At 37.3% G+C, this 69,982-nt stretch overlaps 8 protein-coding genes across 12 annotated transcripts in view; 3 read left to right on the top strand and 5 right to left on the bottom strand.

Annotated features, from left to right (window-relative positions):
* The first annotated feature begins 1,806 nt into the window (after positions 1 to 1,806).
* Positions 1,807 to 3,434, top strand: LOC131358350 (uncharacterized). The gene is made up of 6 exons (XM_058398059.1): positions 1,807 to 1,898; positions 2,072 to 2,446; positions 2,575 to 2,667; positions 2,774 to 2,896; positions 2,998 to 3,035; positions 3,224 to 3,434. The coding sequence occupies exons 1-6, from the start codon at positions 1,856 to 1,858 to the stop codon at positions 3,332 to 3,334; spliced, it is 783 nt and encodes a 260-aa protein (XP_058254042.1). The 5' UTR covers positions 1,807 to 1,855; the 3' UTR covers positions 3,335 to 3,434.
* A 7,259-nt stretch (positions 3,435 to 10,693) lies between these two features.
* Positions 10,694 to 13,097, top strand: LOC131358349 (uncharacterized). 2 transcript variants are annotated; one of them, XM_058398056.1, is made up of 6 exons: positions 10,694 to 11,545; positions 11,667 to 12,041; positions 12,170 to 12,262; positions 12,369 to 12,491; positions 12,596 to 12,633; positions 12,824 to 13,097. In XM_058398056.1, the coding sequence occupies exons 1-6, from the start codon at positions 11,503 to 11,505 to the stop codon at positions 12,932 to 12,934; spliced, it is 783 nt and encodes a 260-aa protein (XP_058254039.1). In that variant the 5' UTR covers positions 10,694 to 11,502; the 3' UTR covers positions 12,935 to 13,097. The 2 variants fall into 2 exon arrangements, with proteins under 2 accessions (XP_058254039.1, XP_058254041.1); XM_058398058.1 differs by having other exon boundaries at positions 10,696 to 11,545; positions 12,596 to 12,629.
* An 826-nt stretch (positions 13,098 to 13,923) lies between these two features.
* LOC131358347 (uncharacterized) lies at positions 13,924 to 16,111 on the top strand. The gene is made up of 6 exons (XM_058398054.1): positions 13,924 to 14,099; positions 14,222 to 14,596; positions 14,725 to 14,817; positions 14,924 to 15,046; positions 15,151 to 15,188; positions 15,786 to 16,111. Exons 1-6 carry the CDS (start codon positions 14,057 to 14,059, stop codon positions 15,909 to 15,911), a joined length of 798 nt encoding a protein of 265 aa, XP_058254037.1. The 5' UTR covers positions 13,924 to 14,056; the 3' UTR covers positions 15,912 to 16,111.
* A 741-nt stretch (positions 16,112 to 16,852) lies between these two features.
* Positions 16,853 to 18,017, bottom strand: LOC131358352 (uncharacterized). The gene is made up of 4 exons (XM_058398061.1): positions 17,690 to 18,017; positions 17,489 to 17,590; positions 17,259 to 17,302; positions 16,853 to 17,177 (listed from the first exon to the last, which is right to left on the bottom strand). The coding sequence occupies exons 1-4, from the start codon at positions 18,015 to 18,017 to the stop codon at positions 17,046 to 17,048; spliced, it is 606 nt and encodes a 201-aa protein (XP_058254044.1). The 3' UTR covers positions 16,853 to 17,045.
* Positions 18,018 to 22,088: 4,071 nt separating this feature from the next.
* On the bottom strand, positions 22,089 to 25,475 carry LOC131358343 (uncharacterized). Its single transcript, XM_058398050.1, has 6 exons — positions 25,410 to 25,475; positions 24,964 to 25,308; positions 23,201 to 23,566; positions 22,989 to 23,090; positions 22,710 to 22,753; positions 22,089 to 22,623 (listed from the first exon to the last, which is right to left on the bottom strand). The coding sequence occupies exons 1-6, from the start codon at positions 25,459 to 25,461 to the stop codon at positions 22,492 to 22,494; spliced, it is 1,041 nt and encodes a 346-aa protein (XP_058254033.1). The 5' UTR covers positions 25,462 to 25,475; the 3' UTR covers positions 22,089 to 22,491.
* A 3,352-nt stretch (positions 25,476 to 28,827) lies between these two features.
* LOC131357516 (uncharacterized) lies at positions 28,828 to 31,722 on the bottom strand. The gene is made up of 6 exons (XM_058396500.1): positions 31,655 to 31,722; positions 31,205 to 31,552; positions 29,790 to 30,134; positions 29,517 to 29,636; positions 29,362 to 29,411; positions 28,828 to 29,046 (listed from the first exon to the last, which is right to left on the bottom strand). Exons 1-6 carry the CDS (start codon positions 31,719 to 31,721, stop codon positions 28,915 to 28,917), a joined length of 1,062 nt encoding a protein of 353 aa, XP_058252483.1. The 5' UTR covers position 31,722; the 3' UTR covers positions 28,828 to 28,914.
* A 3,014-nt stretch (positions 31,723 to 34,736) lies between these two features.
* LOC131357518 (uncharacterized) lies at positions 34,737 to 37,275 on the bottom strand. 4 transcript variants are annotated; one of them, XM_058396502.1, is made up of 6 exons: positions 37,139 to 37,275; positions 36,698 to 37,039; positions 36,109 to 36,444; positions 35,829 to 35,939; positions 35,306 to 35,346; positions 34,737 to 34,898 (listed from the first exon to the last, which is right to left on the bottom strand). In XM_058396502.1, exons 1-6 carry the CDS (start codon positions 37,203 to 37,205, stop codon positions 34,782 to 34,784), a joined length of 1,014 nt encoding a protein of 337 aa, XP_058252485.1. In that variant the 5' UTR covers positions 37,206 to 37,275; the 3' UTR covers positions 34,737 to 34,781. The 4 variants fall into 4 exon arrangements, with proteins under 4 accessions (XP_058252485.1, XP_058252487.1, XP_058252484.1 ...); XM_058396504.1 differs by lacking the exon at positions 35,829 to 35,939; XM_058396501.1 differs by having other exon boundaries at positions 34,762 to 35,346.
* Positions 37,276 to 50,420: 13,145 nt separating this feature from the next.
* fgfrl1b (fibroblast growth factor receptor like 1b) overlaps positions 50,421 to 69,982 on the bottom strand; it is a 44,001-nt gene continuing 24,439 nt past the window's right edge. Inside the window, exons 4-7 of the mRNA XM_058397923.1 lie at positions 54,879 to 54,968; positions 53,380 to 53,658; positions 52,865 to 53,218; positions 50,421 to 52,490 (exon numbers count right to left, since the gene is read on the bottom strand). Of these exons, the coding sequence (XP_058253906.1) occupies positions 52,099 to 52,490; positions 52,865 to 53,218; positions 53,380 to 53,658; positions 54,879 to 54,968 (1,115 nt within the window). The 3' untranslated portion in view covers positions 50,421 to 52,098. The remainder of the gene's footprint in view (positions 52,491 to 52,864; positions 53,219 to 53,379; positions 53,659 to 54,878; positions 54,969 to 69,982) is intronic.

Below are 69,982 nucleotides of genomic sequence, written 5' to 3'. Positions count from 1 at the left end.
GATATATGTTTTGTTATATTTTTGTACCCTGATTTGGGTATTTTAGTATTTTTGTTATATTCCTTCCTATGAGGAAGAAACCTTAAGAGAAACTCATTTGGGTGACACTGGACAAAATAATGTAAAGGAATGAGGAGATCTGAAAATGATTTCCAGTCAGTAAGCTCATAGAGTCATGTGGACATTAAAGGCAGATGCTAATTTATGCTTGATTTATTAACAGTGCAAAAATAAATACTACTACTACAAATAAACTACTAGGTAGAGTCAGGTATACACAATAACTGGATCAAGGCTGGGTATGACAAACAATACAGGTATTAAACAGCAGCTAGACAAATACATGTGAAACATATGGGGTTTAAATCAGATGGCTAGTTACACAACACAACACAGGTGAGCAAAAAAACAGGGGAAATGAATCATACAATCAAATAACTTGATTGAATAACAGTTGAATAACTAAAATGTGTAGCGTTACCATCTGGTGGTCTGGCGGTGAAATATTCACATAGCATGGCTCCAAGTGAGATATCACAATTCACAATTCCATATACTAAACAAACAAGCATGTCTTGTTATCTACCATAATAAACACCTTCACTTTGGCATCTCTGATCACATAAATAAATCAGCTGAACACATATTAGGTGCACTACCTATACAAGGGGTCAGATTTTACAGCCCTACAGGGGGCAGTGTTGGGATTTAAACTCACAACATTCTACCAGTTACACCACTTTTAACCACAAGGTGGAACGAATTTCTCATACAGCCAGATATGAAATCTATCTGTAATCAGAATCTGATTTACGAAGAAGAACGGCAACTAAATTAATAACAATTCATAAGTACATCAAACTTGATTATATAATGGTTGTCAGCTATAAACAGTTATATCTAATAAATACAAATACATTAATTAATCATACAAGCAGCAACTCAGTGCAGGTTTTATATTTAAAGGCCTCTGTTTAAGCTCCATTATATTTAAGTCTTTACTTAACACTGACCCAATCCAGGGTGTGTAATCATTCTTGCTTTGATCCACAAGCTACATAAAAATCTTTGTCTTTAGTTGAGGAGCACAAAAACTTATCAGGTGGGACAGATAGCATATCCTGTCTCCTTACTGGTCACAGCGACATTAGACACTTGTGGGTGTCTGTGAGCTATGTGGAAGAAGGCAGTTAGCAAGTGTGTTATTCTACCCTTATGCAAATGAGCAGCAGTTTAAAAAGACATCACAGAAGAAGCATGTGTTAGCCTGTTAGGTAGCTGGTGTATGGTAGGGCAGAGCTGACCGGTGGGTGGAAATTGCTGGGTGACCAAATTCCCGAGAAATGTAGATTTGCTTGGAAAGATTAACTAACAAGACGGAAATAAGACAACACTTATTTTCTAATGCTTTAACATTTATAAACAGTTTATGGATAAAAATAAGACATTTTAAAGCAGCTGTGTGTTTAAAAGTGCCTGAGACCAATGCCAACGTTTACTAGAACCATAGATTCATTTACACTTGACCCAGAGAGAATAAACACAGTCCATTTCACTTTCATTTGTGTTTGTATCTCTCTCCACTCTATTAGCACTTACATTGTCTCTTAGTTGTTTATAGACTCATTGTTTCCCCATCACAACAGTGAGGTTGTGATATTTTGCACTGACAGAACACCACAAATATGGAAATGTGGTTGTGAAGTAGGTGGATGACTGTATGGGCTGCTATTTTTTTCTTTCTTTAATAGAACCAATCACATGTCTTAGTTTAGGGCATGCTCAGTAAAGGCTGCCTATAATATAAATGTAAATCGCTCTTCCTTATGCACTCTGTTTAGTGTGAATTCATAAGATGGCTGGTTTCTCCGTTTTCATTTTAATCTTCTGCACTATATGTAAGTAATGTACATTTTTATTTAATGATTTTAATATATTTAGAATACTGGTATTATGTAATAATTTCTAATGATCATACCATTATATTTGTTGATAAATTCAATGTGAACATTTTATAAAACCTTGATGGATAAGGATTAAATTTAACTAATTCATGCATTGGCTTTTCTAGATACAGTCGAACTTCGCAGGAATTTCTCAGGTTCCGTCACAGAGCCAGGAGTTTATCAGGCAGATGAAGTTCTCTGTGTGAATGTCGGTGACTCGGCTACTCTACCCTGCTGTGTTTTTGGAGACAATGTTGGGGTAGTTATTTGGTATAAGCAACCAAACGGGAAACAGCCTCGGATTATGAGCAGAAGGCAGAAATCTGATGAAGTCACATTTTTCAGTGGATTCCAAAATCTTCGTTTTCAATTACAGAGCTCTTTAAACTGCTTCAATATGACCATTTCTAACATCATCCACTCTGATGAAGCCACGTACTACTGTGCCATCATATCACCATACAGTGTGTTTGGAAGTGGGACTTATTTAAAAATTAAAGGTAGAATACGCACAAAATTTGATTAAACTACTGAAGTCTATTTAATAGAGTGAAATGATTTCTTCAGTAAGACTTCAGTATGTGAATCATGAAAATATTTATAAATGAGCATGTTACTATTGCATCAGAAACATCTAAACCAGCTCTCAGTGATAATTCAGTGGAGGGTGAACCAACACTGCATGGAAACAACACTAACATGAACACACAAGAGAACACAGGTAAGATGCCTCATAATTCAGTATTAATTAATTTTCCTTATAATTCATGAAGCATAATTTGCCTAATAATTTATATTAAAATAAATATAATGTGGTGAAATAACAGAATCAGGATTGATCAGATCTCTACATTGGACAGTGATCAGTTTGGGAACGGCTTTGGGTTTGTGCGCACTTTTGATATTCTGTTTCACTTATTACATACTGAGGAAAAGAGAATGTGATAAAAGTAAGTGCTTTTATCATCTGATAATAATTATTTTACTACAATTATGTTTCTGAATAACAACAACAACAGAAAAGCTAATAGGTGTGTTAATGTACTAATAGTGAATGCTTCTGTAGAAGATTCTCCAGGAATGAGGCAGGTACGTGTGCAGATACTTTCTGCTGTTGACTGTATGAATTAAGTAAAGCATGTATAGTGTACTGTATGATTAAATCTACAGCCAATAAAGAATCTAATCTTTATGTGCTGTTACATTTACTTACATCTGATGTAAACAGTCAGTTTGTTTAGTTTTGCAGAATAATGTTAGATTTGGTTTTTCTCCAGGAATCTGAAGCTGAAACTCTGAATTATGCAGCACTGAAATTCTCCAAAAGGAAAGCCAAAGCTGAGAAAATCACAAAAGTAGATGAATGTGTGTACTCCACTGTGAAATAAAACTACATTATATAACGTTAATTGTCTAGAATGCATAGTGTTATAAGCTGAGCCACAGCATGCCAGAGCTTTTATTTGTTTCTCTGTTCTTTTTACATGAAAAATATCTACCTTTTTATTTGTATATATTTAACTGAATAAAAATAAAACATGCATTAAATCTTCACTTTTGTTCATGGCCTTATTTGTATTTATTGATTTAAAAAAATAAATATGAAATATGTGTTGTAGCCAATTGTCTATTTTCTTAATAGCAGACACATTGTGTGGATTTCATATGTAGGTTAAAAATATGATTAGAATAGGCAAAATATTTTAACTAAAGCCCTGACACAATAGACTGATGCCACACGTCATAATTTACCTCAGTCATATGCCACTAATTAAACAAAAAGCATTATCATTTTTTTAAACATAGGCCTATAGAAAAAAGTGTCATAAGCACATGGTACATGGTGTAATTATTTTTGGGCTTATTATTAATAAGTCACAATTTGAAGTGGCGGGTAGAAATATTACCTTTTACTAGAACCATAGACTCTGAATGGATGAGAGTTTTGATGAGAGAAAGGAGAGAATAAACACAAATTTCTCTGTTCATTTGTCTTTCATGTGTGTTTGTATCTTTCTCAACTCCACTTATCTGTCTCTTAGTTGTTTATAGACTCAAACAATAGACCCAACAAAACACAAACATAGCACAGTGTATAAACCTGCTGAAGACACATTTTTCAATGAATTTTTAATGAATTCCAAAATCTTCCTTTTCAACTCTTCAAACTGCTCCAGTATGATCCAGTGACATCAGCCAGTCTGATGAACCTGTGTACTAATTGTTACGACCTTTTTTTAAAGAGGTGCCATCGTGAAACCATACACTGTGTTTGGACGTGGGATGTTTTTTTAGTTTACAGTTAAACTGTAAAAAAATTTTTACAGTTGTAAATGAAGTTGATCCAACCTTAAGTAAATTTAGTTGGCACAACAGAATTGCCTAATGCATTTACATTTCTGGCATTTTAGCAGACACCCTCATCCAGAGCAACTTAGATTTTTTATTCCATTTTATACATTTGAGCATTAAGGGCCTTGCTCATGGGTCCATCAGTGGTAGCTTGGTGGCTCTGGGATTCGAACTCACAACCTTCCAATCATCACTAATGGGGAAAGAAAGCCATTTAATCACATCGAAATTCTTTCCATGATTTTATTTAACTTAAAGAACTATAATGTAAAAATAAAGTAAATATATTTAAGTGAAACTATCTGCAGCAGGGATCTTCAAAATCCAGACAAGCCAGCTCATTCAACTAATTACCAGCTACAGTGGTTGTGTTAAGGTGTTGGTGAATTTGAAATTGTGCTGGACACTGGCCAGCGATGACTGGATTTGAAGAGCCCTGGTCAACAGACTTCTGTGAAGAAAGGAAACATATGGCAAACAGGATAAAACTAAGACTATATTTCCCAGTGTTTAACACCAGCAGCAACTTACAAACAAATGAGGTCTCAATTTGAGAAAATATAAATAAAAAATAAGTGCCAACAGAAAAGTTTAGTACTTAATTCACAAAGCTGGTCTTAGACCCCAAATAAATAAACAAACACCAAATAAATAAATAAATAAATAAATAAATAAATAAATAAATAAATAAATACCAACATGATGGACTACACTGCTGGTAACTTTAAGTGACTTTTACTGAAAGTCTGATGTGTACAGGGTGAACAGGACCGGAGAGAGCACAGTCTCTTTTGGTGCTCCCGTACTGCTGACCACAGTGCAAATCCCCCAGTCTGCCTGTCAGGTTTGTGATCCATGTGACCAGGTGTGAGCTTACTCCCATCTCTGTTAATTTATCTTTGAGGAGCAGTGGCTGGATGGTGTTGAAGGCACTGGAGAAGTCCAAAAATTTTATTCTCACAGCCCCTCTGCCACTGTCCAGGTGAGAGAGGGATCTGTGTAAGATGTAGGTAATGGCATTCTCCAGTTCCACCTTCTCCTGGTATGCAAATTGCAGAGGGTTGAGGGTGTAGCGGATCTGTGGCCTAATGTGATGTAGCAGCACCCGCTCCATGGTCTTCATTATGTGAGACATCAGGGTGACTGGCCTGAAGTCATTCAGCTCTCCAGTGCATGGTTTCTTTGGGACTGGGATGATGCAGGACCCTTTTCTGGTCCAGGCTCAGATTAAAGTTGCACTGTAGAGGGTCTCCCAGCTCCATTGCACAGGCCTTCAGTAGTCATGGAGATACTCCATCTGGACCAGCAGCTTTGCTGGGACGAAGCCTCCTCAGCTCTCCTCCTCTGTGATACAGTTGGTCTCACTGGGTAGATTGACAGCAGAAGTGTGGTGCAGGCTTTAGTGTCTCTGTCCGCCCTGACCGTGCTGAAGTTGGGTAGCTCCACGTTAGTGCACATTTCCCATGATTACAGAAGGAACCAAAGACTTATATCGCCACTTCTACACTAGCTGCTTAGCCTTTAGCTTAGTGCTGGCTCTGCAGCTGCGATACTGACTCCTCACCTTGTCAGGTAAACAGGGAACCACACTGGCGGGGGACTTTTTCAGATGGGAACTCATGGAGGAAATCAAGTGAGCTCAAAGGACTGAGTATCCCACTCCTGAGGATCCACCCATGAAACAGTATGGGCCTAGACCCCTGAGGCAGGAAACTATCCAGTGGGTACACACCACCACCAGTTCCAGCCATCCAGGCATCATACTGGTGCCCCTCAAGGGACTTTCCACAGCAATAGAGACAGCAATGGCAATATTTTACTGTATCTTTCATAATTTCAGCCTTCAAGAAAATCATATAGGACCAGTGAACCTAGTTCACGTCAAGGGTGTGGAGGCGTTATGCAAGCATCTCGGTTTAAACATCAGCATAACCTCAGGGTACAACCCCAATCCAATGGTCAAGCAGAGCACTTCAACCAAAAACTAGGCTGCAACTCATACTCATACTTCAGCAAGGAACAACAATTGTGGAATGATTACATTCCCTGGGCTGAATATGTACCAAACTCGCTAACTAATTATTGACTGGCCTCACACCCTTCCCTTGACAAAGGGTATGGCTCTTTACCAAGAACCAAAAACCAATATTACCACGTCAAAACCTCAGTCCCAGGTACATCGGGCCCTTCAAGATTTTACACTAATTCAACCCGGTTGCTTATCGTCTCCAACTCCACCCCAACTATTGCATCTCATGCTCCTTCCATGTCTCCCTCCTCAAGCCATCCCAGAGCACAGTGCTGCCATTACTCTGCCACCTCCCCTTGAAATTAAGAGAGCACCTGTCTATGTAGTCCATGCCATACTGGACTTTGATCAGAGGAGAAGCTGGCTCCAGTACTTAGTTAGTTGGGAAGGTTAAGGCCCAGGGGAATGATCCTGGCTTAACTCCCATGACATCCTAGTCCCCATGCTTACTGATGATTTTCACAGGAACCACCCTGACAAACATGCGGCACATCCCCAGGTGTACCAAGCTGGATCCACTATCCCACCATCATCACCCTACACACCAAACGTTAATCTCAGAAGCCATACTGCCACTTTCCTTCATCATAGTAATGGTGAAATGGGACCTCATAGAGGAAATCCAACAAGCTCAAACAGAAGCCCACTCCTAAGTGTCCACTCATGAAAAAGTATGTGCACCCCAAAGGCAGCTATTCAGAGGGTACACACCACCCCAGTTCTACCCATCCAGGTTTCCACAAGAAAACTAGACTTATATAGAACACTTTCTGGTGGTCCACAGTGTCATGGGGTGTTAAGAATTATGTCTTAGCCTGCAGCATCTGTGTATAGTCCAAGACACACATAATCACAGTCAATTACCCTCTGTTTTCCTTAAACCCCTCCCGATATTGTGACATCAATGGTCCCACATAGCAGTAGATTTTATCACAGACCTTCCCAGTTGTATGGGCACACAGTCATCCTACTACTCTTACCCATACTGCAGCGAAGAACAACAATTGTGGAGTGAGTGCCCTCCCTGGGCTGAATATTTGCAGAACTTACTAACTTTCCTGGACAAAGCGTATGGCTCACCACCGAGAAATGTAAACTAATATTACCATGTCATAAACTCATTCCCAGGTACATTGGGCCCTTGAAGATTTTATGCTAAGTCAATCCAGTTACTTATCGTCTTCAACCCCCCCCATCTCCAACTATTGCATCTCACTCTCCTTCCATGTCTCCCTTCTCAAGCCAGCCCACGACCCCCTGACCCCAATAATGCCACCGTTACTGTGCCATTTTCCGGTTTCCGGTTGAGTGAACGCTGGAGCTGTTAGCTGCTGCTGCTCTCTGGAGGCGCGTTTAGGAAGTTAACCACTGTGTTTTAGGTAGCCTAGCCAGGTCAGCTAATGACACTGTCAACACGACAACAACAATACCAACTGTGGCCTATTTAACATGTTGTGCAAGATCTCCTGATGGACGATGAACTTGACTTTTTGTGTTTGACTGAAACTTGGCAACAGCCTAATGACTTTTCACAATTGAATGAATCTACTACTCCTGGGTTTGTTTACATCTGTCAACCCCGCCCCTGTGGAAGGGAAAAGTCTCGTCTGTGTCAGTACTGGTGTTTCCCTCATTTGAAACCATAGTATCTAGACTGACAGGACCAACTTTTCACCCTATCATTGTTGCTACTATATATCGCCCACCTAAGCTGAACACTGACTTTCTAAATTAATTTGCCACGTTTCTTACTCATTTAAGCATGACTGGTTTAAATCATATCTTTCCCACCGTTCAGAGTTTGTTCAGCAATTTTAGATCTCAATCATCTCCTGTTACTAGAGGTGTTCCCCAAGGTTCTGTGCTAGGACCCCTTTTATTTATCATCTATCTCCTTCCTATTGGCAATATCTTTTGTAAACACAATATTAATTTTCATTCTTATGCGGATGATACACAGCTCTACCTGTCTACAAAGCCTACTTTCACGCTTCCTCCCGCTGTTCTTTCAGCCTGTTTAAAGAAATTAAGTCTTGGTTTTCTTGCAACTTTCTTCAAATGAATACCAATAAAACAGAAGTCCTACTTATTGGCTCTAAGTCCACCTTAGCCAAAGTTTTATTAAATATTGACAATTCCATTGTTCTTCCTTCCCCTCCACCCAATCTTGACACAGCACAGTACTGCCATTTTAGTCCACATTTTCAAGTTTCTTCATAATCTTGCTCCACCATATCTGTCTGACCTTCTCCAATTATACACACCCTCCTGTACACTCAGATCCTCTTCTGCTAACCAGCTCACCACACCAGCAGCTTGACTGTCCACCATGGGGCTTAGAGCATTTAGTTGCTCTGCACCCCGCCTTTGGAACAGTCTTCCTGCTGACATCAGAAGTATAGACTCTCTGACAACCTTTAAATCCAGACTCAAAAATACATGTTTAGAATTGCATTTTATATCTGAACTTGTTCATTGTCTTCTTTTATTACTTTATTTTTTAAATATTTTATTCCATTATTCTGTTGTCTATTTGTATGTTTTTATATTATTTTTATTTATATTATTCTGTGTTTTAAATGTATTTTTTGTAAGATGACCTTAAGAGATTGTAAGCCGCCCACAAATAAAATGTATTATTATTTTATTATTACTTGAAATCAAGAGAGCACCTGCCTACATAATCCATGCCATCCTGGACTTTCTTTCTTTCTTTCTTTCTTTCTTTCTTTCTTTCTTTCTCAAGAACAAATTGGCATAAGCAAAGAATACATTGTGTCTTTTTGGGCTAATTAATCATATAACATGTAAACTGATGAGAGTTCTGATTTAAATTTGACTCGGAGAGGACAAACACAAACATCTAAACATCTCTGTCCACTGGTCTTTCATCTGTGTTTGTATCTGTCTCTACTCTAAAAGCACTTACATTGTCTCTTAGTTGGTTATTGACTCATTTTTTCTTCCATCACAACAGCGATGTTGTGATATATTGCACTGACAGAACAACACAAATATGGAAATGTGAGTGGGACGTGGGTGGATGACAATACTGTATGGGCTGGCATTTTTTTCTTTCTTTAAAAGAACCAATCACATGTCTTAGTTTAGGGCATGCTCAGTAAAGCCTGAATAAATACAAACCGCTCTGCCTTATGCACTCTGTTTAGTGTGAATACATAAGATGGCTCGTTTCTCCATTTTCATTAGTAGTAAGTAATGTACATTTTCATTTCATAATTTTAACATGTTTAGGATACTGCTACTATGTAATAATTTCTAATTATCAGATCATTATATTTTAAAATAAATTCAATGTAAAAATTGTTTATTAACTTCTGATGGATAAGGATTAATTTTAACTCATACATTGGTTTTTCAAGCCACAGTTTAACTTCACATAAAATTTTCAGTTTCCATCACAGAGCCAGAAGTATATCAGGCTGATAAAGTTCTCTGTGTGAATGTCAGTGACTCGTCTACTCTACCCTGCAGTGTTTTTGGAAAAGATTTTGGTCGAGTTATTTGGTATAATCAACCAAACAGGAAACAGCCCCGGATTATGAGCAGATTTCTATTTTCCATTTCTAACATCATCCAGTCTGATGAAGCCATGTACTACTGTGCCATCATGAAACCATACGCGATCTTTGGAAGTGGGACTTATTTAAAAATTAAAGGTAGAATTTGAACTAAATTTAATTAATCTACTGTAGTCTACTTAATGAAGTGAAATGATAGCCTTGTTTTCTTCAACAACACTTTTAGTAAATCATGATAAATATTTAAAAGTGAGAATGTTACTATTGCATCAGAAACATCTAAACCAGCTCTGAGTGATAATTCAGTGGTGTGTGAACCAACAGTGCATAGAAACAACACTACATTATATAATGTTAATTGCCTGGAACACATAGTGTTATAAGCTGAGCCACAGCATGCCAGAGCCTTTATTTCTGTTTCTCTGTTCTTTTTTTACATGAAAAATATATGCTTTTTTATTTGTACTGTATATATATATATATATATATATATATATATATATATATATATATATATATATATATATATATATATATATATATACAGTACAAATAAAAAAGCATATATTTTTCATTTTTTCAAGAACAAAGTGGATCTTTATTTGGGTATACAGTATATATATATATATATATATATATATATATATATATATATATATATATATATATATATATATATATACTGTATAACCGAATAAAGATGCACTTTGTTCTTGACCCTTTTTGTATTTATTGATTTTATTGCAATAAATATGAAATATGTGCTGTAGCCAGTTGCCTTCTTTCTTTCTTTCTTTCTTTCTTTCTTTCTTTCTTTCTTTTTTCTTAATCACATACACATTGTTTGAATTTTATTTGTAGGTCACAAATATGATTAGAATACGCAAAATACTGTATATGAATTAAAGCACTGACACAATAGACTGTTTCCGCACGTCATCATTTACCTCAGTCATATGCCACTAATTAAACAAAAAGCATTATCCTTTATTTTAACATAGGCCTATAGAACAAAGTGTCATAAGCACATGGTACATGGTGTAATTATTTGGGTGCTTATTATTAAAAATTTGAAGTGACAATTTAAAGTGGCTGTGAGCAATACCACATTTTACTAGAACCATAGACTCTGAACTGATGAGAGTTCTGATAAAAAGAAAATAAATAGAAACATCCATGCCATCCAAACAGCTTCTTTCTAAAGAACAAATTGCCATGAGCACATGAATCATGGTGTAATTCTTTTTGGGTTTATTTTTAATCAGGTCCGTATGAACTGATGACAGTTCTGATTTTAATGATACCCAGAGAGAATAAACACAACTGTCTCTGTCCATTTCTCTCTCATTTGTGTTTGTGTCTCTCTCCACTCTATTAGCTCTTTCTCTCTTAGTTGTTTATAGACTCATTTTTTCACAGTGATACCATGATATTTTGCACTGACAGAACAACACAAATATGGAAATGTGGTTGTGATGTGGGTGGACAACAACACTACATGGGCTGTCATTTTTTTCCGACTATATTACAACCAATCACATGCCTTAGTTTAGGGCATGCTCAGTAAAGGCCGCCTATAATATAAATACAAACCGCTCTTCCTTATGCACTCTGTTTAGTGTGAGTACATAAGATGGCTCGTTTCTCTGTTTTCATTTTAATCTTCTGCTGTATATGTAAGTATTATACATTTTTTTCCATAATTTTAACATATTTAGAATACTGCTACTATGTAATAATTTCAAAATGTCACACAATTACTTTAAATTTAACTAATTCATGCATTGGCTTTTCTAGATACAGTCGAACTTCGCAGGAATTTTTCAGGTTCCGTCACAGAGCCAGGAGTTTATCAGGCAGATGAAGTTCTCTGTGTGAATGTCGGTGACTCGGCTACTCTACCCTGCTGTGTTTTTGGAGACAATGTTGGGGTAGTTATTTGGTATAAGCAACCAAACGGGAAACAGCCTCGGATTATGAGCAGTGGGCATGAACCTGATGAAGTCACATTTTTCAATGGATTCCAAAATCTTCGTTTTCAATTACAGAGCTCTTTAAACTGCTTCAATATGAACATTTCTAACATCATCCAGTCTGATGAAGCCACGTACTACTGTGCCATCATATCACCATACAGTGTGTTTGGAAGTGGGACTTATTTAAAAATTAAAGGTAGAATACGCACAAAATTTGATTAATCTACTGAAGTCTATTTAATAGAGTGAAATGATTTCTTCAGTAAGACTTCAGTATGTGAATCATGAAAATGTTTATAAATGAGCATGTTACTATTGCATCAGAAACATCTAAACCAGCTCTCAGTGATAATTCAGTGGAGGGTGAACCAACACTGCATGGAAACAACACTAACATGAACACACAAGAGAACACAGGTAAGATGCCTCATAATTCAGTATTAATTAATTTTCCTTATAATTCATGAAGCATAATTTGCCTAATAATTTGTATTAAAATAAATATAATGTGGTGAAATAACAGAATCAGGATTGATCAGATCTCTACATTGGACAGTGATCAGTTTGGGAATGGCTTTGGGTTTGTGCGCACTTTTGATATTCTTTCTCACTTATTTCATACTGAGGAAAAGAGAATGTGATAAAAGTAAGTGCTTTTATCATCAGATAATAATTATTTCAGTACAAATATATTTCTGAGAAAATGAAAACAACAAAAAGAAGCTAATATGTGTGTTTCTGTATTGATAGTCAATGCTTCTGTAGAAGAGTCTCCAGGAATGAGGCAGGTACATGTTCAGATACTTTCTGCTGTTGACTGTATGAATTAAGTAAAGCATGTATAGTGTACTGTATGATTAAATCTGTAGTCAAGAAAAAAGAAACTGATCTTTATGTGCTGTTACATTTACATATATCTGATGTAAACAGTCAGTTTGTTTAGTTTTGCAGAATAATGTTAGATTTGTTTTTCTCCAGGAATCTGAAGCTGAAACTCTGAATTATGCAGCACTGAAATTCTCCAAAAGGAAAGCCAAAGCTGAGAAAATCACAAAAGTAGATGAATGTGTGTACTCCACTGTGAAATAAAACTACATTATATAACGTTAATTGCCTGGAACACATAGTGTTATAAGCTGAGCCACAGCATGCCAGAGATTTAATTTCTGTTTCTCTGTTCTTTTTACATGAAAAATGTATACCTTTTTATTTGTACTGTATATATAACTGAATAAAGATAAAAATGCATTGAATCTGCACTTTGTTTATAACCCTGTTTGTATTTATTGATTTTAATGCAATAAATATGTAGCCAGTTGCTTTCTTTCTTTCTTTCTTTCTTTCTTTCTTTCTTTCTTTCTTTCTTTCTTTCTTTCTTTCTTTATTCTTAATCGCATACACATTGTATGAATTTCAAATATATTTCACAAATATGATTAGAATAGGCAAAATACTGTATATCAACTAAAGCCCTGACACAATAGACTGATGCCACATGTCATCATTTACCTCAGTCATATGCCACTAATTAAACAAAAAGCATTATCCTTTTTTAACATAGGCCTATAGAACAAAGTGTCATAAGCACATGGTACATGGTGTAATTATTTGGGGGCTTATTATTAAAAATTTGAAGTGACTGTGAGCAATACCACATTTTACTAGAACCATAGACTCTGAACTGATGAGAGTTCTGATAAAGAGAAAATAAATAGAAACATCGATGCCAGATCTTTTACCTCTGTTTAATAATATAATATAATATAATATATATATATATATATATATATATATATATATATATATATATATATATATATATATATATATATATATATATATATATATATATATATATTAACAGTTCTGATTTTAATGATACCCAGAGAGAATAAACACAACTGTCTCTGTCCATTTCTCTCTCATTTGTGTTTGTGTCTCTCTCCACTCTATTAGCTCTTTATCTCTTAGTTGTTCATAGACTCATTTTTTCACAGTGATACCATGATATTTTGCACTGACAGAACAACACAAATATGGAAATGTGGTTGTGATGTGGGTGGACAACAACACTACATGGGCTGTCATTTTTTTCTGACTATATTACAACCAATCACATGTCTTAGTTTAGGGCATGCTCAGTAAAGGCCGCCTATAATATAAATACAAACCGCTCTTCCTTATGCACTCTGTTTAGTGTGAGTACATAAGATGGCTCGTTTCTCTGTTTTCATTTTAATCTTCTGCTGTATATGTAAGTATTATACATTTTTTTTCCATAATTTTAACATATTTAGAATACTGCTACTATGTAATAATTTCAAAATGTCACACAATTACTTTAAATTTAACTAATTCATGCATTGGCTTTTCTAGATACAGTCGAACTTCGCAGGAATTTTTCAGGTTCCGTCACAGAGCCAGGAGTTTATCAGGCAGATGAAGTTCTCTGTGTGAATGTCGGTGACTCGGCTACTCTACCCTGCTGTGTTTTTGGAGACAATGTTGGGGTAGTTATTTGGTATAAGCAACCAAACGGGAAACAGCCTCGGATTATGAGCAGTGGGCATGAACCTGATGAAGTCACATTTTTCAATGGATTCCAAAATCTTCGTTTTCAATTACAGAGCTCTTTAAACTGCTTCAATATGAACATTTCTAACATCATCCAGTCTGATGAAGCCACGTACTACTGTGCCATCATATCACCATACAGTGTGTTTGGAAGTGGGACTTATTTAAAAATTAAAGGTAGAATACGCCCAAAATTTGATTAATCTACTGAAGTCTATTTAATAGAGTGAAATGATTTCTTCAGTAAGACTTCAGTATGTGAATCATGAAAATGTTTATAAATGAGCATGTTACTATTGCATCAGAAACATCTAAACCAGCTCTCAGTGATAATTCAGTGGAGGGTGAACCAACACTGCATGGAAACAACACTAACATGAACACACAAGAGAACACAGGTAAGATGCCTCATAATTCAGTATTAATTAATTTTCCTTATAATTCATGAAGCATAATTTGCCTAATAATTTGTATTAAAATAAATATAATGTGGTGAAATAACAGAATCAGGATTGATCAGATCTCTACATTGGACAGTGATCAGTTTGGGAACGGCTTTGGGTTTGTGCGCACTTTTGATATTCTGTTTCACTTATTACATACTGAGGAGAAGAAAACGTGATAAAAGTAAGTGCTTTTATCATCTGATAATAATTATTTCAGTACAAATATATTTCTGAGAAAAAGAAAACAACAAAAAGAAGCTAATATGTGTGTTTCTGTATTGATAGTCAATGCTTCTGTAGAAGAGTCTCCAGGAATGAGGCAGGTACATGTTCAGATACTTTCTGCTGTTGTCTGTATGAATTAAGTAAAGCATGTATAGTGTACTGTATGATTAAATCTGTAGTCAAGAAAAAAGAAACTGATCTTTATGTGCTGTTACATTTACATATATCTGATGTAAACAGTCAGTTTGTTTAGTTTTGCAGAATAATGTTAGATTTGGTTTTTCTCCAGGAATCTGAAGCTGAAACTCTGAATTATGCAGCATTGCAATTCTCTGCAAAGCTATTGACTGTATGAATCATATAAAGCATGTACATCAATCAGGCATAACATTATTAGCACTGAGTATCTCCTCATCATGGCCCCTGTTAGTGGGTGGGATATATTAGGCAGCAAGTCAACATTTTGTCCTCAAAGTTGATGTTAGAAGCAGGAAAAGTGGACAAGCATAAGGATTTGAGCGAGTTTGATGAAGGACCAAATTGTGATGGCTAGACCACTGGATCAGAGCATCTCCAAAACTGCAGCTCTTGTGGGGTGTTCCCGGTCTGCAGTGGTCATATCATTATATACATCTGATGAATACAGTCAGTTTGTTTAGTTTTGCAAAATAATGTCAGATTTTGTTTTTCTCCAGGAATTTGAGGCTGAAACTCTGAATTATTCAGCTTTGCAAATCTCCAAAAGGAAAGCCAAAGCTGAAAAAGGCACCACAGGAGATGGATGTGTGTACTCTACTGTTTTATACACTGGTGATATTTAAGGTTAACTGTCTAGATGACATAGTGTTATAAGCTGAGGCACTGCATGCCAGAGCTTTTACTTCTGTTTATAAGCACTTATCTGTTCTTCTTACATAAAAAATATATCCTTTTTTTATTTGTATATATTTACCTGAACACAGACATAAAATGCAATGCATCTGCACTTTGTTCATGACCCTATATGTATTTATTTGATTTTGACACAATAAATATGAAATATGTGCAGCATTTTCTTTCTTTCTTTCTTTCTTTCTTTCTTTCTTTCTTTCTTTCTTTCTTTCTTTCTTTCTTTCTTTCTTTCACATTGTCTGAATTTCATATGTAGGTCACAAAATATGCTTAGAATAGGCAAAATATATGAACTAAAGCACGGACAGAATCAAATGATGCCACACGTCATCATTTACCTCAGTCATATGCCACAAGAGCAGGATATGAAACCTACCACATGTTTACCCATGACCTACAAGTGTGCTCATTAAAAAGAATGGTATTTTCTTCTACTACATAATAGTCTAGTCTAGTCTAATTTTAGTCTAGTAAAATTATTCAGGTGTTGTTTAGCATAAATGGAAATTGTACAGAACCAAAAAAGCTTTTGTTGACTTTTTATATACAGCCCTTTTAGGCATTAGGAGTTAGGAGTAACAATCAGTTGGTGTTACCCCTCAACACTAGTTTGTTTATTGATACATACAATATAAATCTATAAAAATATATTTTATGTCATATGCAACTCCACCATGACACAGAGACTCTAGCACATGCCATTCATAACCTCTTGACTGAACTATTTCAATGTGCTTATGGAAACTTTTAGCTTGAACTTATAATATAAACCTGCAGCTTGAAGTTTCTATAAACAACAAAACAGTTATAAAGCTCATAAATAAACAGACCACACCCCTTCTTTAACTTTATAATTACATATAGGGTAAAAATGTCCATTCAGCATTATTATGCTATTATAGCAGCATCATTCACAATGATGAATATTTTAATTCCTTTCAAAACTTTTCAAGAAAGCCCTTTACACTGCCTTTGAGAGAATAGGTCATATGTCAGTGAATGTTTTTACATTGATTTAGCTTAAATATTGAGCAGACGATTATAATAAGGTTGTTAACAGGAATCTAAGTAGCCGGAGTGTGAATCACTTCAGAATAAACAGTATCTTCAGCTTGTCCTCTTTTTATTCTTCCACTTTTAGTTTTTCTTTCAGTGAAACTCAGCGCAGCGTAATTCAGCTCCACAGCATCACGGCCCTGCAGGAGCAGATAATCGCTAACATAAAGACGAGTGTACGATTTTGTTGCTATGTGTATACACAGTTCCTGATTTCTTACCTGAGTGTGTGTTTGCTCTATCAAAGCACCTTGTGGAAGTTTCACTGTAGAAGAAAAGCAATGTTTAGGACTGGAGCTGTGCTAAAATATACACGTGTTTGCATTTATTTTGTCACTAGCTTATATACAACAAAAATGCACTGAACCAAAGAACTTCAATTTCCTTTAACGGATGGGTGTTTAAGGTCAATACTATTTTAATGTTAGTCCAGATCTTAATGAAAACTTACCTGTGTGTCGTTTTTTACTGTATAAAACAGCTTGAGCACAATTCATTACCAGACACACTGTCAACGCTACAGCTAGGCAGATCACCACAGAATCAGATCCCTCTGTAGATAAGTAAACGCCACAATGATGAATATTGTAGTCATTGTAGAACCATGGTGAAATTTAAACTTAAACAAAGCAAAACGCAGTTCCACGCTTACTGAATTGTTGCTCATTGAATGTATTCTCAGCCGGCTGTACTGGTGTTCCATTCCCAATTACAATCTTCCCACACAGGGCCACAGCGCAGTAGTAAGTTCCAGTATCATTGAGGCTGAGGATGTTCTTGGTGAAGTTGTACACACAGGTGTGTGTAGAAGAGCCGCTCTCACACTGATGGCTGCTGTTGTGATGAGTGTAAATGATTTGAGGATGGGATTGTGGTGGAGCAGCTCTGAACCAGAGCACTTGGAGTTCTGTTGCTCTGCTCTCAGAGAGAACCGAGCACTGCAGAGTCACTGAGGCTCCTGCAGGAACCGAGTCCGACATCCCGTGCTGCAACACCGACACTTTTACATCTCTGTCATCTGGTCAGTGGGATACAGATGGAGTAAAAATCTAAATGATTAAAGTTCATTTAATTGTTGAATAGATATATCTATGACCTAATGAAAAAAATGTATATATATATACACTATATTGCCAAAAGTATTCGCTCACCTGCCTTGACTCGCATATGAACTTAAGTGACATCCCATTCCTAATCCATAGGGTTCAATATGACGTCGGTCCACCCTTTGCAGCTATAACAGCTTCAACTCTTCTGGGAAGGCTGTCCACAAGGTTTAGGAGTGTGTTTATGGGAATTTTTGACCATTCTTCCAGAAGCGCATTTGTGAGGTCACACACTGATGATGGACGAGAAGGCCTGGCTCTCAGTCTCCGCTCTAATTCATCCCAAAGGTGTTCTATCGGGTTGAGGTCAGGACTCTGTGCAGGCCAGTCAAGTTCCTCCACACCAGACTCTGTCATCCATGTCTTTATGGACCTTGCTTTGGTCACTGGTGCACAGTCATGTTGGAAGAGGAAGGGGCCAGCTCCAAACTGTTCCCACAAAGTTGGGAGCATGGAATTGTCCAGAATGTCTTGGTATGCTGAAGCATTCAGAGTTCCTTTCACTGGAACTAAGGGGCCAAGCCCAGCTCCTGAAAAACAACCCCACACCATAATCCCCCCTCCACCAAACTTTACACTTGGCACAATGCAGTCAGACAAGTACCGTTCTCCTGGCAACCACCAAACCCAGACTCGTCCATCAGATTGCCAGATGGAGAAGTGCGATTCGTCACTCCAGAGAACGCGTCTCCACTGCTCTAGAGTCCAGTGGCGGCGTGCTTTACACCACTGCATCCGACGCTTTGCATTGCACTTGGTGATGTATGGCTTGGATGCAGCTGCTCGGCCATGGAAACCCATTCCATGAAGCTCTCTGCGCACTGTTCTTGAGCTAATCTGAAGGCCACATGAAGTTTGGAGGTCTGTAGCGATTGACTCTGCAGAAAGTTGGCGACCTCTTCGCACTATGCGCCTCAGCATCCGCTGACCCCGCTCCGTCAGTTTACGTGGCCTACCACTTCGTGGCTGAGTTGCTGTCGTTCCCAAACACTTCCACGTTCTTATAATACAGCTGACAGTTGACTGTGGAATATTTAGGAGTGAGGAAATTTCACGACTGGATTTGTTGCACAGGTGGCATCCTATCACAGTTCCACGCTGGAATTCACTGAGCTCCTGAGAGCGACCCATTCTTTCACAAATGTTTGTAAAAACAGTCTGCATGCCTAGGTGCTTGATTTTATACACCTGTGGCCATGGAACTGATTGGAACACCTGATTCTGATTATTTGGATGGGTGAGCGAATACTTTTGGCAATATAGTGTATATATATTTAAACACACACACACACAAATTGTGAATAAATACAGCTCAAAGAAGGGAAGTGGATTAGATTTTAAAAATAATGGAAGAAGCAAAAATTATATATTACATAAAATATATTGCTATAAATAATTACTTTATAATTGCTTAAAATAATATAAAATTTTATAGAAAGATACGTCTAAGCTTTGTGACCGAAGATTTTTGATGTTTGTCTTGTAGGAAGGAGTATAGAGAATGTGTGTATGTAGTAAAAGTTAAGTGTTGTCATTAGTTTCCAATTCAATTGAAAAATGGTTATAAAGGATATTAATCTGAAACGTCCTGTTCCTCTAAAAAAAACGTACACTTTATATTTATCTCATACACTATCTGTAAATAAAGGATACTGTTGTTGTTTTCTGCATTAAATGTATACAGTTTGTGTGTGTGTGTGTGTGTGTGTGAGAGAGAGAGAGAGAGAGAGAGAGATTACCTGTTACACCTACAAATGTCCCTCTAAAAAATTCCGATTTGCCCCAGGTATAAAATCCACAGAAATACAGTCCTTCATCAGATTTAGTTGTGTTTACAATTGTCAATGAAAAGGTTTTCATGATGGTCTCTGTTTTAAACCTTAAGGAGTCGAACTCAGATGAAGTTTTTGTGTCCTTAATTGCTATATTTCTACCCACTTCCTGGGGCATCTCTCCAAATGCTTGCTTGTACCAAACCACAAGGTCTTTAGTGTATGTATCTTGAATTGTGCAGTTCAGAGTAAGACATTCTCCAGACTTCACAGAGACAAATGATGGTCGGTTAAAATCCACAGCATGAGCTGGAACTAGAAAATCAATTCAAGTCAGATCCAGTGCAACAAAAAGAAAGAAAAAAAAGAGAATGAAGTCTTAGCCAGTTAAAAACTTAATAACCAACAATAACATATTTAAATGAAAACACTTACAGATTATGTTAAGAGATAAAACAGTAATCCAGAGTGGAACCATCTTCATAAATGACATGATATTTGGGTCGAGGTGTTCGAAAGGATTTTTCAGACCAAACCACTGAGAATTTTATACTGGAGACTTTCATCTCATTGGCTGAAACAAGTCACATGATCACTTTAAATTTCCATTCGACCTACATGCGTGTTTGTAACTCAGTTTGGTCAGCAGAAGGGAAGTCAGTGGTGAAAAGTGTACCAAGAAACGTATTCAGAGAAAAGTGTTGAGATTGTCTAATCCTTCACCTTGAGTTTTACTACACTGAAAAAAATGCACCATAGATGGTTTAATTGGACAATGATTCTATCTATCTATCTATCTATCTATCTATCTATCTATCTATCTATCTATCTATCTATCTATCTATCTATCTATCTATCTATCTATAAGTAAATTGATAAACTTGGATAGGAGATAAAAATGAAGGAATAAACCATATTTTAGGTTGTCAGTGAAATACTCATCATATATTTACACCTTATTTTATGCAGTATAACAACACAAGTAACAAAATGATCATAATCAATTCATTCAGCTTGGGTTACCCTATATGTAGAGTTTTACACACTATCCTCATGTCCATGTGGGTTTCCTCTGGGTTCACTGGTTTCCTCCTTTCTCCTAAACACATGCTGTTGCTATAAATGCTATAAGGATGCTATAAATACAGTTTATATTCCCAGCTCATGTCCAGTGTTCCTGGGATAGAATCGAGATCAACCATGACCCTGACTAAGATAAAGCGCATACTAAAATGGATGAATGAATGCAGGAAGTGGTCTTGGACCCTCTATTGATATTTACACCGATCAGCCATAACATTGAGAGGTGAAGTGGCAGCAAGTGAACATTTTGTCCTCAAAGTTGATGTTAGAAGCAGAAAAAATGTAAAGTGTAAGGATTTAAGCGAGTTTGACAGAAGGTCAAATTGTGATGGCTAGACCACTGGATCAGAGCATCTCCAAAACTGCAGCGCTTAAGGGGTGTTCCCGGTCTGCAGTGGTCAGTATCTATCAAAAGTGGTCCAAGGAAGGAACAGTGGTGAACCACCATCATGGGCAGCCAAGGCTGGAGTGAGTGAATGAGTGAATGCTGACCCATGTGATCCAATCCAACAGACGAGCTATTGTTTCTCAAATTGCTGAAGAAGGTAATGCTAGTCTTGATAGATAGGTGTGAGAATACACAGTGCATCACAGTTTGTTGCATATGTGGCTGCATAGCTGCAGACCAGTCAAGGTGCCCAGGTAGTCATAATATTTTGCCTGGTCGGTGTATGTGCCAGGTTTTGACTGAAGAATGGACATCCCCTGGCTTGGTGGATACAGTTTAGAAGAAGTTGAACCTCAACATACACAAAGTAATATCTGGGATATGTACCAACCTGTTAGAGATTGATTTCTGGGATGAATATGTGTGGAAAACTGACTTTTACAGAACTATAAGTATTAAGTCATGCCGTTTGGTTTTACCAACACCCTTGTGTTTTTCCAACATGCTGCTTACTTCTTGGACAGTGTTTCACTTTTAAAGTGCAGTCTACAGTTACACAAAATCTTGGCTTGGTTTCCAGATTTATGCTTCTGTGACTATACACCTACACACCACTGTTCAACTCTTCATCTCCATGCCATATAGAACAATACATCACATATTCTTCTGCTGTTCTGTGTACTTACCCTACTTCCAGTGTATACAAGTTACATATAGACAATCAAGCCTATTATTTTCATTTTCAATTACTTACAGAGAGTGGTAGCTTGACCAGAATAATTGACAGTATAAATTTGTGATTTATGAGATGTTGCATAGTAGAAAACAATACGAGCTATCTGAGTAAAGATATACACAGACAATTACAATAAAAAAAAAATGAACAAAAATAATGATTATTATCTAAATACCATGGAGTTTTAGGACTTCAGAATAAACTGGATCTTTTAAGGTTGCACTTCCATGGTTATGTTTTCTTCTGTTTTATTTTATTTATTTATTTTTTGATGATGTGAAAACACCTTTACATTCATTTGACTCAAACATTGCTTTTAAATACTGTAAATAATTTTTATAATAATTAGCAATACAATGTAACAGCAATCTAAGTAGCAGGAGTGTATGTCACATCAGAATAAACAGTATCTTGATGATGTCTTTTTTTGGCTCTTCCACTTTGAATTTTCCTCTCACTGAAATTTAGAGCAGCGTAATTCAGCTCCACAGCATCACGGCCCTGCAGTGAGACACAGAGTTCAGAAATAAAACACGCTTTTTAGGACTATATTTTATTCTGTATATACACAGAGCCTGATTAGTTACCTGATTGTTTGCTTTCTCCATTAATGAACCTTGTAGATGTCTCACTGTAGGGGAAAGAGTAGCTTTTATGACAGGATTTATGCTTGATGTACTTGCATTTGTATTTATTTTTAATATCTTGCAATAGCTTATTTACAACAAAAATGTACCAAGAGTTTGACCCAATGTATAGGATTATTATTATTAAAAAATATATATATATATATTTTAAACGATGTTCAATTGGATATAATAAACCTCAGCTCAATTTTTTTTTTTGACAGTAGAATAAAAGCCTACCTGTGTTTTGTTTCTTACAGTATAAAACAACTTGAGCACAATTTGCTACCACACACACTGCCAATGCTACGGCAAGGCAGATCACTACAGAATCTGATCCCTCTGTAGATAAATAAACATGATGAATATTGTTGATTGTAGAACCATGGTGAAATTTAAAATATTTACAACTAAAACCAAGCAAATGATACAAAGAACAGTTACACACTTACTGAAACGTTGCTCAGTGAACTTATTCACACCTATATGTACTTGTGTCCCGTTCCCAAATATGATCTTCCCACACAGGGCCACAGCGCAGTAGTAAGTTCCAGTATCACTGAGGCTGAGGATGTTCTTGGTGAAGTTGTACACACAGGTGTGTGTAGAAGAGCCGCTCTCACACTGATGGCTGCTGTTGTGATGAGTGTAAATGATTTGAGGATGGGATTGTGGTGGAGCAGCTCTGAACCAGAGCACTTGGAGTTCTGCTGCTCTGTTCTCAGAGAGAACCGAGCACTGCAGAGTCACTGAGGCTCCTGCAGGAACCGAGTCCGACATGCCGCGCTGCAACACTGACACTTTTACATCTCTGTCATCTGTTCAGTGGGATATAGAAATTGTAGATTTGGGTTGCAATTATTTATACACTGAAATCAAAATTTACTTATTAATACTCTTAAACTTATAAAAGCCTTATGAAAATATGAAATATGTACAGTTCTTTACAAAAACAAAAACATTAGCAAAATAAGCAATGTATATATATATATATATATTATAATGTCAAAGGCGAAAAAACAAATGTTAGAAATTAAACATAAAAATGTAATAAATTATTTAACCTTTTTAACCAGTACAGGGGTAAATGGATTAGGGACATCAATTTCAATCAGATTTCAACAAAGGAAAGATGTTCAAGCTGTTAGTCTGATCTAAAATGAGTCAGGACTTTCAGTGTGTTTTAGAAGTGTTTTTCCCTCTGTTGGAGAACCTTACACAGAATTTTACTAGTTGAAGAACAAATTTGAGCTGCTTTTTAGATGATCAAGCACTTGAAGCATCTTAGAGAACAGAAATGGGTTTGATATCAACATTTACTTTGAAGATACAAATTTTTGTTTTTTGGGAACATTTCTAGTAATATATCGCCCCTAGTAGGCTATAGAAAAACAAAACACTTATGAAACTCTACAGATTAAATTCCTGAGTGTCTATTTTTAAGTGAGCTTCATATTAACCACCACTGAGGCATGGGACATGAAAGGCATTCAGTGATGAACATGGTCACAATAAGACAGGAGAAAATTCAATAATTTTAGCCTTCATTCATAAAAATTCACATAAAAGAAGAGTATTAATCATTATTCATGAAATAGCAAATGATATAACAAAAGAATATATTTATGTATATTGTTATATTCATATTTTATCATTCTTTTCAACACTAACTGTATGTCTTGTGGGATGGGAGTGTAAGTGTAATTTTAATTACAATTTTAATTTTATTTCCAAAATAAATTATTTTATATATTCATTATAAAAAATACACAAGAAAAAAATTATTCATCTATAATACCAAACTACAAAAATAATTAACAAACAGAATTTGGCAGCAAGTATATTTAGACACACAAAAAGTGTATTTTTTTTATATATGTATGACATTTTTAACATTTAACATAACATTTCTTATTTACATATTACATATTAATGATAATATAAGCACCAGTAATTTTGTCATGGAAACTGTAACACATCTACAACCATGATTTTAATAAAGGCAGCGATTCTTGCCTTCAGATTATATAATAAAGTCAGAATTTGGTATTCAGAAATATTTTATGTGTTAACTTTTTTCTAAAATGGAACAATTCCAATATTTATACACAACTGACTATCTATATTGAAATGAAAAGAAAAATTTCTAAAGATAATTTTTAACACTCTGTATATACGTTTATATTGTGTGTGTGTGTGTGTGTGTGTGATTTACCTGTCACGGCTACAAATGTTCCATTGGAAAACTTTAATTTGCCCCAACTATATACTCCACAGAAATACAGTCCTTCATCAGCTTTGTTGGTCCGAAGAATTGTTAAAGAAATGCCATTCAAGATCTCATCTACTTTAAATCCTGAGCTGAACTCAGGTGACATTTGGGTGTCTTTAAGTCCTGTTGTTTTCCCCACTTCCCGAGGCATCTGTCCAAATTTTTGCTTGTACCAAACCATAAGTTCTTTAATGTGTTGATCTCGAAATGTGCAGTTCAGAGTAAGACGTTCTCCAGACTTCACTGAGACAAATGATGATGGGTTAAAATCCTCAGCATAGGCTGGAACTAGAACATCAATTCAAGTCAGATCCAGTGCGACTGATGATTTATACATGAACAAACATTATAATAATAAATTTAAATTTAAAAAAAAGTATAAGACTTACATATTTCAAGAAATAACACAATCCAGAGTGGAGCCATTCCCTTAAATGACATGATCTTTGGGTCGAGGTGTTGAAAGAATTTAGAGACCAAACCTCTGAGAATTTCATACTGGAGACTTTCATCTCATTGGCTGGAACAAGTCACATGTTCACTTTAAATTTCCATTCCACCTACATGTTTGTTTGTAACTGGCAAGCAGAAGGGAAGTGAGTGGTGAAGAGTGCACCAAGAAACATATTCACATCGAAGTGTTTAGACTTTACATTTTCAGTGTTATCAATAAAATAAATTTAAAAAATAAAAGCATAGCTGAATATTTCATTGGCCAACAATACATCTGCTGTATATTTAATCATTTAACAGTAAAAGGACACAGTCCTGTCTCAGATCCGTCTATACGGTAATACCTCACAGAGCCGTGTCATACGATTCGTGGCTTCATTGATCAGAGGAATTTTCTTTGGAACCTAACTAATTTGCATCCGCAAATTTTTTGCAATCCCGCAAAATCCTGCAAAAGTGTTTACGGCTAATTTCATGGCCATTTATACATTTTCATGCTTTTTAATGCGAAATTATTAAGAAAAATTTAGTTTATTAATTTAGTAATATAAATATAAAAGTAAAATCAACAAAATATATAATATATAAATAAAATATAAATGTTATTTTAATGATATCGAACGTCGCCAATATCACATACGTGCAGTGCAGCCATTACGACGTTGGAAGTAGCCAATCAAAGAGCAGTTTCACCTAACTGCTGATTGGCTGGTAGCTAGGATGCTTTGTATGCGTGATGTCATGGTTAATAAGTGATCTCAGTGATTTTTCCTTGTTTTTTTATACAGGTGATACTGTACTCTATTTTTACGTCAAACATTTATTTCTTTTTTAAGGGTAATGTATTAAGCTAACTTTTAAATGAAATTAAAGTGTTTTGGGAGCATGATTGGGATAATATTTAAGGTTTAAATTCTAAAAATAAGCATTTACAGTACAGTATTAGCATTTTTAGTGACTCCACCGCACATCCGCAAAACCTTGACATTCACAATGCGTCCTGGAACATAACCTCGCGGATGTGTGATGTATTACTGTACTGACACCAGTAGCTTGGGTTCCAGTCTTGGTAATGTCTAACACACTGTTTAAATCTTAACAGTGTAAAATCATAGCTCGCTAATTTCCGTAATTTATTCAGCAAGGTCCTGTCATACAGCATATTTTATCATTTGTGAGGCGAGATTTGAGGTTTCACCCCCATGAAATAATACATTCTAGGCAAAAACACATACAGTCTGTCTTGTTACATACATGTAATAGAATTAATATTGTGTTGCTCATTATTTGTTCCACAAAGATCTACAAAGTCAGCATTAGCATATTTAACCATCTAAGATGTCAAACAAACACATTCTTTAATATGTTTCATCATATTTTATTGGCTACCAGCTGCTACAATGAGAAACAGGATTAATCAGGACTGCACATTTTCCCCATTCTCTAGGATGGCTACTAGACACGTAGCTACACTCTGAGCTCAGAGATATCAAGGTGACAGTAGAGAGGAAGTCTGTGTTCATGGGTGGGAGTGTAAATAAGAGATGAAGGAAATCTGACTGAATGTATGCATGCACGGAGGTGGAAAGTGGCATGAAGTTAGCAGTCATCCAGCTTAGAGCGGCCAACGCTTACCATTTCATCAGGCCAACCTAAGCAACAGCATGTGTAATCACCACAAGGAGCACTTTGAACACCACAGAACGCAGCGGCGTCAACATTTCTAGCATTTGGCAGTCACCCTTTATCCAGAGCGACTTACATGTTACCTCTTATTATACAACTGAGCAATTGAGCCTTAAGGGCCTTGCTCAGTGACCCAGCAGTGGTGGCTTGGTGGTCTTGGGATTCAAAGTCACAACCTTCCAGTTAGTAGTTCAATGCCTTAACCACTAAGCTACCACATCCTCAACTGCTGCTTTATATCCTCATCCAGGTTGGGAGACATCACAAAGCTCCCAGAGCTGAAATGGATGCATTATATCCGAGACATTATATGGAGAGCTGTGCATGCCAAACAAAAATGTGAGTCGTCCTTTGTAATGTATGGACACGGATGCATGCACTTTCTGAACGATTGCTCGCCATCTTTCCTAATTTTTTATATACATCTTCTTTTCTAGACAGATGGGACAAACAATTGGCACAAACATAAACACAGCACTTCCTGAAGACAAAGAAGCTGGAGTAATGTGCTGGCACACCCCGCTTTGTCACATGACCTACCTGAGCTGTGATTTCACACAGACACAGTCTCAGCAAAGATGCATTCCCCTAACATCTGCCATGATGCAATGTCGAGTTCCCTCAAAAGTGAACGGAATTCTACACCATGGAAGGGAATTAAGAGTACCATGTCATACCACTGGGATTTATAAACATGCCTTTGCATGAAGTTCACACTGATTTCTGATGAAGACCTGATGTTAAATATCAAGTTATACAGTATATTCAGATGAACTTATTTCGTTCCACTGGAAAAAGCTTTATTCTGAGGCTAGGTGTTATTATTTATAATCACACTCTCCAGTGTCACCCAAATGAGTGAGTCTGGTTCTTATGAATGTTTCTTCTTCATATCGTCTCTGTTAGTATTTCCTCAACATGGTTGCTTCTGGCTTGCTCATTAAGGTGAATATTAATTTTAATTTCAAAATCTTTATTCTAGATTTTTATATTTCTGCTTTTAGACAATGTCCATTGTCCAAGTGCTATCCAAATAAAACTGAACTGAATAATGAAATGAATAACTTACACAGGAATACAGAATATCACTGTACGTGTGTACGATAGTGATGAAAGAAACCTTCTGTTACTGTGTTATACAGAACAGGCTTTAATTTTTATTCATGTTTTTGTTAACTGTAGTCTTGGGGTAGACTTTGCTTGGGCAGGTTGCCAGTGTTTCCATAGCAAGGAGGTAAAATTTGTAAATGTTAAAGCCACCTCTGTTCAAGGGATCTGAAAGTGGGTGGTTTAAGGTGGAGACTGTTCCTACTCTCTCAGCCTTCTTCTCAACCTCAAACCACAAACTTCTTCCACTTACAGAATCAGAGAAGACAACAACAGTTATGTACTCTTATGTACTCGTTATTACTCTTTTATGTACATTTATTACTGATGAATGTGTATAGACTTTAATGAAAAAAGCAGGAAATACAGACAAGGTATTACTTTGTTCTGAAAAATAAAATGTAAATCTTTGCCGATTTACTCAGTACTGCAAACAAATCTTTTTTTGTTTTGTTTTGTTTTTAAATCAAGTGTTTCCTGACAAGCAGATCTTATAAAAGTTCTGACATTGCAAAAAAATCCAGATCATTTGAAATCAGCATCACCATTTTATTAGCGTAGAAGTAAAGCAATATTATTCATGAACAGGAAAAAAAAATAAAGAATACAAATTCTATTACATTTCTACATATATATGTAGAAAATATTTTAATTAACTGTGGAAGATTTCATTTCGGAGTATACACTTTTGTGAAATTGAGCTTGATTTTCTCTCACTCGTTTACTTTTTCTTTCTGTAAAGTTTAAAGCAGCATAATTCAGCTCCACAGTGTCACAGTCCTAAACAAACAAATAAATAAATGAATGAATAAATAAATACAGTAGTCATAACAAATCTGATGACTATATATATATATATATATATATATATTATGCTGTAGAACTATAATATTAGAATTTTTGACTCATTAACGATGATTATTACATTTACTGAAATGCTACAGTATATCTAGCAAGAATAATAACCCATTAACTATGAAAAGAAAAGTTAAAAGTATGAAAAGTTAAGTACAAATATTATATTGTAAAAGGAAATCATCACCATCATCATGGTTATAATCCTGAGTCATTTCCTGTAGCAAGTGAACAAAGTACCTGCGTGTTCGTTTTCTTAGTGTTTGTAATAGCACCATGTTGTCTTCTCTCTGGAATATATAACAACAGATAACAGAACAGATTTGACTCACTCTGCACAAAGATCTGACACTGCTAACATTTTCTTTTTGCAAAGCATTATATTGAACACTCACCTGTGTTGTGTTGTTGACAGTTTTTCCTTTTACAGAGTAAAACAGTTTGAACAGAGATCAGAATCCCACACATTACCAACGCTGTTCCCAGACAGATCACCACAGGATTATAAGCTGTTGCTTTGAGAGACAAACAAACAAAAAAGTTATTGTCTGCATATGAACATGTAATATGAGCACCAAGAAATAAAACATAGCATGACGCATAACATAATATTAACAAGATTTTTGTATCTATAAAACCCAAATAATAGTCACAAATTGTTCACCAACCAGAGTTCTTCAGCTGTACTGGTGTCCCATTCCCAATTACGATCTTCCCACACAGGGCCACAGCGCAGTAGTAAGTTCCAGTATCACTGAGGCTGAGGATGTTCTTGGTGAAGTTGTACACACAGGTGTGTGTAGAAGAGCCGCTCTCACACTGATGGCTGCTGTTGTGATGAGTGTAAATGATTTGAGGATGGGATTGTGGTGGAGCAGCTCTGAACCAGAGCACTTGGAGTTCTGCTGCTCTGCTCTCAGAGAGAACCGAGCACTGCAGAGTGACTGAGGCTCCTGCAGGAACCGAGTCCGACATGCCGTGCTGCAACACCGACACTTTTACATCTCTGTCATCTGGTCAGTGCGATATAGACAGAGTGAGAGCTTAGTTTTTGGTGTTTGGTGGCAGGAAACTGTGGTACCCAAAAGAAATCAATCAACACAGACACAGGGCAAACATAATACACAGATTTAAAATAATAAATACTACGTTTATTTTAGTCGATAGCAAAATACTATACATTACAAATCACACACACTAACCCATGACTAGAAATCATTCTGATTACAGATTAGTCTGCGATTTAAAGCTTTTAATTTCACCCTAATTTCACAGTTCACTACAAGAACTCAAACATTCATGAGTCTATACTGGAAAAAATACCCACAAGGCTTGAATACACCTTGGATACACTTTGGACCTTGAAGATTTATCACAGAAAGACATACACACACTCCTTCACAAGTACGGCTGATTTATCCTCACGCACTGAGCTAGAATGGTTTTGAGAGGTGAGAGAAAACTGTAGAATCCAGAAGAAATCCACAGTGAGAACATGCCTTAGAGCCTTAACACATTAACCACTGGGGTTGTATTCTGAAGTTTCTTTGGAAAAATGTGCCAAGCGCAATTGTACCAATAAATTCAAATAAAATATGAAAAGATCTTAATGTCATGTAAAGAACATAAATGATATAACAAATTTCCAATGAACTGTTTGATTAAATAGATCTTATATCTAAAATATCTATACTACTATACCTAGCAACTAATCTTAAGACCTAGGAACTTATTAATGTAAAGGGCAGTAATGTAAAATCTATCTATCTATCTATCTATCTATCTATCTATCTATCTATCTATCTATCTATCTATCTATCTAAAGATTTTCTTTTAGGAAAATATCTCACAAAGTATTTGATAGATTTTTGCAGCCAATTTCAACCAATTGGACCTTTCATAATGAACAATTTCCATAGGGCCCTTTTTAATAGATTAAGAGGTAAAATGCTGTATCTACATTCTTTAGATTTTTTCTCTCTTTAGATTTGAGTACAATCAGACTCAAAGCACAAATTGAGTGCACAAATTTCTGCACATCTTCATAACAGTCAAATTGTACAGAAAAGATTCAGTTCATTACCTGTTACAGCCAGGAAAGTTCCATTAGAAAGTGTAAAATTCACCCAGCTTAATATCCCACAGAAGTAAAGTCCTCCATCTTCTCTTTTAATTCGTGGAATTGTCAGAGAAACGGCATTATCGATCGTCTCTATTAAAAATCCCGACGTCTCAAACTCGGGGGAAATTTTGATTTCTTTATATGTTGCTCTTTCTCCCACTTTTTGAGGCATCGCTCCAATCATTTGTTTAAACCAAAGCACCCGATCTATACTATTAGCCTTCACAAACGGGCAGTTAAGAGAAACTCTTTCTCCAAACTTCACAGTGAGAATTGATATTCCGGAAAGATCCATAGTTTGTACTGGGGCTGAAAATAAGTACAGTTTTATTTAATACAACAAACTGGATTACATTTTAAAATAAATAGAAACAAGAAGAGTTCCTCAGCTATAATCCTTTAAAAACTTACATATTAAGCAAAGAGATAAGACAAGACTTCTGAGTGCAGACATCTTCAGAGATGAAATGACATTCATGTTGAGCATGTCAGTGTAGCCAAATGAGAAAGCACCAAGTATTTTGTACTGGATACTTTCATCTGATTGGCTGCTCATCACAGGTTCTCTGTGTAGATGGAAAATGTTTTCCTTTCCATCTACTGGTTTCTATTTTGGTAACATCGCTTGCTCACTAGCTCAAAGCTCGAGCTCGAGTCATAGGTGAAAAGTCCATGTAGTAGGATGTAATAGAAACAACTGGAAAAAAGTTGAAAGAAATATACTAGAATACTATATTAATTGAAAAAAGTGAACATTTCCTGTTTGCTGCTGTTTAGTGCCACACCCTTTAGTGCTTCTTAAGGAGTTCAAATCTGCTGAAGATGCTATGTACACTCATTTATAGAGATTTATTCCTTTTTATTTAGCAATGAAATACTATTAAAACATTATCATATTTTTTAAACTATGGACATTTATTATGTCCAGGTTTATTTATGAGATATCTTAATTTCTTGACAAAAATATACTAATAGCGTCTAATGATATCTATTTGGAATCTTTTTTTCCCCTCATCCTTTAATGTCTTATTCGCCATGCTAATGCTGCATAAACAATAGACAGAAGCAATGGGTGAATGATTTCATTTTTATAGAAACGTTTAATTACTTTCATGCAAATAAAATCACAGAAACTCTTTGTAAATGATACGTTTTGAAATCGCTCGATACAGGTTCACTTTAGCAAGTCTTTTTATACAGTATGTAAATTTACACAAATTCAGAGGCAAAATACAAGGTACTAATTTGTTTTTCCCCCAAGATAACTGTATTTCCATGTGAAATGATCCTGAAAACAGTTTGTGAATAAACCCGATCATCTGAATTTTCAGACCCCAGAGATGGCTGCAGTAGCAGGAAGGGCTTTGTTTTAAAAATTAGAGGTAACGATTGCAAATTGTGAGCAACATCATGGGCAGAAATAGGTAGAAGGACAGTTGAATAACAAACAGAACAAAAAAACACGATCAATTACCAGATAAATCTGCATAGGAAAACATGGTATGTCAGGTGAACAGGAACAATATTTCGTGTGTGTGATGTTTGTGTGTGTGTGTGTGTGTTTGTTTGTGAGAGTTAACTGAGAGATGCAGTGGTGTCCTTCCTGAATTAATCCATAGCATCATTATGACGCTACCGCAGTAGATACCAATCAACCGTTAAATAGCAAAGTAAAACAGAAATTATTCTACAGTATTTCACACCTCACAAGGAATAGTCCATTTTATTATGGTTACTCTTCTCAATAAAGACATTCTTGATGACATATGCAGCAAACTGCAATCTCCGGGAGACGCAGCAACCAAAATGAGATGCAGTGAATATAGAAACAATGTATAACAATGTATATATATATATATAATTTAGTTTGTGCGGTTTGCTGCATCTGACTACTCCAATTATCCAATCAAAGTACAGCAGGTCCTCGATTTACGTCGTCCTCAACCTACTGCGTTTCGTGGTTAGGTCGCCATTTCCCATAAATTTACTAAGAAAGTCTTGTTCCATTATTCCGATGTATGCCATTTGCGATGTTAAAACAAATTTCACGCGGGAACAAGTTGGCGAGCGGAGTGGACGAATACGTCGTCACGTGGTGCTATACGAGGAAGACAGCTTTGTTTACATCCGCTGGTGTAGGTGAGTGACATAGGTACTTATGTACAGTATGTGAGTTCCGACTTACGGCGAAAATCGCGTTATGTCGTGCCGTAGGAACGGAATTCTGACGTAAGTCGAGGACCCCTTGTATGGGAAATTGCTGACGTAATCGTATGCCTGCTAGATGGCCCCAGTGACCCCAACTCGAAATCTGATAATGGAACAATTTCATTGCCACTTATTTTAAGATACGGGCACCTGCACTATTTATTCTGAAGGCTTTAAGGCAGATTTCTTTCACCCTGGTGACACATGATGTCAGCCACTAGCTGAAATATGATTGGAGTGCCATTGTCACTCATGGCACACAGATTGCTTGAAGATAGTGGCTGTGTTTTTAAAGCTGAAACACTTTCTCCTGAAACTCAGGGCCTACCTTCGGTGGTCCCATTCATCAATTATTAGGGCTGTGTTTGTGCCCTTTGTTCAGATTGGTACAACAGATCTTGTCCTAAGTAGAGACCAGATTTCTTTTGCTGCTCTGCTCATGGGTGTCATAGCCAGGGTGCATCATGATTGAGTCCATATGTTACTTATGGATCTTTACTGGACCACCTGAGTCTGACTAATTTCCCCTTTTCTACAGTGCTTCTTGGGAGATTCCAATCAAGAGGAACCTCTCTCAGATGCAGGGGTTGATTTTCCACCACCAGACCATGTCTTCCCTCCTGGGACCTCTCAGTGGTTCTGGAGGGGCAGCTCTAACACTTTGAGTCAATGGAGTCAGCCTCTGAGAAGTTTCTGACCATGGAAATGGCTCTGCTATTAGCCTTGGCCTCCCTAAGAAAGTTGGCCCCTCCTGCCAAGAGTCTGCTTTTGGCATGGTCAAGGTTGCCCTGCATCTCAGGGTGGGATATGCATGTGAAAAGCCAAGTTATAGCCAGTTGTAGCGGGTCTTCTGCCCTCTGCCCCACAAGTAGTGGCTATCTACGAAGCCTATAGGGCATGCTGTATGTACACTTCAGTCATCCTTGCTTCCTTCAGACAAGTATAAGCTGGAGTAATGTGACATAGATGCCCTTTTAAGGGTTACTGGTGCACTCTGTTTCTTCACATGACCTACCCAAGTTGATACATTAGGGTGATTTCACACAGAGCTTCAGACACAACCTCAGCAAAGAAGCGTTCCCATAGCTTCAGCCATGGGAGTTCCCCACTCAGGTGACCAGGGTACAAACGTTACACCTGGTGCTCAATAACTGTGACAGTTGAGAATTAAACAAAATAAAAACAATAAGTTTCTACTTTTGGAATACTTAGGAATACATGGCATTGCAAGCACTATTTATTTATTTATTTATTTATTTATTTATTATCAGGAAAGAAACACTACAAATATGAAAACAATTAACATGAGAAACTCATTGACATCTACTATCTAAGACACAGTAGAGTAAATCACTTCCGAATACACATTATCATGAGCTCGTTCTGTCTTTTTACTTTTTTTAAGAATTTGCAAGGCAGCATAATTCAGCTCCACAGCATCACGGCCCTGTGGGAATGGATATGAGAGATTCTTTTAAAATATTATGTGTACAGTGTAGGTCAGTGATGGGAATATTAGCAAATTGTAACATTTAGCCTTATTTGAGCTGTATTAGTTTTTAAGCTAATGTAATTCAGACAAGAAATGATCAGAAATGATCACGTGTTTTTTTCTATTTTGAGGTTTAGGTCATTTCTAACAGAAATAGTATCACTGACTGAACTCGGTGTTCAACATAAGTTTTCAGGAAGCTTGTTCACAATCACTTAAATTCCAATAGCTGAATACAATAAATCCCAATCAAATAAGGCTTTTCTAATTGTGAAACCAAAAAGCAAAATAATTGAAATAATAAGGCTACTACTGCTACTATTAAGAAGCAGAAGAAAAAGAAGAATCTCAGCATTAGTTACCTGATTTGATGTTTTATTTACCATATGTTCTTGAGATTTTCCTGTCGAGAGAAAATATGTTGATGTTGAGATCCATAAATATATATATGTTTCTGATGCTGAATTCAGAAAAATTCAGTTTTGACAAAGTAAATAAATAAATAAATAAATACATATATACATAAATAAAATTTGCCTATAGTGTGCTTGGCATCTCAGAATTAATCATACAAAATGTACATTACCAAAAACCCTGGAAACAAAAATTCAGAAAAAAAGTCTGTCTGAAAAAATTATTTTAGTTAGAAAAGGGACTGCTTCAAAAAACACACAGTAGGCCATGAATAAATTCAGGTATAGAAAATATATGTGTTTGACATACAAACAGTATATGTGTTTGACATACAAACCTTTCAGGAAATATATTTTTTGTCAAAAGAAAATGTAAAAATTTCATCATGTGAAGTGTTTCCTCAGCTCACCACAGATATAAGAATTGTTCATATTATTTGAAAAGCGTCTATACAAAATAATGAAGACTCACCACTGAAATATTCACGGTTTCTCCCTTTATAGGTAACGATATGAGCAAAGAGCACAACCACACACATTCCCAAAGCTACAGCGAGGAAGATCACTACAGGATCCTTAGACTCTTCCGTAGCACAAACATTAAAAAATCATAACATTAAACATGTATGTTATGCTGTATATCACTTATTATGCTGATATTGACTATATTTAAAAATGTTGTCATGTTACCAATCAGAAAAAAAGAAGAAAATTTATTATTGCATATTTTGATTAAGTGAAGGTGTTCTTACCCAGCTGTACTTGTGTCCCGTTCCCAAATATGATCTTCCCACACAGGGCCACAGCGCAGTAGTAAGTTCCAGTATCACTGAGGCTGAGGATGTTCTTGGTGAAGGTGTACACACAGGTGTGTGTAGAAGAGCCGCTCTCACACTGATGGCTGCTGTTGTGATGAGTGTAAATGATTTGAGGATGGGATTGTGGTGGAGCAGCTCTGAACCAGAGCACTTGGAGTTCTGCTGCTCTGCTCTCAGAGAGAACCGAGCACTGCAGAGTCACTGAGGCTCCTGCAGGAACCGAGTCCGACATGCCGTGCTGCCACACTGACACTTTTACATCTTCATTACCTGTTAATAATATACAGCACATTATTTCAGTTATACTAAAATTCATATTGCCATGGATTGGCGGAAAAGTGCATTTAGATGAAACACGTGTGAAAAGCAACTAGAACTACATCAGAAACAAACTAAACAAGTATGAAACATTAAACCAAACCGTAAAATTACAATAAAAATACACCTACAACACACAAGTATTATTCAGTTAGTAAACATATGATGGTTGATTAAATTAGCAGTGTACATTACATTTTTTTACCTCTGACTGCTAAAAATGTTCCATTTCCAAACCTCGTTAAAAATTTTCTATATCCACAGTAATACATGGCTTCATCTGATGGTTCCACGTGAGCGATTTTTAAATGGTATTTCCTTTTTTCTTCATTGATGTTGAATTTCGGTGGCTTGAACTCATTTTCATAACTGGATTCATGTTGGACTGCGACTATTATGCGAGGCTCGTGTCCGATTTTTTGCTGATACCAAACGACGTATCCAGAGATATCATTTTCCAGTGTAAAGCAGCGCAGAGTCACGTTATCACCAACATCAGCAGCGATCAGTGGGTCAGGCTGAGAGATATCATTGTTCTCTGTAGAATCTAATATCAAGAAATAAAGAATGAATAATTAAGAAGTGTGCTAAAACTGCATTCTAAACAATAATTCAAAAGATAATCCTTATTCTGTGACCGACTTACCGACTTTATTAAAAATCATGAAAGTAATCCACATCAGTATCATCATCATCATCATCATCATCATCATCTACAGTCTGAGGTCTGAGTCTCTTCTTGCTACACTGTCAGATGATCAAACTGAGCACATCTCACTTAGATCCAATGGTTTATGATGTGAAACTGTGACACCACAGAGTGAGTTATCTGACTGTGGTCATTAGTGCTGTCCCTGGCAGGTGTATGGAATAACACCTAGAAACTTTTGAAAAATTTATTGAATCATTGATTGATTGATTGATTGATTGATTGATTCTTTCTTTCTTTCATTCATTCATTCATTCATTCATTCATTCATTCATTCATTTCTTAAGAAAAAGCAGTAGAAAACTTAAAACTTGTGTTTTTGCACCAAAGTATTACCACTGTTTATCTGGAATAGCATTAACAAATTATAAACACTATTACTATTTAATTCAAATGTTTTGGGATTCTTTTTCATATAAAAGAGTTGCATAGATGTTCATAACAGTGCTAAGTTTCATATTAATGTCACTTTAACCCCTTAAAAGAGTCATAGGGTTACAGAGATCCAGGATGCAGGCTTTAACATAATCCTAGAAAAACTTTGCAGATTTGGTCACCTTGCATTTTATAATCAATCTAACGGAATTATTTTGAAGCTCTTATACCTGGTAGCACGTGCAGTTTGTGTCCAGCATATGTGTGTGTGTGTCAGTGTAAAGTACTAACACCCCCCCACCCCACCTGTGTATCTAGGTGTGAAAGAGGCTGTGTGTGTGTGTGTGTGTGTTGTGGCTCTTTCTGTGTGTGGGTGTGAGTTAATTTCTCTGTCTTGTGTCCATTGGGTGAAGCTCGGTCTTGTAGTGATGATGATATGTGAAATGTGAAAAAGACAAGTGCAGTGATGTATATGTGACAAATAAAGACAACTTAACTCTTGTCCTAAAGATCATAAACCACTGCAAGCTCATTCTTCCTTCTAATTGCTGACCAACATCTCTCCTACACCAACAGTATAAGGAATCTGATGCTAACTAGTGCATTAAGAATTTTATTGCAAATTCCATATGAACTATATTTCCTGGAGTATCTGAGAATCCAGGATTTCACTAAACCCAGATAATCCAGGCCTATACTTACTTATAGGCCTATACTTTCCTTCCAGATTTTCTGCCTGGCAGGAGCCAAGAGTTCCAGAGTTTTCCCTCACATTAATTTGTTCATAAATGATTTTTAAAAAGCTGCTGTGAGACCAAGTGAATATAAACCTCTGTTATTTTAGTTTAGGAATAAAAAAACCTAAGGAAGGATGAAGCATTAGTTCTTACAGTCCTCCAGTAGTTCAATATAGAATTAAACTGCAGATTTATTTTATCAGCACAATAGAAATGCTAATATGGCTTGTGAAAAGATCACACTGGGGAAATGAAAAGCAAAAGTGAAATGAACAGCAGGTGAAAACAGTCTAAATGAAAGAGAAATTAGTGCGAGAGAGAGAGAGAGAGAGAGAGAGAGAGAGAGAGAGAGAGAGAAATCCGGACTGGATTCAGATTGTGGATTCATGGTGGCTTCTGTAATGACACTGGATTCAAACGTGGTCCTCAATAAGAGACTAGGTTTTTACATTTTTGATAGAATTTTATTTTCATGCACATGAATGAAACTTAATTCATTACATTGTTATTCAGGCCAGCAGTAAAGCTCCACAATATTTAGTGTATCTCATGTTTGTTTAATTGATGTAGCCACATAACATTTTATATCTAGGCCTAAACACTGACTTCAATTTTTTACTCAACAATAAATTTTATTTATTTATTTATTTATTTATTTATTTATTTATTTATTTATTTATTTGATAAATAACATGAGACCACACTATTAAACAATAAAAAAAAGAAAAGAAAAGAAAAGAAAAGAAAAGAAGAAGAAATGATACCTTAAACATTGATTTTTTTTTTTCTGATTCATGATCATGTCTGTGTGGATGTGGGTGGAGTTTTATTCAGGCCTTAATGTGGCTCCTCCTTCAGCACTGTGTGACCCTAACCAATCACATTCTCTCACACTCTCTCTCTCTCTCTCTCTCTCTCTCTCTCTCTGTCACTCTCTCTCATTTCACCCCCCCCACCCACCCACACACACACACACAGACATAGCTATGTTGCTGAGAATTAACAGCACACACTGACATATTAAAGGATTTATCATTATATATAATAAGTGTTTTAAACCTTTTCTGGATTTTTGTATACTGTACATGACCATGTCTGAGGTCATTTATGAAGGACATATATAAATGCTTTTACAAGCTAAATATATTATTATTAAGTTTAATAAAATTGTGGTAGTTAAGCTAAATGCATACAAACTGCACTGAATCTAAAATATTGTATATCTACAGTAAGTGTCTTAAAAGTAATATCACAACAGTTTTTTATGTAGTGTGTTTGTGTGTGTGGGGGGGGGATTATTCATTTGAATATTTTAAAATATATGAAAAGGCATTCTGAGAAAATAATCATGATATATTTGTCAAAAAGAAAACATTTAAACACAAACAATATGCACATTATATATGTGTGTATGCGCATGTGTACATATGTATGTGTGTGTGTGTGTGTGTGTGTGTGTTTGTGCATGTGGACACCTCTGTGTGTGTGTGTGTGTGTGTGTGTGGTGTGTGTGTGTGTGTTTGGTGGTTTTGTACCTCTGTTTGTCTCTTTGCTCCTTCACACACTGCAGCTCTGAGTGTTTCATCTCTGCAGGCCTCTCTGACCACCGAGTCGCTTTTCTCTGAAACACTATGAGTTTCTCACCTCTCAAACTTTCCACAGGATGTGTGGCTATTTTTGTTTGTCTCAGGCCACACTGTTGTTTTCTTTTCTTTTTCAGACACGGTGCAAAATTAGAACCATCTTCAGACTTCATAAAGATGTGTGATATTGTAACTGCTCTTTTCTAAAGCACCAGATTTCAGCCTGCACTTTAATCCGCTCGAAACACACAACTGCAGGTTCGCTTATTATGTAAGACATCAGATATGATATTTATACAGACAGTTACTCATCTTGATGATGCGCAATGACATTCAATTCACATTGAAATGGAGTAAAAGAACAAGAAGTCTTTCTTTAAGAAATGTAAATTGTAATTGTTTGCATATTGCTTTGATTTATAAGAATTAAATCACTGAAAATAATCAATTTCCGGGTGTTAACTTTGCGCCTTTTATTAATTTCAGTATTATTACTATATAATTTATATATGGGCATTTATGGGCACGTGAGTTTCGGAACTGGACCACGGAGCAATGAAAGAAGGTCACCTGGTCTGATGAATCCCCTTTTCTTTTACATCATGTGGATGGCTGGGTGCGTGTGTGTCGCTTACCTTTATATAATATATATAATTTTTATCATATATATATATATTTTCATTTTAAAACATATATTTGTAAATTGAATTTAGAAAAAATAGATTTAGATTGATGAAAAATGGATGACTGAGGCGATATTTTGTGAGATTAAATGCACTTCCTTATTTGAAATATTAAGACCCATCATCATTATCACTTGTGGTCATAAACAATAAGCTAATAGCTAATAAGTTATAAATTAAATAAAAAATAAGTAATAACTTTAATTTAAGTGCCTAAATCCCATTTGGGAAAGAGAATAAATGAAATTAATTCAGTCCTCATTCATTCTAAATTTGAACATTGTAGATGGGATACGTGTGTGTCGGTTTGCTCTGCAGTGTAAAGCGCTCTGCTCGGGTAAACAGGAAGGTACAGCGAGCTAAAACCACACTGAAATGTTCCACACCTCTTGCAGCTTTAACTTTCCAGGTCAGACCTGTGTGTGAATTCTGCATCTGCTGAGGAGCGGTGATACTCAACAAGCTTCTTATGAGGCCAAAAGCTGTAAAAATCACACGGCCGACCTGAATCAACACAAATACAGAATGAAATAAACGACAGTTGCTCAAGCATATGTGCAAATTTTGTGAATGATATGAAGCCTAAATATGAAGCATAATTATTGCATTATTCCTCTTCATTTAAGTAGCCGTCCTTTGCCGTTACAGCGGCTTTCTGAACTCTTTCAACTCTTTGAGTCTTCTCAGCCTGCTTCATAAGTCAGACACGTTATTTTCACCCGTGTTATTTAAGTTCCTCCTGTTGAGAACATCTCGGTTTCTTCACTCTCTGCTGCAGGACTCTGGAGAACATCTGCACTGGGTTTAGGCCACATCACTGTGACGTCCAGCTCATCTTCTTTATTTAGTAAATTTATTATTTATTTTAGAGATACATTTCAAATGTCCAAGCATGACTTTAGTCTGATGTGTGTGTGTGTGTGTGTGTGTGTGTGTGCGTGCATGCGTGTGTGTGTGTGTTTGTGGGTTTTGACAAGCCTTCTTTACCAGTGCCATTTATATGTGTCTCACTGTCAGGCTGTCTTTCTCTCTCTCTTCTCTCTCTCTCTTTCTCTCTCTCTCTCTCTCTCTCTCTCTCTTCCCCCTTTTCAAATGATTGTTATTCAACACATGTGCTGCAGATTTAAATATTTTTCTGGAAATCATTTTGAATGATTCATGCTCAGAGATGAAAAAAACTCCAAAAACCTCAAAAGAACTGCATCTGATGCAAAATGTGTGTGTGTGTGTGTGTGTGTGTGTGTGTGCGTGTGTGTGTGTGTGATGTATACTCTTATACTGTTCTGTATAATAATGTATACTCTTAATCTTTTATATTAATCAGCTGCAGTGCTAAGAGGCAGTTTAAATATTAAATACGTTGCTGATGTCCAACACGTCTGGTCACGTTTAAGTGAAAAGCAGGTGTTGAAAGTCCTCACCCCGGCCACGTGTCAGGCCAAGATCCAGCAACACAACCTGCACTGAACTTCCTGAGAGGAGGCTTGTGGGCGGAGCTTCTTATAACCCAGCAGATCAAAAGCTTTTTCGCTTTTTCTCTCATCGGCTGCCGAGTCGCTGCAGGGCACAGAGATTTGTCCTGATTTCATCAAACATCTGCAGGTGCTTTTCTTAGGTCATGTGGGTTAAACACTCCACACACACACACACACACACACACACATACACACACACTGAAAACACGCTATCCTGATATTACAGAAACACCAACAACTTAACATGCCAATAATCACATGATTTACATGTTGAATTTACACATTAGTCTTATATATACTGTATATACCCCACATATGAGCCTGTTCAGAATGAATCATACCCTATTCCCAATCTCAGCAAAACTTCCTTCTTTTGTGAAAGTGCAGGTGGTTTCACACTCCAGTGATTATAATCAATTTAATCAATTTTGTGTAATCACTTAAGGCCTAATAATGTTAAATGGCGCATAGTATCCTCTAGAGTCACTAGAAAGATCTGCCATGATGCAAACAACAACCCCCGTATCACCACCAAAGCTCTAATACACACTCAACCAAACAGGGGGGACGGTATCAAGATCCACCGTTCAGCGAATTCTGCATCGAGGTGGTCTCCATGAACATCGAACCAGAAAGGCACCACTCCTTACCCAGAGACACCAGGATGCGTGCCTGGCCTTTGCAAGGGGTCACCTAGATAGAGATCCGAACTTCTGGTCATCCATCGTCAGGCCAGATGAGACTAAACTGGAGCTCTTTGGACAAATGGATGTTGCATATGTTTGGCGTAAGAAAGTAGAAGCCTTCAGTCCTAAGAATACCATCCCAACGGTCAAGCATGGCGGTGGTCACATCATGCTATGGGGATACTTCTCTGCCAGTGGTATCATGAAAAAGGAGGACTATGTCAAGATTCTTGATAAAAACCTGGTGGTGGCAGCACACAATCTTAACCTGCCAGTGGATTGGACCTACCAGCAGGATAATGACCCGAAGCGCGAGTGGTCAAGCAATGGTTCAGAGACAACGAAATAAATGTTCTGGAGTGGCCAAGTCAGAGCCCTGACCTGAACCTAATTGAGAGAGTTGAAGATCCAGGTAAAGGCTAGGAAGTCTTTCAATCTCCAACACCTGGAGGCTTTTGCAAAGGAAGAGTGGGGAAACATTCCGCAGCAGACCTGTAGAAATCTTGTGGAGACCAACAAGAAGCATTTGCAGGCCGTCATTAAGAACAAAGGCTTTTCTATTGATTATTGAAACATTGTAATAAAAGGGGTATTAATTTTTCTGAACATGGTGGTTTTTGAATATTTGTCATTAAAAACCCATGGAATGTCATATTTCTTGAAATATCACATGTTATTTCTTCAGTTGTTTGTTACATATTAAATATATGAAAGTGTTATAAAACTCATTCATCACAGAAGACAACTCAAAAACACAATAAAATTACGAAGGGTATGAATCATTTTGAGCACAAGTATGTATATATATATATATATATATATATATACACACGTGTGCGTGTGTGTGTGTGTGTGATATGTATCTTGCATATATTGTTATATTAATTATCATTACCTGATGGTGTAGGGCGCATGTTAGCTCTAATTAACTTAAAGGTTTATATATATATATATATATATATATACTATATCCCAAATATATATAACACATTTTTTATATTGCACTATGTTAGATTATCCATTTTTTTTGTAAACTTTTTCCTACACAGGGAGCCTGAAATATGACAGATTCAAGATATGGGACACCCTGAATGTTGTGCTTAACCCACCACAAGGCACAATCACACACACACACACACAGGGCGGAGGCAGAAATCAACCCCAACCCTGGATGTGTGTAGTCTACTGTAGTAACCACTAAGCCGTCATGCGGCATTATGTATTATGTAAGATTAGTTTAGATTAGATGAAATTGCACTGTTCTACGGTGGTCCTGAGGATTTGACATTTTATCTAACTGTATGATTTTTTTTTCTTAATAAAATTTTGCAACAACAAAATAAATAAAAAAATAAATAAAAAAAATAAAAAAAAATAAAAATAAAAAAAAAATAAAAAAATAAATTTAATATAATAAAATTTTATGATAAACTAAGTAAATAAATATAAAAAAATAAACCTGTACTTGACAACTGTTTGAAAGGTTTTTTTTTTTTTAAATTAAGCTTATATAACTTTAATTACTTTTTATTATTATGAATTACTTTTCTCCTGTATATATGTTCTTGTTGCTTTACTAACTCTTCTCAGCGTTTTTAGCCTGACTGTATTCTTAACCCTTATTTATACTATGAGGATCTTCTGATCTTTGCGATCCTCTAGATATAAATATACAGGACATAAAGCAGCAGCAGGTCAACCTCCCAACCACAAGCCAACCCCAAAGAGCATGTGTTCTTCTTTCTGTGAGAAAAGACACTTCCTCTTTTTTTTTAAATGCCTTTTTATCACTACATTAATTAACGTTAGCGTTTTTCTGGAATTAACCCTTTGTTGTCAGAGTTTTAGTGGACATGATGGTCATGCAGCATTGGCTCCACCTAGTGAATATTATGCGTTATTTCCTTCCAATCATTCTGGCATTTGGCAGATGCCCTTAACCAGAGTGACTTTTTTTTATACAACTGAGCAACTGGGGTTAGGGGCCTTGCTCAAGGGCCCACCAGGGGTAGCTTGGTGGACGTGAAATTCGAACTCACAATCACCAATGCCTTACCCACTAAGTTACCACATCCCAAAAAAGTTGATTGTGCTTTTGGACAAACTGAATATTTTTGCAAACATATTTTTCTTTCTCATTCATAAAGTTTATTTGTTGGTTTGTTTAATAGCAACATCTTTTTCATCTTTTTCAAGACAAAGTCAATTTTATTTTGCCTCCATTTTGCACCATTGTTTATTATTATTATACAGAAAGTTTTATTATTTTATTTTATTTTTTTAAATTTTATTATTTATTTAATAATTCTTTTTGGTTTGAAAGAAGACTAAATATCAAATTTTCATTCCAGTTTTCATGCCACAATTTTTTTTTTTCTATGACTACTTTTTTCATGGCCAGTAGATGGCAGTGTTGTTTGTCCAGATAGGACATTTCCATTGTAAATCACATGCTAATGTAACAAGATTAGCATTCAGAAAAGGTGAAAGGCCTGCTTGCTTACAGTGACATATCAGTGATTAAGAGTTAGTTCTGCTATGATGTCTTTAAATCCCAACAGTAGCACGATGAACTCTCATCCTCAGAAGTATGCTTGGATTGGATTCTGCCCCATTTTTCATTTTTGGATAAATGACTCATATCCATGTGGAGTCCTTCTGGGTTTCCACTGACCTCCCAAAAACATGCCCTTAGGTGGATTAATAATGCAAAATTGTCTCTAGGAGTGAATGTGTGTTCATGGGGTCCAGGGTATATTTCTATCTCATGCCCAGTGATCTTAAATTATCTCAGGATAGACTTGTGGTTCTGTGTTGTGTATATTGAACCCACTGAACTCTTATCAAACCTTTCAAGAAGCTCTTTTCCTGGAATTGACATAGTACCAAGATTCTAAATGTGTTCAAAGTACAGTGCATCTGGAAAGTATTCATAGCACTTCACTTTTTCCACATTTTGTTATATTATAGCCTTATTCTAAAATGGATTCAATTAATTATTTTTCTCAGAATTCTACAAACAATACCCCATAATGACAACATAAAATAAAGTAGTTTGAAATCTTTGCAAATTTATTAAAAATAAAAAACGAAAAAAATCACATGTACATAAGTATTCACAGCCTTTGCCATGACACTCAAAATTGAGCTCAGGTGCATCCTGTTTCCGGGGATCATCCTTGAGATGTTTCTACAACTTGATTGGAGTCCACCTGTGGTAAATTCAGTTGATTGGACATGATTTGGAAAGGCACACACCTTATATAAGGTCCCACAGTTAACAGTGCACGTCAGAGCACACACCAAGCCATGAAGTCCAAGGAATTGTCTGTAGACCTCCAAGACAGGATTGTATTAAGGCACAGAGTGGCCAGACGGAAGCCACTCCTCAGTAAAAGGCACATGACAGCCTGCCTGGAGTTTGCTAAAAGGCACCTGAAGCATTCTCAGACCATGATAAACAAAATTCTCTGGTCTGATGAAACAAAGATTGAACTCTTTGCTCTGGACCTCAGATTGGGGTGAAGGTTCATCTTCCAACAGGACAACAACCCTAAGCACACAGCCAAGATAACAAAGGAGTGGCTACAGGAGAACTCTGTGAATGTCCTCGAGTGGCCCAGCCAGAGCCCAGACTTGATCCCGATTGAGGAAGGATATCCGGAGTAAAACCTGTGCCAAGTTGATGTGCGGACCAGTTGGTCCACTGTGGCGACCCCTCACACACATAGGGAGCAGCCGAAAGATCAACATCTGTATCAAGACAAAATAATTACAGAGGTCTGTTTTATTGTCTTTAAGGTGTCCCCAGGTCTATTCTGGTGTACTTAAGTTGTTCTCAGGTCTGTTTTGTTGTCCTTAAGGTGTCCCCAGGTCTGAATCAGTGTCCTTAAGGTGTCCCCATGTCTATTTCGGTGTCCTTAAGGTATCCCCAGGTCTAAATACCCAGTTAATATGATGGTTCTTCAAGGGTTCTTTCAATATTTCCAGCTTACACAATTCTGTTTGGAGCACACAACCTTTCTGATAAAGGAACACACTGTTTCAGGGTTCTACATGGAACCCCTGAAAAATCTAAGCACTCCAATAAAAAAAAAACTCCAAAATAATATTTCTCCAAGATCAAGATTCAAGTATTTATAAATTTGTTATCCTCCTGGCAGAGGCAAACAGGTTTTCTGAAAAAGTATCATTTAAATACGATCAAATCTTTGTGTTTCTTCTCCAAACAGGTATGACCTTAGTGTGTATAGTAAGTGTGTGTTCTGCAATTGACTGGCATCCCAACCATGGATGCCATCCTGTCTCACACCCAGTAATATCTGCTGTGAAAATCCATCACCAAGCCCACACCTACCTCGGTGGCTGTAACCGAACTCAGTATTAATAACCAGTGGATCCTGCTGGGACTGTGGCTCTTAATTTTCTCACTGCATTCCTCTGCTAAACTAATACAGCACCGAGAGCAAAGTCAACACATACCTCAGCAGTGGCCAAGTTCTCATTCTCACTACAAATACACCAACTAGACATATGGTGCAGCCAAAAGAAACAGAACATCATTTGTTTATTAGGAAAAAAAACATCAGTTTAATACATTTACATGAGCACCAAAGTGAGATATGTCTACGTTGCATTTGTTCATTTTTCTTTGCAAAATGAAAGTTTGTATGTTTATTTATGACACACATGCAGAAACAGGTGCCTTTTAGTGTAATAAGTGTTTAGTACAATGTAACAATGTCTAATTACTTAAATTATAGATTAAACTATAGACACCTTCATTTCTCCACTAATTAGCTCTAAAAACAGGAAGTGCTACTCAGCTAGCCTTAACACTTTGAAATGGTATAAATCTAGAAGATTCTGCCTCTTTTCAGGGGCTACATGTTGCTAAGCAGAGTGCAATGATAAAGATATAGAAATATCTCATAGAAAATCTAGGTGTAGACACTAGACAGAAATTGAAGCTTATAAATTTGTTGCTTGTCAACATGTTCAACATTTACATTTCTGGCATTTGGCAGATGCCCTTATCCAGAGTGACTTACAGTTTATCTTATTTGTTACAACTGAGGGTTAAGGGCCTTGCTCGGGGGCCCAGCAGTAGCAGCTTGGTGGACCTGGGAATCAAAATCACAGCCTTCCAGTCAGGAGTCCTGCATCTTAACCACTAATACCGAGATCACACTGCATCGGATCAGGATTGCTTTCACACTGCAGGACTATTTAGGGTAGCATTCAGGCTCTGCTGTGTTCACACTGCATGATGGATTGGTGACAGGAGCTTTCACACTGCATGACTTCACAATAGAAAGAATTGCCAACAGCTCTGTCTGCTCTGCAAACTACTTTTCACAACCAAACGTACGTGAGAAATAATAAGGAAATAACGCAAGATCACATGTAAGATCAGAGTTCTCGCGAAAATTTCACAAGCCAAATGGTCTGTGCGGGGAATAAGGATTGTGCATTCTGCATGATTGCACAAATGAATAATTTTGCAATGTCCAGCTGCTGATGGTCAAGCTAATGTTTCTGCTTTAATTCTGTAATTGTATAGCTTATTTATTCTGATATAACTATAATTAAGACATGTTTTTCTAATAAAAATCTATAAACTTCATTAAACTATAATATTGTGCTTTAACCGAAGACATGCTTGCTGATATTGTGGTCTATAACTCCTCCCCAAACTGCTCACTGCCCTGTATATCGCTTTCTCATTGGCTGTACAGTAGGTCATCGCCGAGGTAGGGAGTTTTCACTCGGAGCTCCTTTCACACTGCACAACTTTGGTCCAGATATTTAGCATGCCAAATATCTTGGTCAGATAGAGTTTTTGGTCATTCACACTACACGATTGTCTCTCGCGTACACAAGCTCCGATTTGCCTTGATTTTGTAAAAGTAGTCAGTGACTGAAAAGTCATGCAGTGTGAACTCGGCATAAGCTACCACATCCCCTCAACATGGAGGACATCTAGTCTTAGCACAGAAAGCTGAGGTGCTGTGCCAAAAATTTTAAGTTGTCAATTTTGGATAAATGTCTAACTCCTTTTTAAGATTGTGACCTAGATGTTTAGGAATAAGTATTTAGATTCATGAAGAAGGATTCAAGTAAACTTTGTAGGGCTCTTAAAGTGACATAAATTAAACTGTCCTTATTTGTTACATATACATTACTGCACAGTGAAATTCTTTCTTCACATATCCCATCCTTGAGGGTTGGGGTCAGAGTGCAGGGTCAGCCATGATGCAGCGCCCCTGGAGCAGGGTGGTTGGGAGCCTTGCTCAAGGGCCCAACAGTGGCAGCTTGGCAGTGCTGGGTCTTGAACCCCGATCTTCCAGACAGCAACCCAGAGCCTTAACCACTTGAGCTACCACCACCCAAATTAGGTAAGTTAACTACTTTGCAAGATAAACCTCTTCAGTTCTTAGCACCAAGTTGACTTTACTGATATGCTAGTTAGCTACTTAGCTGAAACTAATTGTACAGTTTGATAGTGTTTATGAACAATTTTAAATTCTGACATAAGAAGAGCTGAAAATAAAACATATTTGCTCTGGTTTGAGCTGAAAAATCAATAAAGTCTTGTTCTTTGTTTACGAAACCAAAAGGCATGGTTAATGTCAAAGTGATGTAACATGAGTTTTTTGTCTGTTTCTTTGTTTGTTTGTTTGTTTGTATGTTTTGTGAAAGAGAGGGGGCGCTATTGGCTCAATTTTAATAGTTTCTACTGCTTTCAGAAATTAAATATTTAAATAAATTGGAATCAGCAACATTTTTGACTTACTGCTAGAATTTTTTTTTTTTTCAGCTATATTTTGTCCTCCTTTACCTTCACCATCTTCTATTTTTAAAAAGCATGTAGTGATCCAAATTAGCAGTATGCTAAGGAATAACAGCGATCGTTAACCTCCACAGTAACCGCTGATACACATCAGGGTCATTCAGGGTCACTGGTCATTAATTTTAAGGACAAAATGAATCTTATTTCATGAATCATAAAGAAGCAAAGCAATTGCAGAAGAACTTTTGGTTATATTTCTTGTTTTAAGGCCAAAAAAGGAACATCTCAAATGCATATTATATTGCATCATTTTGAACCAACAAATAACAAATGAACTCAAGACCAAAATACAGCCCAAAATAATTTGTTTATTACAAAAATATCATTAAAATATGCTTACATCAGCACCACAGTGAAATCGCAGTGTCCGTGCAGCAGCATTCACAATATTTATGTTCTTTAAAGAGAATTTTATAGAGCCAGGAAAGCCAAAGAGTTTATCTCAACATTTTACTATATATACACGATTATCTCACCGCAAGATTGTCAAAAAGAGTAATTTTATCTTTAAAAAAAAACATAATGAGTAATTTTATTAAAAAAAAAACCATCTTAGATACTAAAAAAACTTTGCAAATATTGCAAGTAAATGTATTGTATGGCTTTAAGATTATTCTCTGTTTTTTGCATATTCTGGACAGGATAAACAATATTAATACTGCATATAATCAAACAAATACATACCAAAAAAAAAAAAAAAACAGATCAGAACAGAAAAACAAACACAACAAGGAGAAGAAGAAAAAAAATCTCCCATTCTGTTTTCTCTTTCTTTACCCAGCTATTCAGTCTTCACATTTAAAAGCAAACAACAGGAAATTGCAAAAGGTCCACAGTATGGGTTTCTGATACACTCCTATTAAAAAAAAAAAGTTCACTCTGTAAACAGAACTGCTCATCCTCATCAGCTTTTCAAAGACACTCACATATTCCAATACCGTGCTGTGTATTGTTGTATACTGACCGTAGTCCATCTGTTTGCTATGCATTAGTCGTATCTCCTCTACACTGTCTATCAGGGGAAAAGAACCACGGTGGAACCACTACTGATCTGATATCTCTGAGCATGGGTTCATTCGAATTATAGCTGTGACACTTAACATGGTAGTGTGTGTGTGTGTTTGGGGTTAGGGTTAGGGATGTGTGTGTCAGATTTTAACTTGTTGGTCACCGTGTAGGTGTTTCATTGTTATATGTATATTGTGTATCTGTAATGGTTCTTCATTGTCCCCCTAGGGCAAGGATGACCAATATTATCCACAAAGCGTCGGTGTGGGTACAGGTTTTCATTCGAACCTAGCAGAAGCTACACCAGAGTCTATTGAAAGCCAAGATCAGTTGATTAAACAGGTGGAATCAGGTGTGGCTCCTGCTTGATTGGTATGAAAACCTGCACCCACACCGGCCCTTTGTGGATAAGATTGGACACCCCTGGTCTAGAGGAACCCTCGGTAGTTCCATGTAGAACAGAACAACAAAGTGTCTCCCTATCAGAAAGGGTTTCATGCACAAGTTGGATAAAAACCTATATCGGGTGTCTAAGAACCCTTTCTGTTAGCTAAGAACCCTTAATAATCAAATGGACCCATAAAGAACTCTTCTTTTTAGAGTGTATTAAGTACCAAGTCTATAACTTGCTAACAAGTTCCAACTGGCTAATCAGATATGATTTAAGTAGAAATGCTTAAGTAGAACTGCTACTTTGTTACTGAATCCACTGAATCCTTATAAAACCATTCAAGAACCCCTTTTCCTTGCATTTACCTAGTACCAAGATTCTAAATGCATTCTACATATCAAGACAAAGCAAGTACCAATAATTTGGAGTTTGTACCACATATTTACCTAGTTAATATAATGGTTCTTCAAGGGTTCTTTTAAGATTTCTGGCTTAAGACACATACCATTTCAGGGTTCTACATGGAAACCTTAATGATTCCACTAGAGGAACCACTGGAGAAAGCTCGAGACTTGAGTTTCTGCCCACTTATTGCTGGAGGCTGTTTGCTGGACTGGTTCTCACCCCAGTTGTGATAATGAGGTTTTTAAAATCCTAGAAAATCCTAGAAATATTGCTATTTCAGATACACCCATACTTGAACTACTCAGATTACCATGTTGTTGCGTAACTACTAATGTCCCTTTCCACTGGTGAACAGGATAGAGGAGGGTTCTAACAGATTCCAGAGGCAGGCTAAAGTCAGTACAGTCAGTGTGTTAGCCTTGTGCTTGGTCTCCAGGACCGTGTTCAGTTTCAGTTTCACACACAAGATTCTTCCTGCCCTGAGAGTTTTCAAGGTGAACGCAGTACACCAGAATATCTATGGCATGAACACTGTTCCATGATTGGCCAGTTCTTTCTTTCTTTTAACAGTCCTGTCATTGCTCGAGAGTAACACAGTTCAGATCCAGCTTCCTGATCTAAACAGAAGACCCACTGTCCATGTAAAGCAGGCTAGCAGCATTAGCTTTGTTAGTTTAACATTTGAGGCACAGCTTAGCCTGTTAGCGCTGGTAGTGGAAATGCTGGTGCACTTTCCCCTCCACATGAGCATGCGAGTGTGTGTGCGTATGAGTGTGAGTGTGCATGTCCGTGTAAACCTTGGAGAAAGTCTTTGCAGGCCCACTGAAGCCCGGGGATCCCATTCCCATAAGTCTGTGGGTGGGGAAGTCAGGGCTGCCACTGCTGGGGATGCTGGGATCTTTATCAGGGCCGTGGCGCTCTCGGTAGGGTGCAGAGCGAGGGGGTAGGGGGCCATGACGGAGGCGACTATGGCACAACCACAACACGATCGTACCAACCATAAGCAGAGCTGCTGCTGGGATGCCGATGATCAGAGGCCATGGAAGACCAGAACTTAGGTGGGCCGGGGTATCCGAGTTCTCAACCGGGGGATCTGCACACATAAAAACACATCTTGTTCATGCAAATTATCACAAATTTATCAACAAGCACTTTTGTTGAAAGTGAGGACATAGAGGAGTTTCAGAGAATGAGCGAGTAGTGAGTGACTGGTGACACCTATGGCTGGTTAAGGGTAGCTTTTATTTCTGGTGACAACAAGAGAGCTGACAGGGACCTTGACCATGAAATGAAAAGATTGTGTTTACTTTTTGTTTCAGTGTTTTGCTAAGCATAGCACTGAAAAACATTAAAAACAATCAATAAAAGACATCATTGCTCTCTCTGAAGTCTGCCTCCCATGTCCTCCTTCCGCTCCATGCCTACCAGGCACTATGAACAATCTCTAATAAAATCATTTACCCATACCTGAGAGAACAGTGAGGTAGGCACTGCGGAAGCTGTAGCCCATAGAATTTGCTCCAAGACAGATGTACATGCCAGCGTCCTCATCTCGGGCTTTGACAATGGCCAGTTTGTTGAGGTATGAGCCATCAGGCCGAGGCCAAGCGTCTTTGGTGCGCAAGACCATGAAGTGCTGACCACCGACCTCAAGAGTGGTGTTGTAGCGCCCCTCCGTACCTGGCTCGAGCCGCTTCAGCCACTGGATCACGGGCTTCACATCGCTGTGGACTTTACACTGGAACAAAGCTGTACCACCAAGCTCCACTGTGGTGTTCAGAGGGTGGTTTCCAGCCAGCATGGGCTTGGAGTTTGTACGCTCTAAAAAAGACAGAATACTTTTTTAAACACAAGTAGTGCAAAATCAGATCAGTGGCAGAACTTCAAAGTATATGTGAATTTGACACCACTGACTAGGTTGAAGATAATACAGAATGTGCCTAAAGGTTAAGGAAGGTAAGTTACCACACACATGAACTTACCAATAACCTCCACAGTGTAGGTGGCGTTGATGTGCCCAGCTGCATTGAAGACACGGCAGGTGTAGCGGGCACTGTCCTGTGGCTGCAGGTTCTTTAGTGTGAGGGTCCACTGTGGTCGTTTGGCCCGGGTGGGAGCGGGAAGCTGCTCCTGGTCCTTCCACCAGGTGATGCAGGGCGGAGGGTTCCCTGTTGCCACACAGTTTAGTCGCACCGAGCTGCCTACCGGCTGCTCCCGAAAACGTCTGCGCATCTTCATGGGTTGGCTGAAGCGTGGCTTTACTGTGGATACAATTCAATTTAGTTTAATTCAATTCAACAAAGGTGGTTTCAGTTTAATCCCATTCTGTTTCATTAAAATCACTTTAGTACATATTCTATCTCAGTTCAACTGAATTCATATCAGGTAATCCCGAACCAGTTTTTAAATTTTAGATTTTAAACTGATTCTGCTTAATTCAAACCAGTTCAGTTCATACCAATCCAAATGAATTCACTTTCATTTCAGAATTCAGTTTAGTTTCATTGATTTAAATTCAGTCTATTCTAATCCAGATGAATTCATTTTAGGTTTTCCCAAACCAGATCAATCGTCCTTGGTCCAATTAAGTTTAGTATGATTCTGATTAACTGAAATCAGTTAATTTGAGTCTGAATGAATTCAGTTCAATCAGATTCGGTTCCATTCGGATCAGTGCAGTTTATTCCAGTCAATATTTAATTCACTTCAGGTTATCCTAAACCAGTTCAATTAAGGTATTAGTATTAATTCAGTATTAAACCTGTTGCATTCATAGAATTCAGTATTACACCTGTTGTATTTACTTCAATAAGATTTCAAAATAGTTGAAGTATTTGGTCCGAACCAGTAGCAAAATTTAATCAAGTCCAGTTCAATTCAATCTACTAAATCTCAGTTCAGTTTAGCTAACCCAATACAGTACAGTTCACCTGAATTGAGACAAAGCCATTTCAGTTGCATTGAATTTATTTATATTTAGCTCAATTCTCCTCAATCTCACCATACCCAGTCAATTTTAGTCTGAATGATTCAATTTAATTATATTATCACTCTATATAAATATACTACAATAGAAATCTCTCCTGTAAAAGACAAATGAGCAAATACTTCATCTTTTTTTTTTTTTTTTATAAATCTTTAAATAGAAAATAATAGTCATGACATCTGATAGCCAGGAGTCCATTCAGCATAAAATACATAAGAAATATTAGAAGCTAGAAGGCCCAAGCCTGGAGCAATGAAGTGTTCATGCAGCACGTGAACATGGTTATGATAAGAAGTTGCATCAGTTCACAGAGCTGAGATCAGAGCTCCGTACATCAGCTCCTGTCTGCCAGAGCAGCTGTTAATGTTAGTCTGAACGGAAAACAGAAATCTAGGATTTGCTCCTGAAAAACTCCATATTCTGAGCTTATACTAAATCTAAGAATCATAGACGCAGACTGAAAAAAGCTGTGAGTGTGTATGTGTGTGTCTTTACCACATGGCTGACCAGCTTGATCCACCGGTGCTGTATTGAGGCATGGTTCCTCTGAGATTGGAGGAGGTTTGGTTGGAGGCTCGGTATTGTCTGAAACACACAAACCAAATACAACGGTTCTGTTAGGGCTCTTCCATTGGTACTGTAATGGAGAAATACCTCCTTTGTTCCACGACAACCCCATAATAATCACTGCTCTAAACAGACATAAATCTATCAATCTATAATCTTGGGCTGTATTTATTTCAAGATTCTGTTTCAGGAAAACAAAAAAATAAAATGTTGAATTATTTATTTGCAGAGATGTTGACCTGAATAATTCAAGCCAATGATGAATGACCGTGTTCGATTTTTACAACGTTAGCTCATAAAAAACCTTTTAAGGCATCACATATATTCATGCTGTACCTCAACTGAAATGAAAAATAAATCCAGACATTATTTGGATTTAAGAGTTTGACATAAAAATTACTCAAGTCTTCCTGGGATGTTTTTCTTTTTTTTCCTAAGAGACGGATATGCCATTATAAGAAAATAATCAACAACAGAATGGTGTGAAGCAGCCTGAAATAAAGCAGAGTTACTGTCACCACTTTAAAGTTGATTATTTTCCAATGACATCACACTGCAAAGTGTTTTATTTATAACATCACAGTCATTTGCCAATGATTACAATTGGGTTATTTATTAAAACATGACGTTGTGCTTAAAGTTATAGCACAAAATTACAAAACAAGTTCCTGTACTCTCTATGTTATAGCAGCTAAACACAGTTCATCTTTCAGTTTTCTCTGGAACTTGATAAAAGAGAGAACGTTCAGCTTGTCAAGTGACCCAGAAACCGAAAATGTGTTGGATTGTTACAAAATGCTGAAACTGGAGACTCCTTATATAAATGTTAAATAAACATTTCCTTATGCAGTGTCTGCTGTACAAGTCCCTGCTCCGAGTGGGTCTCCGACATGGGAGGCGGGCGCACTAACAAGGAGGTTAAAGACTGGAGCAACTAGCGTCAGTCACTAGTGCACCTCTTGAGATCAGGGGAGTGAGGATTTACCTGCACAGCACCTATTGCTGGCCTCAGTTATACTCGCCCCCCTAAACCTCACTCTCATCCAGGTCATGGCACCAATGTAATGTTCATCGGTCCTACTCGCAAGCGGTCTTGAATCCGGGTCTCCGGCGTGGCAGGTGGGTGCACTAACAAAGAGGCTAAAGACTGCAGCCACTATCGTCAGTCACTAGTGCACCACTTGAGATCAGGGGAGTGAGGTTTTACCTGCACAGCACCTACCGCTGGCCTCCGTTACATGTGGATCATAAGTAAAGCTCTCACAGAAAGTTATTACATATTGTGTCTTCACTCATGGGAGATGAAAAGAAGAATACTGTACTTGCAAAAAAGGTAGAAAAATTAAAAAAAAAAAATTTAAATGCAGCAAAATCAAATACAAGCAAGAATCAAGGGGACAGTGGTGAGACCGGCCATGCTGTATGGTTTAGAGACAGTGTCACTGAGGAAGAGACAGGAGTCAGAGTTGAAGATGTTGAGGTTCTCTTTGTGAGTGACACGGTTGGACAGGATTAGGAACGAGTACATCAGAGGGACAGCTCATGTTGGACGTTTGGGGGACGAAGTTAGGGAGGACAGATTAAGATGGTTTGGACATGTTCAGAGGAGGGAGAGTGAGTATATTGGTAGGAGAATGTTGGACATGGAGCTGCCAGGCAGGAGGCAAAGAGGAAGGCCAAAGAGGAGGTATATGGATGGAATAAATGAGGATATGGAGCTAGTGTTGAGGATAAAGAAGATAGGGATAGGTGGAGAGAGATGATTTGCTGTGGCCACCCCTGAAGGGAAAAACTGAAAGAAGAAGAAGAAGAAGAAGCAGCAAAATCAAACATTTTTGGCTGCAACAATCTAAAAAAATTCCACAAAATCCAGGAAGGAGTGACTGCTATCAGAGCTGCTGTTATAGAAAATTAATCAACACCATCTGGTCAATCAGAATCGAAAATTCCACAGTTCTGTGATCTAAAAATGATCTCTCACACACACGCGACTGTCGATTCTGTTGGAAAGCCATGGCATCGGGATTTAAACTCGAGATCTCACGCTTCATAGCTCAAGCAAGAGACGATGGTCAGCAGAAAGGACCGCTGCTTGGCACGATTTATTTACAAAGCCAGACGAGTGAGCAGAACCCCTCGATGTGTGAAAGTGAGCAACGCTGCTCAGAGGTGTGTGTGTGTGTGTCTGTGTGTGTGTGTGAGACTCTGTGAGAACGCTAATCAGACTAAGCTGCTGTATTATTGTAAGAGCACTAAGGAGCGAGCAGAGAGCAAACACTGGCGTATTGTTTCCTCTCTCTGCCGTCCATGTTGGTTTAACTCTGAGCAGGAAGCCAGAGAGCTGAGCTTAACCCCGACTGAACACAGCTCTGAGAGCAGCTTTGTTTGAACTGCTGGAAATCACACACACACACACACACACACACACTTTCTAAATAAAAATAGCTGTCTACAATTTCTTTATGTACACAAATGTGCCACACTCCTGCCTACCTGGAGTTAGCTAGATCTCTCTCTCTCTCTCTCTCTCTCTCTCTCAGACACACACACACACAGGTGAAGGAGACTGCCATATTAAAATCTCTCCAAGATTCTTTCCATGTCTCAATTTATCCGTTGCTGTATGTGTGTGTGTTTGGTCTAGGTTGAAATTCTTCTAGGAGAATAAAACAGCCATCCAAAGGCCACACTTAACACACACACACACACACACACACACACAGCACATGTCTGCCAGTTGCGTGTAAAGATGATGAATGCAGACACGTTATTATCTAGCGGAACATCATTTCTTCAAGGAGGACATGTTTCTGGATCAACAGCTCTTTGTTACGTCTGGAACATTTCTTTCGACCAATCACAGCGCGCTGACATCACTCCTATCCGCCCCTCCCCCTAATGAGCTGAGGGAAAACCTGTGCCTCTCTCTATAACTTTACAAGAGTGACTTTTATCACTGTATTTCTATTGCGCTTATTTACACAACAGCAACACTGAAGAAATTAATTAATTAATCATTTGTTTTAATATTGTTAAAAATGTTCTGCAAGGAATAATTCGTGGATATAGTACAAAAATTATTCAGAGCAATCATGCTGAATGAAAAAAATGTGCCAAGTAATACTTTCTGACTATCAGAAGATAGATAGAAAGAGAGAGAGAGAGAGAGAGAGAGAGAGAGAGAAGGTTGATGATAGATAGAGAGACAGACAGACAGACAGAGAGAGAGAGAGAGAGATAGAAAAACAGATAGATAGATAGATAGATAGATAGATAGATAGATAGATAGATAGATAGATAGATAGACAGATAGATAGACAGACAGACAGACAGACAGACAGACAGACAGACAGACAGAGAGTGAGCGACGGGAGAGTGGACGGACGGACAGACAGACAGACAGATAGATAGATAGATAGATAGATAGATAGATAGATAGATAGATAGATAGATAGATAGATAGATAGATACTGATTAAACAGGATACGTTTGCTAGAGGAAGAAAACATATCCAGAGCAGGGTTATTTCTGGGCTGGGAGATGATCTACACAAACTCTCTTAACTAGAGCTGTGTGTGTGTTTATATCCTGAGGCTGTGTGTTTAGTTTTTTGAGGAGTGAGCACTACACTTTTGTCCCTGATAATCCCAAGACAGCTGCCAGTGGGCACACCCTGCCATAAACACACACACACGTCCATTGATATCATTCTTACTGTTGTTTATTAAGAGCATGCCTGCGTGCCACAGAACAGGTAGCTCCAGGGTCCCTGATTTGATCCTGAGCCCAGGTTCCTGAGCTCTGTGTGAAGTTCCAAGCATTCCTCCACGTGTCTGTCTGGAATTTCCTCCAGGTTCTACGGATTTCTTCAGCCTCCCAAAAACTGATACTAATAGAAAAAGTGGCTTTCTAAACTTCAGCTTGGAGTTGAGTAAGTGTGAATGTGTGAGAATGTGTGAGAGCTCCATGAAGGGTGTATTCCCGTCTCAGTCGTGATGTTGCTGGGATTGGCTCCGGATCCACCACGAGTCTGAACCTTACTGAAGATGAAGCTAATCTGAAACTAACTAATTAATACATTTATGAATACATATTAGATAAATAAACACACACACACAGACACACACACATTAATGAGGACCTTCCATTTCTAAATAACTCGAGTCTAATCCTAACCTTAACCTCAGTAACTAAAAAGGTTCATTAAAAAATAAATGATATATATATATATATATATATATATATATATTTTTTTTTTTTTTTTTTTTTTTTGCTGGATAAAGATTCCTAGTGGGGGTGGGACCAGAAAATTGCCCCCAAAACCCCCAAGGCACCACCCCTTTTCCAACACACACACACAGCTCAAACTACCAGCCGTCATTCCTGATCCTGGTCTTCTCTGAGCCCTGAGACATGAGTTATGATCTCTGATAACTTTACGGCCTCTCGGCCTCGTCCTGTTCCTCGTGTTCTTTGTCTTTTAACAGGTGTTTCTCAGCGAGGCAGAGGATTTGTTGGAACTGCTGAAAAGCAGCTCTATTCTATTCAGCACAGCCTTCTGCCTCGAGGCGGCATCAAACCCTTCATTAGTACCAAAAATAATAGAATCTTTATCAGCTGTTGAATTGCTGCAGTTAGAGTCGCACGGCCGGATGGGGTAATTGTCTCACCGCAGTCACACGCCTCTTTTTCCTTTTCTTTCTTTTTCTTTCTTTCTCCATTCCATTTTATCTCTCTCACTCTCTCTTTTTTGGGGGGTAATAAATCAGTTGCCTACGCCGGTGCAATATAATCAAGCAATTAAATCAGTTCCAAAATAAGCAGGGTTATAAAAAAAACACCTGCTGAACGTTAAAAAAAAAAAGCGAGTAGCCTGTTGCACTGTGTGAATGGATAAATGGATAAATGGATAAATGGATAAATGGATAAATGGATAAACGGATGAACGGATGAATGGATGGTGGGGCGGAAAAACCGCTAGAAGATTCCGTCTTATCAATTGCAGTAGGTGAACTGATCACTTCAGCAACACTTCATATAGCGATTCCGAGGTTCATTTGGAATCAGTTTTCAAAAAACGAATGTTTGAACATCGAAGACAAAATCTTACAGTGTTTATGTTCATCGACTGATGTGATGGCCTGCCACCGCTCAGAATGTGCTCTTCGTAATTTTTATATTTTATATATTTACTGTATATAAATTTGAAAAAAATCTTATTTTCCTTTTTTTAATTTAAAAATGTTTAATTAAAAAAATTAAATGCTATTTTTTACATTTATAAATATTTTTGAAAATTCGTACAAAAAATAAATAGAAAAATAATTAATTATGTTATTTGTTGTTGGCCTTGAAGAATATAAAAGCTATTTATTATTATCATTATTATTATTATTATTATTTTAATTATTATTATTATTTTCAATTGTAGCAAGTGCCTACACATTTAAAAAAATTCAAGATGTAGTGTAATGTAGAGTAATGTCGACTTGAAATTGTTGCACACAGATTTCCAGTGCTTTTTTTTTTTCAGACAAACTCCAGTAAATTTCTCCAGTTTTCTAAACTATTATTAGATGAAAAATGAGTTTTGCTGGTTCAAGTCTGGCTTCAGACAAAATCTTGTAGTGTTTATGTTCATCGACTGACGTGACGGCCTACCACCGGTCAGCATGTGCTCTTTGCTTCTACCGGACAGACGTTTATAATCCGATAAAGATCATGGGATGAGTGAAGACAGGTCCCCGTCATGATAACATGAGCCGACTTGTCTTGCTTTAATACGACTAGACGTTTCAAAAGGACCAGATTTTATGAAAGAAAGAAAAAATACCAGAAACCTGCATTGCTCGGATAATAAAAACGCTGTGTGGATGTTTCAGACATCAAACCCTTCAGAAGTATCCACTAGGAGTGTGTGTGTGTGTGTGTGTGTGGAGGAATGGCTGATGGAGACAGAGGGTCTAGAGCTGAGGGAAAGACGAGGGAGCCCCAAAACGCCCCCCATGCCCAAGAGCATGTTTAGAAGGCTCTTGTATTATTTTTTCCTACAGGGAGCAACTTAAAAGTTCTACGCTGCAAAAGGTCTCTTTCTCCATTCATACTGGTGTGTAAACACACACACACACAGATGCACACACACACACACACAGACGCACACACACACACACATGCACACACACTAGGACTCCACCTCCAGGAAAGGAGAGGAATCAAGGGGAAAAAAATTAAATTCCTTCTGTCACATACACCACAGTGGCGGAGATGGGAAAAAGATTTGGCTTGGGGGTGCCATTTTTTATTTTTTTTTTTAATGTTTTTTTTTTTATTATTCTTTTTTCTTTAATATATATTTGATTTTTGGTTTTAGATTTAATAATAGATTTTTTTTTTTAATTTCATTTCATTTATTCATTTATGCACAGGTTTATATGAAATTTAAAAAAAAATGTAAAAATAAATCATGCCATAAGTAGCTTTATTTTATATCAATAATGTAAATTCTTTATTTTTAATGTTTAAATGATTTTCTATTCAATTTTATATTTACTTCTTTTTTAATTCTTTAAAATTAATTTGTATATTTTATAAATTTCAACATGATTCTGAGTCTAAATAAATTTATAAATAAATAAATCTAAATAAATAAATTAATTTTTATGTTGTTTTTTTTAAGGTTTATTTAAAAATCAAATGCTATTTTTTAAAAATATTTTTGAAAATTCCTAATAAAAGTAAATATAAAAATAATTAAATATATTATTTTCTTTTGGCCATGAAGGATATAAAAGCTATTATTATTAGTTTTATTATTATTATTATTATTATTTTCAAATTAGTAAGTGCTTATACTTTTTTTTTTTTAAATCACTTTGTAGTGTACTGTAGAATAAAAAATTGACTTGAAATTGTTGCACACAGATTTCCAGTGGTAAAAAGTTTTTTCTAAAAAATCAAAGATAACATTACACATTTTTTTTCAGACAAACTCCAGTAAATCTCTCCACTTTTCTGAGCTATTATTTGATGAAAAATGAGTTTTGCTGGTTCAATTCTGGCTTCAGCAGCAGAGATTTACAAAAATCAGATGTCATATTTCTTTTTTTCTTGACAAAGAAAAGAAAGTTTTGCATATTTCAAAAGAATAATCGACTCTGCTGCCTGGAAACAGATGAAAGAGCAAAAACCTGAAAAATATCATGGTTATAAAACAAGCCGTTTTTTTTTTTTCCAGCCAGTTGGAACGAGGCATTTTGATAATCTTAAAATTGAGTGTTAAGCTGTCAGGTAAAGTGAGCCAGCCAAGGCTAAGAAGCGTAAGTCGTCTTCCTCCGTATGCTACGACATATGCTAGCTTTCTCAGAGCAGCTGCTTTGCTAGCGTGTCGGCTTCCTCGTATGGATCGAACTAAGATTAGGAGGTAAATTAGAGAGAAAGAGAAAGAGAGAGAGCTCCACGTACGTGCTGAGCGGCGGAGACATAAGGAAGCTGAGGAGAAAGGGTAATTAGAAGGCTGCCCGTACCTTTTATAGAGCCGTTAGCGGTTAGCAGCAGCAGGCGCACTGAGGCCTGAGAGGAAATTAGACTTTTTTTGTGTGTGTTAGCGGGACACACAGGTCTACCGAGACCCAAACAAGGCTCTGTACCAAAACGGGCCTTCTCTAATGACCGGGATCAAAGGCTCTTTAATGTGGAGCTGTGATGAAGGCGGATAATTTGCATCTCCCCAGTGCTCCAGTGTAATTAAAACCTTCACTGCTCCAGAAGCCCGGCCCTTACCAGACTGGAGCAGCAGATCAGATCAGGATGCGGATAAAGAAGCTGTTCTGCTAGAGAGAAAGAAAAAAACGTCTACACTTGAGAATGGAACCAGGCTACTGCTCTCAGTAAAGATGTTAGGAATAAAAGGTGCTGTTATGGGAAAATAATCAACAACAGAATGCAGGGTTACTCTTGCTACCTTGAAGCTGATTATTTTCTTATGACAGCACATACTATAGCGCATTAAAGTAAAAAAAGTTTAACATGTTTATTCAATAAGAAATAAAACTGTTCATAGCTGCTCATAATGTTTATAGCTGCTATAATGTGAGTGATTATAATTGTTTCATGGATAATCAACCACCTTAAAAGTTACTATAAATGGATAAAAACTATTGTGTCATACTAAATAATACAAATTGCCAGGGTATAAGAGGAATAAAACACTTCAGGATGTGCTGTTACAGGAAAATAATATAATAATAAATATAATAAAATAATAAACAGATTATTATGAAGCAAAGCAGTTCCTCTTACTGCCCTGACATTGATTATTTTCCTGTACCAGCACAGCACAAGTGTTTATTCCTCTTACAGCACAGCTATTTTTATTATTTCATCATTTTTATCCATTTCTAGTTACTTGTAATGTTGGTGAACATCCACAAAGCTAGTCAATCACGTTATAGCAGCTATAAATATTATGAGCTAAGCTGTTTCCTGACCTCTCTCAGTCAAAAAAATAAATAAAATAAATAAATTAAATTAATGTTAAAAATATAAATAAATAATATTAAACTATTAGTAAAAAAAATCAAGTATGTACTAAATAAAATAAAATATAATAAAATAAAATGAAATAAGAATATCAAGATTTAATAATATTTTATTTATTTATTTACTTACTTTTAAGGTTTAGTAATTTTTTTATTGTCCAAGTTAGTCCCCGTGTAAATGCCTATGGAAACTATAAAATATTAGGCACATTACTGACATATTATATTCAAAACAGCAACTGGATAGAAAGACCTGTGGTTTAAATTAAAACCAGAACAACTTTCAGAGCTGAAAGAAAAATGAATCAACACCTTCTAACCAATCAGATTCCACGATTCGAGTTTAGTAATAAAATAATAACAGTCTGCAAAATAACTGCTGAAATTAAATCTGACAAACGCATGAAAATCTCTGCCTTTAATCACACTGCTGCTTTTGGCTTCTTCATGCCGCTACGGTGACGTGGACGGGAAGTGCTCCGTGTCTCACTTCCTCACGCTTGTGTGTCCTCACGCTTCCCTGCAATGGCAAAAACCCGTCTTTGTAGCTCTCAGTTCAGCTTAATTTCATGTGAGGCCTGAATGGTTTCAATTCCACCATCCAGCAGCCTTTCATCTCTGCCATATTTTTTTTTCGGCAGCGCTCTTTCTTCTGCTCCTCACAAGCATGAATTCATTTGTGTCCATATGCGCGCACGCTTTGAACTCGCCTCGGCTTCTTTCTGCACGACGGAGGAATAAAAACAAACATGTTCACTAAGGCCTCGGTGGCGAAGCTGCATGTCACACTCACGAGTCCTCAGAATTACCAACTACCTTCCTGTCAAAAGCGTTAGAGGTGTGATCAAAGACGGGTTTCCGTCGAGGCGCGTGTTTGGGTGTTTGTAGCGGTTATTGCGAGTCGACCGAATACACAATGCGCTATTAAGTTTCTCCACCTAGCTGCGTGTTACGGGGAAGAGAGAGAAAAAAAACACAGGCGAAGGACGAGCAGTCGTGGAAAATGTGTGCAGACTAAACACAAACCTACAGCCTGATGTTAGCCAGCCGTAGCTGTTACGTCACCACATGCCTTTTGGATTAGTGGCGCTCAACGGTATAAGTGGCAAAGGTTACGAGCGTACACACTTTACTAATATCAACACTAGGAGGCCTGTCACTCTAAGACAACACTCCCTCACAACCCCCCCCAACTGTCGAGGTGGTACAGTCCAGGCGCTGCCCTGCTCTTAAAACCTTCCCTGTGGTCCCCAGCTCGGCACGATCCCTCCCACGGCAGCCTCGGGAAGCATAATTCTTACACAATTATCCATTTAGGTGAAGAGGACGTGGGCTAAACTGCAACACATGTAGCCCTCGGCCTGCAAACAAAGAACAAAAGGTGGCTGCTGGAAGCCCTCCACCTTTACCTCCATAAAACCTCCAGCCAAACCAACGGTCTATGCAGAAGCCACAATCTCTCCCACTGTGCCTACACACACACTCACACACACACACACACTTAAGACACATATAATAAGTGGGCAGTCTGGAGACAGAGGAATGGCCTTTAACTCCCAAAGATCTCGCAATCATACAAAAAAATCGATGTAGCTTGTGTCTGTGTCCAAGATGTAAAAAAAGCTTGATTTGTTTTCATCAATGCTTGTGAAAAGGAAGTAAAGAAATAAAACACAACGTGAAGTGCTGTTATAGGAAACTAATCAGCGACGGTGTGGTGCGATACAATCAGACTGAAGTGTTTTATTCCTCTTAAACAACAGCAATTGACCAACAGTTTTAGTTATTTATCGAGGAACACGTCATCCTTTTAATCCAACTATAGATATAGTTACATTGATTAAGTCTAAAGCTACAGGATGTTCACACCACACACAGAGAGACCCGCAGTGATGAGATCGTTCTTTTCTCAGTGAGAGCTTGATTGACAGCGAGAGGTGTGGCGACTAGGTGAGGGTGTGTCCAAACCCACATGAGCGACAAAACAAAGTCAGTATTATGACTTATACAACAGTATGTAAAAATAGAGCAATGGATTTGTTGCTGATGTTAATGCTAGTCATCCCACCAGCTAACTGATCAATGTTGTTACTATGACAACCAGTAGTAGGAATGCCTAACTAGCGACTGGTGACTAAGCCATAAACACAGCTTAAGAAATAAGCATAAATGAGATTTTTCACAACTTGTCATGTAGAAACTAGAAAATTCCAGAAAACTCTTCCTGAAGACTTTCACGTCTTGTTTTACTGCACTGACTGTTACAAAGCGCTGACACTGGAGACGTCTTCCAAAAATCATCAACAGAAATCTCTGCACTGAAAACTAGTGTTGCTAATTAATTAGTACTTTTAAAAAATCCCGCTGTTGTTATTAAGCTTACGTGAGGCATCTGCCTTCCAGTTTCCTGGAAGTGTAAGCTGTTACCATAGAAACAATCACATATTCGAATGAGATTATTACCCTAAACCTGGGACTTGAATTTCAGCTCACCAACAGCTACGGATTCGAGAGTTTAACGCTGCTAATGCAGCAGTCTGTTGAAGGAAGTTGAGAAAGAAGTGAGAGATAGAGAGGGAGAGGAAAAAACAGGCAATGAAATTCAGAACAATGAGTCATAGAGATATAGAATCATCTCAGCAAAAAAAGAAAAAACCCTGAAAAATTCTAATGCGTTAATTATAGTATCAGGTGTTAAAAAAGGCTAATCAGGGTTTTTCCCTCGACAGGTCTTGGAAATTACCTGACAACAAACATATTTTAAAAACATTACACTTAATAAACTCTTAGAAAGTTGATAGCGCTTTATAGCATGGGTCAAATACATTTTCAGAAGTAGAAAGTAGAAACTGATGACACCTAAAATTTGAGAAAGCACTTTTATATAGTGTTAAGGAAGAGATTAGGATTAGAGAGTTTTTTAGGTTTTACTAAAAATCCAGCAATTGTGTTTTTTTACTGTGCAGACTATTTAAAGTGTTTAAATCCTTATTTATTCGTTCCTGCATTTATTTATTTACCCTCACAGAGCTCTTTATGAAGAACACCGGTACACCTTCTCCTTCATCCAGTTATCTAATCAGCCAATCATGTGGCTGCAGCACAAGGCATACAATCATGCAGAAATGAGCAGCAGCTTCAGGTAAGATTTACATCAATCCTTCCTCAAGGACAGGGAGAAAATGCGATCTCAGGGATTTCTAGCGTGGCATGAATATCAGTGCCAGACAGGATGGTTTGAGCATTACTATAACTGCTGATCTACTGAGATTTTCATACATAACTGTTGGTAGTTTTTATGCAGAATGATGCAATGAAGAAAAAGCATCCAGTGAGCATCAGATCTGCAGACAGAAACATGCTGTTGATGAGAGAGTAAATGGTCCATGGAGACTGACCAGACTGCTGACAGATTCAGGCTAAAGTAACTCTGTATAAATGTGGTGAGAAGAAACATATCTCAGAATGCACAACATTCAGGTGGATGAGCTACAACAGCAGAAGTTTCAACATCATCAGGTTTCAAACTGGACGGTTGAAGATTTTCATTGGATCTGAATCCAGGAAGAAGGTTGGCACTACCCAGCACAGTGGAACCTCGGCATATGAATTTAATTCATTCTGGAGACAAGTTTTTGAGGTGAAAATTTGTATTGCGAAACGACTTTTCCCATAAGAAATAATGTAAATGCAGATAATCTGTTCCAGCCACGCAAAAATATGACTGATATTCCCAGTAGAAAGCGTATGTAAACTGTATGGCTAAGCCATACAAAGAACTGACCCAAGCCAAGCATTCCATGTCAAGGCTCCTTACAGGAAGTCGTGCCACCAAGCTTGGGCTAAAAATAGAACAGACCACCCACACCACCAATCTGTCAACAAAAAAATGCCTGAAAAATCACCTAGCTTTTGAACGCATGCCAAAGGCAACATTGGTATCGGGGATTGACTCTTTCCAAACAGCTTTCACTGACTGAAATTTGTAAACTCGTTTTGGTTGGATTTGATTGGCTTTCCACTGATGCCAAACAAGTTTTGAACTGCTTTCGGATGTACATGCAACTTAGCTGGCATTTGGTTTGGTTCGTTAGTATGCTGAAAATGCTTCGGAGGCCGATGTGAAATTTCTTGCAAAATTTATATTTTTAAGGTGAAGATTTATAAGGGAGGGCTATCATATGCTGAAGTTCCACTGTATTAGTATCGTGTTTCTAATAAAATGCTGTCACCATTGTATATTGTATACTATTTAATAGATAATTATCTCTGAGCTGCGACACAGCAACATTTTTGTCTTCAGTAGCACTTCAGCTCATACTAAAACTTATTTGTTGTAGGCCTCACAGGTGAAACTTCGGATCCATTTCTGTGGCCATATGGTGACCTTTTAACCCATAAAAGTGCACTAATAAAAGTCGACTAATGTTACACTCCCACCTGTACACACACGTCTGCTGTCAGGGGGGAAACCAGAGGTATCTGTTTCTCTAAAAAAAAATTCACATGACTAAGTGTGCTGAAGATATATAACTTATTGTGCTGGGTATCAATCCTGGTCTGGATTGCGGTGGATCCGGAGTCTATCCCAGGAACACTGGGTTTGTTTTGGGAATACACACATGACTGGAGACTGAATTTTTTTTAGCAAATCTCTGTTGCCTCTGCCAGGAGGATAAAGCCTGAGAGCAGACACCAGATCATGAGCTTGTATATGTGGCTTCACCAAATATTAACCGTTGGGGTGCCAAGAGTCTGGGAATCATTTGGTCTACATCAATCTGGAATGTTTTTTGGGGAAAGTCGGAAGAAAGTGAATAATCTAGTGGAAACCTACATGGACAATAACACAAAGGTAAGCTAAGGATCTGTGAGGAAACAATGCTGCAAGGGAAGGCGTTAAGAATATCAAGAATTGATTAGGACATGAAGTTTAGAGAATCTGCAAATGGACCTGTTGCAAGGTTTAAGGTTCTTAGGGCAGGATTGCCAAATAACTATCGCTCTGTTTAAAGGAAAATACAATTAGAATAAATGTCATGAAGTAATAAGGTCTTCTATGATACCATACTCAGTACTTTTTCCCTCCACCATGCTAACACTGCTATTTGACTTTAAAATAGACAGGAATTCAAAGCTAAGGAGATTGGATGGAGGTGGAGAAAGGTCTGAGCACTAGTGAACATTACAGATTTAACGACCTGGTGATTGATTCATCCCTGAGCTCCACAGGAAGCTGAAGATGGACGACAATAAGGTCAACAAACTTCCAGAGGTCAAGCGTTCCCTCTCGGGTTTGTCCCAACTATCATAACATTCTTTACAAAGCAGCGGTTTCTTTATTGTGACATTAGCTATGGTATATGGATGTAATAACACAGGAAGGGCCACGCTGGTATAGGAAAACAAACCACATCTGGATTAACAAGCTGAAGTAAATTTTTTGCTTATAGCATGACCCAAAGTGTTTTATTTCACTTATACCCCAACTATTAGAATTTGTAATGGCTCAACAATCTTTTTAATGTCTTAGTGTTGCTATATTTAATGTTAGAAAATATCTAGCTGCTTTAAAACATCATTCTTTCACTCACTTTTTTCTCTCTCTTCACACTAAAAAGGCAAAAAAAAAGCATCTTGATATCTTACTACCAGAAAGCGTTATAAACACTGTGATGAAGACTTAACTGTGACTTTTACAAAGTACTGACACTGGAGACTTCATCTACAAGTACTGAAACTAGAGACTCCTTCCAAAAGTACTGAAACTGGAGACTCCTTCCACAAGTGCTGATACTGGAGAATCCTTCTGCAAATACTTTCAAAATTACTGACAATGGAAACTCCTTTCCCAAGTACTGACACTAAAGACTTCTTCCAAATGTACTGACACTAGAGGCTCCTTCCAAAAGTACTGAAACTGGAGACTCCTTCCACAAGTGCTGATACTGGAGACTCTTTCCACAAGTGCTGATACTGGAGAATCCTTCTGCAAATACTTTCAAAATTACTGACAATGGAAACTCCTTTCCCAAGTACTGACACTAAAGACTTCTTCCAAATGTACTGACACTAGAGGCTCCTTCCAAAAGTACTGAAACTGGAGACTCCTTCCACAAGTGCTGATACTGGAGACTTCTTCCAAATGTACTGACACTGGAGACTCCTTCCAAAAATACTGATGCTGGAAACTCCTTCCAAAAATACTGATGCTGGAAACTCCTTCCAAAAGTACTGACAATGGAGACTCCTTCCACAAGTACTGACACTAGACTCCTTCCATATATACTGACACTGGAAACTTTTTCAAAAGTACTGACACTGGAGACTCCTTCCATAAGTGCTGATACTGGATACTTCTACAAATACTTCCACAAGTACTGACACTGGAGACTCCTTCTATACATACTGACACTGGAGACTCCTTCTATACATACTGACACTAGAGACTCCTTCTAAAAATACTGACACTGGAGATTCCTTCCACAAGTACTG

The sequence above is a fragment of the Hemibagrus wyckioides genome, linkage group LG08 (assembly GCF_019097595.1).
Source record: "Hemibagrus wyckioides isolate EC202008001 linkage group LG08, SWU_Hwy_1.0, whole genome shotgun sequence".
Taxonomy (NCBI): domain Eukaryota; kingdom Metazoa; phylum Chordata; class Actinopteri; order Siluriformes; family Bagridae; genus Hemibagrus; species Hemibagrus wyckioides.
Note: the sequence above shows the minus strand (reverse complement) of the source record. Positions and strands in the feature narration are given on the sequence as shown.

Bases quoted from the DNA above. Each gene is read 5' to 3' on its own strand.
- LOC131357518 (XM_058396501.1), bottom strand. From the start codon at position 37,205: ATGATGATGATGATGATGATGATGATGATACTGATGTGGATTACTTTC. The intron at 37,040-37,138 runs GTAAGTCGGTCA...TCTTGATATTAG, and splicing joins CATGATTTTTAATAAAGTCG to ATTCTACAGAGAACAATGAT. The intron at 35,347-35,828 runs GTGAGTCTTCAT...TTCTCTCGACAG, and splicing joins AAACCGTGAATATTTCAGTG to GAAAATCTCAAGAACATATG.
- LOC131358352 (XM_058398061.1), bottom strand. From the start codon at position 18,017: ATGTCGGACTCGGTTCCTGCAGGAGCCTCAGTGACTCTGCAGTGCTCG. The intron at 17,303-17,488 runs GTAAGTTTTCAT...TTTCTTCTACAG, and splicing joins CAGTAAAAAACGACACACAG to TGAAACTTCCACAAGGTGCT. The intron at 17,178-17,258 runs GTAAGAAATCAG...CTGCTCCTGCAG, and splicing joins TAGAGCAAACACACACTCAG to GGCCGTGATGCTGTGGAGCT.
- LOC131358347 (XM_058398054.1), top strand. From the start codon at position 14,057: ATGGCTCGTTTCTCTGTTTTCATTTTAATCTTCTGCTGTATAT. The intron at 14,100-14,221 runs GTAAGTATTATA...TGGCTTTTCTAG, and splicing joins TTTAATCTTCTGCTGTATAT to ATACAGTCGAACTTCGCAGG. The intron at 15,189-15,785 runs GTACATGTTCAG...GTTTTTCTCCAG, and splicing joins AGTCTCCAGGAATGAGGCAG to GAATTTGAGGCTGAAACTCT.
- LOC131358350 (XM_058398059.1), top strand. From the start codon at position 1,856: ATGGCTGGTTTCTCCGTTTTCATTTTAATCTTCTGCACTATAT. The intron at 2,447-2,574 runs GTAGAATACGCA...CTATTGCATCAG, and splicing joins GACTTATTTAAAAATTAAAG to AAACATCTAAACCAGCTCTC. The intron at 3,036-3,223 runs GTACGTGTGCAG...GTTTTTCTCCAG, and splicing joins ATTCTCCAGGAATGAGGCAG to GAATCTGAAGCTGAAACTCT.
- LOC131358349 (XM_058398056.1), top strand. From the start codon at position 11,503: ATGGCTCGTTTCTCTGTTTTCATTTTAATCTTCTGCTGTATAT. The intron at 12,042-12,169 runs GTAGAATACGCA...CTATTGCATCAG, and splicing joins GACTTATTTAAAAATTAAAG to AAACATCTAAACCAGCTCTC. The intron at 12,492-12,595 runs GTAAGTGCTTTT...CTGTATTGATAG, and splicing joins GAAAAGAGAATGTGATAAAA to TCAATGCTTCTGTAGAAGAG.
- LOC131357516 (XM_058396500.1), bottom strand. From the start codon at position 31,721: ATGAATGTCATTTCATCTCTGAAGATGTCTGCACTCAGAAGTCTTGTC. The intron at 31,553-31,654 runs GTAAGTTTTTAA...ACTTATTTTCAG, and splicing joins CTTATCTCTTTGCTTAATAT to CCCCAGTACAAACTATGGAT. The intron at 29,412-29,516 runs GTGAGTGTTCAA...TATATATTCCAG, and splicing joins CTGTCAACAACACAACACAG to AGAGAAGACAACATGGTGCT.
- LOC131358343 (XM_058398050.1), bottom strand. From the start codon at position 25,461: ATGTCATTTAAGGGAATGGCTCCACTCTGGATTGTGTTATTTCTTGAA. The intron at 22,754-22,988 runs GTAGGCTTTTAT...TTTCCCCTACAG, and splicing joins CTGTAAGAAACAAAACACAG to TGAGACATCTACAAGGTTCA. The intron at 22,624-22,709 runs GTAACTAATCAG...GTCTCACTGCAG, and splicing joins TGGAGAAAGCAAACAATCAG to GGCCGTGATGCTGTGGAGCT.